The sequence below is a fragment of the Crocuta crocuta genome, unplaced genomic scaffold, assembly GCF_008692635.1.
Source record: "Crocuta crocuta isolate KB4526 unplaced genomic scaffold, BGI_CrCroc_1.0 scaffold67, whole genome shotgun sequence".
NCBI lineage: Eukaryota > Metazoa > Chordata > Mammalia > Carnivora > Hyaenidae > Crocuta > Crocuta crocuta.
Window position 1 is genome coordinate 951,920 of NW_027531896.1, and position 71,441 is coordinate 1,023,360.

Consider the following 71,441-nt stretch of genomic DNA (forward strand, 5'->3'; position numbering starts at 1 on the left):
GCGCGTTGGCCATTGGAGGAGGAGGTCCGTCAATCACCTCCGGGGGCGGGTTCCCATCCTTCTCAGTGATGCGGCGGAGGCGGCAACTCGCTGGCGGGGCCCGGCGGCGTCTGGGGATGTACTGGGCGGGGTAGGAGGCCCTTGGGCTGTCGTCGGGCGCCTCCGGGCCCGTTTTTTGGAGGCCGGAGAAGAACCGGGAGGAAGTGCGCCCTAACGGGCCCTCAAAGCCCTTCTGCGGCCGTGGTCAGGGGTGGGGTGATAAAGAACACACGGGTGTTGAGTCAAAAAAAAAAAAATCACCTCGGTCGCTTAAAAATGGGAAAATGTAATTCCCCCTTACAAGGTAGCGCCTATCTCTTTGTAATGTTCAGTGCTCGGGAACGCGTTTTGAGGAAAATGGTTTGGCGTGTGACATTTTCTGATAATACTACATTTACCTACCTGATCATTCGTTAATAAAAAAACACAAATCAGATTTGTTATTAAGTAAAAACATTAACATTCCATACGTAAAATATACACGAACATTTTATCAAGAGCCAGCCGTCATGTTACTTTATGCTTATGAACAACGTGACCTTTGGAAATAATTTTTTTAAAAGTCAATGTTTTGGCCTATTCAGTAAATTACTTACTTCTGAAGGAAAGGAATGAGGGGCTTAACGGTAAATCCTCTCAGATATCTGACTTTGCGGTGTAAATGCATCTGGCTAATGCATACACGCAGTGCATTCGGAAGCAATCGCAATTAGATTAAATTTTTTAAAAATTGGATATGTACATTGAAAAAGGAAAGAAATAGCACTCTTTTTTTTAAGCTGAATGCAGCCATTGACAAGACCTGCACACTGATAGATAACTCATACATTTCGACAGAATACATTACTAGGAAACATTCAAAAAGTAGATCTATTTTGTCGGGAGTAACAATAATTAGCATTTGGAGTTAGATAAGAATCTCAGGACTTTGTCTATTTATTGTAAACTATTTTACTTAGGTCTTATTGTAGCTAATTCGGATAGCCCACTTCTCATTTTCCCTTTATTTTTTTTAAAAAAATAGCTTTATTGATATTAAAGCATACACTTGAAAATTTACCCATTTTAAGTGTGCAATTAAATGACTTTTAGTAAATTTACCGAATTTTGCAGCTATCAACAACATTCAGTTTCAGAGCATTCCATTCCCACAAGTGCCTATTTACAATTAATCCTGTCTTGCCACACCTGTGTCTGGCAACCTACAATCTGCTTGCGATCTCTAAAGATTTGCCTTTTTGAACATTTCATGTTAATTGAATTATTTCATTGTCCCTTTGAAACACCCAGTCACTCCTGCACAATCTGAATGGAGCTCAGCTCTTTCTGCTTCAGATAATAGTTTCTGAATAAAAGCTAATAAAAATTTTGCTACTTTACTGCCTAGCTTTGTTTATCTTGACTATCATCCCTACCCCTAATACACACAAAAATTGTGACAACTATAAAGGTGCCAACAGGGGAAGGAGTGCTACCGGCATCTAGTGGGGAGAGGCCAGGGATGCTGCTAAACATCCTATCATGCACAGAACTGTCTCCCACAATTAGGCAAACCCAAATGTCAAAATGTTGAGGTTGAAGAACTCTGCTCCTGGCCAGCAGAACCCAAAGTATTGGCGATTAGAAGCAAAAATTAAAAAAAAAAAAAAAAAAGCAAAAACTTTACTAGGATATCAGAGAGATAATAAAGGAAGGATCCATTCCCATTTCCATCGTTTGATTCCCAGACCCATGAATCCTGACTGTGGGAGAAATAGCACCATATTATTAGATTGCTAATTTATAGCATATGTCCACAAAACATGTACTTTGCATATAACTAGTACTGAAACTGGTCCTCAAAGGCCATTCCACCATCTTATTAGGTCAGTTGCTTTGTGTGTGGTTAAATATATAAGATACAAAATTTGCCATTTTAACCATTTTGAAGTGACAATTCAGTGGCATTAACTACATTCACACTGCTGTGCAGCTCTCACTGTCTACTTCTAAACTTTTTCATCACCCCTAACAGAAACTGTAACCATCAAGCAATGACTCCCATTTCCCCCCTCCCAGCACTGAAAGTCTCTAATCTGTTATTTGTCTCTATGATTTGCCCATTCTGGATACCTCATATAAATGGAAATACAGTAATTTATGCTTTTGAGGAGACTTAACTTCACTTAGCATACTGTTTAAGGTTCATCATGTTGTAGCATGTGTCTGAATTTTATTCCTTTGTATGGCTGAATAATATTCCATTGTATGTACATACCACATTCGATTTATCCAATACTTGGGTTGTTTCCACCTATTGGCTCTTGTGAATAATCCTGCAATGAATATGAGTATGCAAATATCTGTTTGAGTCCTGGTTTTCAATTCTTTGGTGTATACACCTAGGAGTAGAATATGATAATGCTGTGTTTAGGCCAGCTGCTTTATAGTGATAGGGACATCACTTATCTATTGCTGCATAGCAAATTATTCCAAAATTTTGTGGGTTTAAAACATAAATGAGACCGGGACCTTGGGAACAAATCCCTATGCACCCAGGACTCTCCCGGGTGGCTCTTATCACTTCTCTTGCAGAGCAACCGGTGAGCTGTTACCACTTTTTCTTGCAAAGCACCCGCCAAGGAACAAGAGTAAACCAGGCTCAGACTAGTCCAAGATAAGATGGGCAGCAAATTTACTTTCACTGACTTTTCCCCTCATAGCTAAAAAATGCACCCAGAAGTGGAGACAACACCCAAAACATATGGTATATGAAGCATGTTTTTTCAGCTGGGCCTGTGCCCCAAATTTCCTGGAATTCCTCACCCCTACATGCTTAAACATCACTCCTTTCTCCCTCAGCCCCTTTAAAAGTTCCTTTGCCTATTGTTCAGAGTCAGCCTGATACCTTTGTCACGACCTGTCTCCCTCCAGCTGTAGCTGTTGCCCCTATAATAAAGCCTTGCCTATGCTTTTAAATTTTGGGGTCCAGCCTCGTTTCTACCATGGCTGGGTCCGAAGACCTGAGTCTGGTAACATAAACATTTATCATCTTATATTTTCTGTGGGTCAGGAATCCGGGTGCTTCTTAGCTGGGTGGTTCTGTTCCAGATTCTCCTGAGGTTGGAGTCACATTGGCAGATCAGCTTCCAAGATGGCCAGTCATATGGCTGGCTTTTCACAGGCTGCATGAGTGCTTTATGACATGGTGACAGGTTTCCCTTCTGGTAGGTGATTCAAGAGAGTGAGGCAGAAACTGCGATGCTTTTCACCACCTGGCCTCAAAAGTCAGGCACCATCTAACAGTGTATTTTTTAGGAGTCACTAAATCTAGTCCACATTTAAGGAGAGGGGAATAGGCTCCACCTTTGGAAGGGAGAAGTGTTAAAGAATTTGTGAACACATTTAAAAAGTACCACACCATCTACTGCGTTTTTAACTTCAGTATCATATTTGTAATTTCTAAATGTTTACTTGGTTCTTTTCCAGTTCCTTAATGTCACTTTTTATAGTTTCTTTTTTATCAGGCATTGCTGTATAATAAACTACTTTCAAAAGTTGGTGGCTTAAAACAACAACTTTTATTTATTTATTTATTTATTTATTTATTTATTTATTTTTGAGAGACAGAGAGAGAGAGTGCGTACAAACAGGAAGGGCAGAGAGAGAGGGAGACACAGAATCCAAAGCAGGCTCCAGGCTCTGAGTGGTCAGCACAGAGCCCGATGCAGGGCTTGAACTCATGAGGTGTGAGATCATGACCTGAGACAAAATCTGACTCCTAACTGACTGAACCACCCAGGCGCCCCTAAAATCATAACTATTTATTTAGCTCATGATACTGGTCATCATCTGGGAGGGTCATCATCTGGGGGGGGACTTCAGTTCTCCACTGGACTCCATTGTGTGTCTCTGGTCAGCTGTGTTGGTTTGGGGCTTTGCTTTTAGGGCTTTGCTGGCTGTTGACTGGGTGTTGTTGCCGCCGCCATTTGTTTTATTCTTCACATGTCTCTTATCTTCAGCAAGGTGGCATGGTCTTGTCCTGGGGAAGGCAAGAGTTCAAGAGAGATCAGACAAATGTACCACCTCTTGGCATTGGCAGGTCTTTCCTGCTGCATTCTATTAGCAAAAGTAAATTACAGGTTCAACCTGACTAAAGAGAAGGTGAAATAAAATCCACGTCTTGATGGGAAGAGCAGCCAAGTCCTATTGCAAAGGATGTGGATATAGGAAAAGGTAGATAATCGGGCTCATTTTAAAAAATCAATCTGTAACAGCACTCAAGTCAGTCTTAAGGGTTACCTTGCTTCCAGTTTATGCACGCCTTGCTTGCTGACCTAAGTTCCTTGGTCTATAGCAGAACTAACCAAATTTCCTTGAGATTTGCAGATGGTTGACTAACATCTAAAGAGCCATCTTCTCTGTCCAGGAGAAGCCAGGGAGTTTTAAAGGGGAAGGCATGGGAAAAGGGAGGAGGGCAACATGCAGAAGCAGGTGACCAGATGATTGGTCATATGTCAAAATGATCCTGAATAGACTTGCTGGCATCAGCGGTAGCTGTTTTCAAACGTAGTCAGGGCTCATCTTCTGGGAAAGTTTGGTCCTTCATTCCTCAGGGCCAGTGGTCTCTGTGCAGTAACAAATCTACCACAAACATACATAACCTTTTATAGCTAGTATCTGATGCTTTTGCAAATCAGTTTTTCTTGCTTTCTTTACTCTTTTTTATATATCATTTTTATTTTCTTCTGTGGCCTGGTTATCTTTTGCTGTATGCTGGACATTTTATACGAAAAAATATATATGATACTAATTTGAGTTCTGTAATATAGTACGTTCCTCTAAAAGAGATACCTTAATTCAATTCAATTTTTCTCTCAGTTTTTAGTAACTATTCATGTACACAAAGGGATTGCCTGTAACATAAATAACAAGGGAAAGTAAGATGTCTGGCTTCAAAGAAGTTCCCTTCGTTTGTACAGGAAGCAGACCCTGATTCACGCCAGAAATCAGTCCCTCACTAATAGGAGTGATTCACGTTCGAGGTCATTGGCCTAACCTACTGACTGAGCCCTTCTTTAATTATTCCCACAATCTCCACTCTTTCAACGGCATCGTAGTAAGCAAAACTGAACAATTCCTTTTCCCTTACATCTGCCCTATTTCCCTGCCTTGACACAATTCTCTACAACTTAGGATGCACACTTACCCCTAATTAAAGTGAAAGAAAAACCCCAAGGACTCAGCTTAAAAATTCTACTAAATATTTTAGGTAACAGATGAAAAGGGGCACGGAGAAAGAATACACTTAGAGACGCGCGTGCGCAGAGCCACGGACGTGCAGGAGACTGTGGGCTTGCGCGGGGACGAGGCGGCGCATGCGCGGGGCGACTTGTGGCCAATGCGCAGCACTGGGTCCCTCCTCCTCACGCGGTGGTTGTTACTCGGTATCTGTCGGGCTCTCGTGAGGGTGATGGATTTTGAGAATCTTTTCTCCAAACCCCCCAACCCGGCTCTGGGTAAAAATCTGACCACGGACTTAGATGAAAGGTGATTCCTTATCTTTTCGTACTTTGGTCGCAGGGGCTCAGCTGTGTTCCACCTTTTGGAGGCCGCTGGGGCCGCGGTGTGGGCCACGCCGCGGGGTCGCGCGGGGAGTGCGTGAGCGAGCGCGTGGGGTTGGCCTGGCAGACGCGAGGGTCGGACGTGAAGAGGTCGTTCCGGGGCGGCGGGTATGAACGCCGGAGATAGGGCTCTGTTGCTAAGCCGCCACGGCTCTGGCCGGGACCCTTCCTGAGGGAAACAGCGGGGTGCTGGCGACGATCCAGGGGGGACCGAGGGAGGCCCCAGGATGCTCCCCTTTCCTTGCGCTCCTGACCCTGTGAACCGGCTTAGAAACCCCATGTGTTCCCAGAGTACTTCTACTTCCACCGGACCGGCAGCTCCTAGGGGACATATCATTTGCCATTTCTCACTGACACATGCTAAACGCTTTTTTTTCTTGTAGAAAAAACCGAAACCCTAAATTCATTAAGCCATCAAGGGCGAATAGTTTGCCTTTAGTGCGTTGATTTGCTTCAAAAGACCCTAATGAAGACCATAATAAAGCAGCAAACACCTTTGAGATGTAGCATTTCCTTTAGGTTGAGAAACGCAAGGGCACTGCTGGCCAAATGGTGCTAATTTATCTATCTCATTCTTAGAGATGTGTGTAGTGTAGTTTCTTTATACCCAGATACTCATTTACTTTTTTTTTTTTAAATCAGGGTTTGACATGCAAAAAACAACTTATGAGCTTTTAACGTATTTTTCCGTATATATCTAAGCTGAAACTGTAACACATGATCTTTTGTTCCTTTATCTCTCTCGTTAATATATCGTATTCTGGTTGATTTTACCTCCCGATATCGCCCAAATCTGTTCACGTCTCTCATTCTCAAATACCTTAATTAAAACTATTACCTTAATTCAGGCTACCATGAAGAGTTTTATTTAGTGCTGTACATGAAATATGTCATTTAATCTTAACCTTGAAGAAAAGACACTATCCTTGTTTTTGCAGATGAGAAAATTGAGACAGAGAGAGGATAAATAACTTGCCAAGATTGCACAGTGTCAGTGGCAAAACTAGGATTAAGTTATCCAGTCTTAACTCCAGGACCCATGATTTGATTTCATTGCTATGTTTCTAAGGCAAAAGGACTAAAATAAGATCTATAAATAAATATTGAAAAGAGACAAAGACACTAATGAATTGCGGATGGTATGTACATCATCTACAAAGGAAAACGAGAGGAACCGGTTAATAGACTATTAAAATACATAAGAGAATTCGGCAAGGTGCATCATCAAGCAATAGCTGCATGTAAGAAAACAGTAGCGTCTGTCGATGTGAAAATGTTTTGGATAGAAGATTCTATTCACAAAAACTTAACTACATAAAAGACATTTCTGGATTTTTGCCAAAATGTTAGGTGGAGAATGGTATTGAAGTGTGGAGAGCATCTGTGAACTGTTCCTTGTTCGTATCCTTTGCCTGTTTTTCTCTTTGTTGGTCTTTCTGTTTAAAATTTTAGGATCTCTAGTCTGCAGATATTTTACTTCCAACTTGTTATTTGTCTTTTGACTTTGCGTATAGCCTTATACGTTTATGTATATATGTATATATATATTACATATAGCCTTAGTTTCATTGCATAAAGGTTTTTTTTTTGTTTTAAGGAAGGTCAAATGAATTAATCTTTAATGGTTTCTCGTTTTTTTGCTAGTAATTTTATAATGGGGTTATTCATGTATTGAGCACCTGCCATGTGTGAGACATTAATCCTAGGCCCTGGGGCTGTAGCAGTAAATAAACAAAAGAGATAAAAGTCTCCATATTCACGAGATTTATATTCTTGGGTCACAGACAGTACTATATCTATATATAGATAGTACTATATATATAATTAGATAGTATTTTAGGTGATGATAAATGCGGGGAGAATGTAGATATTTTAAAGAAGATAGTTAAAGCTTCAGTAATATATATCATTGATGAGTAGGGACCTGAACGAGATGAGAAAGATAGATTTCTAGCAGAGAAAATATAAAAATGCATATAAAAGTCCTGAGGTGGAGTGAGCATGGTGTGATTAGGCCATGGGAGCAGAGGGCATAGAAGGACAACTGGAGTGGAGTTAGAATAGCAAGAGTTAAAGAGGTATATGCAATAGGATCAGGGAGGCAGATCATGTAGGGACTTGTAGGTGCCATGAAAATGACTGCCTTTTACCCTGAATGAGATGAAAGGCTATTGGAAAGTTTTCAACAGAGTGACATTTTAGCAGGGTCATTGTGGTTGTGTTGAGAGTAGAATGTAACAGGTCAAGAGAAGCTTAGATCATAATATTAGTAGTAAGAAGTGGCCACATATGGGTATATTTTGACGATAAACGGGATTTTCTAACAAATTGGATGGGGATATGAGAGAGGAATCTACTTGACTTCAAGGTGTTTGGTCAGTATCGTTAGAAGGGAGGAGTTGCTGTTTAACATAGCAAGAAGTTTAGATCAAGAGTTCAGTTTTGGCTCTATTAAAAATATGTGAGGTAGCTATCCAGGTGCATATGTGGAATAGATAGTTGGCTCTGCCTACCTGGGCTCCAGTCTCAGCTCTTTTAGTTAAGTACGTCTGTGGGAAGTTTTATAAGCTTTCTGTAATTCAGTTTTCTCATCTATGAAATGGTCTGTATGTCTTAAGGATGTTGTGATGTGGGTAATATGCATGGAATAGCTTCTGGCACAGGGTAAGCATAATGCAAGTGTTAGCTGCTGCTGCAGTTAATGTTGTTGTAGTCATTACTGCCATTATTGCTTTGTCTCAGAAGAGGCTGCCTCCTACTCTGTGAGACGATTCATTACTGTAACTGGAGCAATGAAGTTTCACAGTGTTTGGCTTATTCGCTCCTGTAATGATGGCTTCTGTAGAAAGCTCACAACTTGGTGTCTTATCTGATAGACGAAATTCTGAGGCTCTGACTAGGGACAGATCAGTGGTAAACTGTTGAATTGGATGAAATTGTGAAGCCTGAGCTCCTCCTGTAACTTTGAAAAAAGTTCAGAGTCACTCTTTACATACTTGCACATTCCATTTGTAACACATTTTTTCCTGAGAATGTACACATTGCCTAGTCTTTACCTTTACCTGGCAATGTAACTCCTATCTTAAGCTTTTGTTCAGTAGTCACTACTTGTGCAGACACAATTGCTTTCAGCCTTCTGAATTTATAGCATAAGCCATTATTTAGCTTTACCTATAAATTTCATTGGCATCTTTGTTCACCAGCTTCTTATATTTCCTATCTGCATCTTTCTTGGGTTCATTTTTGGCTTGGCCAGAATATCCTCAAGTAATGTCTCAGAGGATGTCTCTGCATGTTCAACTTCTCAGTCCTTGCAAGTCTGGAAACAACTTTTCTTTTTCATCTTCCCACTTGATTCTAAGTTAGGCTCTTACCTGACCTTGAAAGACCCTGCATTCTACCTGAAATACTATTCTCCCTTATGTTCCTCTTTGTTTACTAACTTTTTAAAACAGTTTATGTGTTTATTTATTTGAAGTAATCTCTACACCCAATGTGGGACTCAAAACTCATGACCCCAAGATCAAGAGTTGCATGATCTTCCAGTTGAGCTAGCCTGGCACCCTTGTTTGCTAATTCTTACATACTTTATAGGCTTAGAAAACCCTTGGCCCCCGAATGTAGGTTAAGTGTTCATCATATATGTGCCTATGCTTATCAGACTATATTGACATTGCTTTATTTTTTTTCTTCCAAGCATATAGAAAGTTCTCAGAAGGTAGGGACAAAGTCTTTTTCACTGTTGTATTCCAGGATTTAAGGCCTATAGCCTGGTATATGGTAGATACTCAGTATTTGTTGAGTGAATGGAATGAGGGATGAATGAATGGGTGATTTCTATCACTGCTAATACTAGAACATGAAGGTTATGTATGTATTAAAATTTCAGCTTTATAGTTTGCTTAAAACCGCATGTTGACATTTAGAGTATTTGGAGTAGAATATGAAGAATTCCTTTGAGGGCAAATAGAAGATAAGCCAAAGCAGTGAATTTTAATGCTGTGGTATGAACCATTTCCAGGTTGAAAAAACCTTCTTGTATTATTTGATATTTTTGCTACAGAATCGATGATGAAATAGATGATACAGAAGTTGAAGAAACACAAGAAGAGAAAATAAAATGGGAAGTAAAACTGGAGTGTGAGCAAATACCCAAAAAAGTAAGATTAAGTTGGCATATCAAAAAACCAGACAGGATTGGGTGTGAGAAATTTATCAGGGGTCCTGTTTGTCTCAGTATAGTCAGCATTTGAGACCTAGTTGTGTGTATCAAGGAAATCTGGTTACACTTCAAAAAACGTATTAAAAAACTTCAGTCATTTAACATGAACTGTTTTAGTGTATTGCTTTTATTTTAGTTTTCTCTATTTCTGAAATGGGTTGTAATCTGTTTCAACAACTTCTCTTTTCAAATTAGGTCACAATTTTTAAGGGTTTTGATTTGCTAACTTAGCTGACCTTAGTGATTTGCAGCTAAGGCTTGGGTGAATTTGCTAAGACTACCCTAACAAAGTACCGCCAAGTGGGTGACTTCAATAACAGAAGATTATTGTCCTGTGTCTCTGGAGGCTGGAAATCCGAGATCAGGGTGCTGGCAGGGTTGGTTCCTTCTGAGGGATGTGAGGGTTAGTCTGTTTCATGCCCCTCCCATAGCTTCTGGTGGTTTAATGGCAGTCTTTGATGTTTGTTGGCATGACTTCCAGAAGTATCACCTTGAAGTTTACCTTCATATTTGAATTGTGTTCTCCCTGTGTGCATATGTGTGTGTCTAAATGTAATCTTTTTATAAGGACACCAGTCATATTGGATTAGAACCCACTCGTTTTAACCAATTACACATGCGATGGCCCTATTTCCAAATAAGCCCACATTCTAAGATTAAGACTATATCAAGAGAATTTGGAGGAGGGGACCCAAAGAGCCAATATCTGTGCGTCTCTTGCCTCTTTTTCTCTTTTTGAACTTTTTTTTCTTAAAATTTTTAATGTTTATTTTTGAGAGAGAGAGACACAGAATCCAAAGCAGGCTCCAGGCTCTGAGCTGTCCGCACAAAGTCCGATGGGGGTCTCAAACTCAATAACTATGAGATCATGACCTGAGCTGAAGTTGGCCGCTTAACCAACTGAGCCATCCAGGCACCCCTGAAATTTTCATTGTGAATTTTAACACATTACAAAGAGATAGGTTTGAATTGGGAGTGAGACTCACAAGACACAAATAGGCTTTAATGGGATACTTTGCAGGCTCTGCATTGCCAGTGCAGAGCTGGAGGTGGGCCTTGAACCTGTGAACCACAAGATCATGACCTGAACTGAAATCTAAAGTTGGGCGCTTAACAGACTGAGCCACCCAGGCATCCCTTTAATGTATTGCTTTTATACTTAACTTCGTAAAAGAATACAGGACAGGTAATATAGCAGATACATCATCTTCATCTTCTCAGCCAGCTTCTCAGCTACCCAAGTTTGTAATTCTTCTGCCCTTTGGGGCATGTATGGCTGCTGTGGACAAGAACCAAGGTCTTGACACTGAGAAACTGTAGCCTGGATTTCCCCCCAATTTTTTATACTGGTTTAGTCACATAGACCCCAGCTCTTCATGCCCACTTAAAGTTCCCTAATCCATGTATAACCCTATACGGGAGTTAGGCAGATAGAACATTCTACAGTTATCTTAAGTAGATTCCAAGAAACAGTACTGTAAGAAGATGGACACTTGCATTATTCCTGAGTAGGCTTGCTTCAGCCCAGACTCTTTACTCACAAGTGCATGAAGCATAAATGTACAGTATCACAGCTGATTAAAAATAGAACACCCAAGCCAACAATTTGCAAGTCTAGAAAGAAAATTACCCGCAAAGCCTCTGCTGCCTCCTTTCTCTGTCATAACCCCTTGTTTCTTCCTAGAAGTAACTAGAGAACTAACTTGCATGCTAATCACTTCCTTGCTTTTCTTTACAGTTACTGTTTTACTACTGGTGCTGTCATCCTTAAAGAACACAGATTTTTCTTGCCTGATTTTACACTTTATAGAAATAGGATAGTGTTTTTTTTTTTTCTTTTAAAGATGATTTTAAGTTTGTTTATTTAAAGAGAGAAAGAGAGCTTGAGTGTGCATGCGGAGCGGAGGGAAGGGGCAGAGATAGAGAATACCAAGCAGGCTCTGTGCTATCAGTGTGGAGCCCGACATGGGGTTCAAACTCAGGAACTGTGAGATCATGAGCTGAGCCCAAATCAAGAGTCGGATGCCTAATAACTGAGTCACTCAGACGCCCCTGTATGTGTTCTTTTCTGTCTTTATCTCAACATTGTATTTATAAGATTCATAGATGCTGTGGTGTATACTTATTTTCTTAGCTTCATAGTATTCCATTATTGAATATACTAGATTCATTGTTGGTAGAGGTTATAGGTTATAGGAGATTATAGGCAGTGCTACTACATTCTTTACCTTGTATCCTGTTGCACTTGTACTCTGCACATGTAGAACTGTTAGGTCTTAGAGTGTAAGCATCTGTTCCTTTACCTTAATGCCAAACTGTATTCCCAAGTGGTTTTACCAGTTTTTATTTCCAGAGGTAGTGTATGAAAGACTGTATTTCTACTGCTTCATATGTGATATTGTTATCATATTTTTTATCACCTGGTGAAGTTTCTCATTGTAATTTAGTTTACATTTTCTTAATTACTATTGGGATTGAGCATCTCATTGTATTTGGGTTTCCTTTTTTTTGGGTGCCTATTCAAGTCTTTTTGTCTTACTATTACTGGTTTGTCTGTGATTTTTTTTTTTTCTTGATTTCTAGTTCTTTAGTTTGGGTTATCAGGGGTTCCCACCTCCCTTTATTGTGGATTATCTGTTGCAATTATCTGCTTATATTGTGGCTTTACAGGATGGTATTTTTTTGGTTAAAAGTTTATATTTTAATGTATTCAAATTTATTCTTTATAATTAGTGTTTTATGTGTTTTATTTAAATATCCTGAGATAATAAAATATTTTTCTGTAGTCTCTTCTAAAAGATTTATTGTTTTGCTTGTCACAAAAGTTTATAGTCACCCATAACTGATTTTTGTATCTGTATACCTCTATGAGGTAGAGGCAATAAATTTTTTTCCTTTTTTTTTTTTCTTGTTACCATACCAAGTTGTTCCAGCCATTCACTGAAGGAAAAGAATGGTCTTTTCCTCCACTGGTCTGCAGTGTCACCATTTTCAAATATCAAAATGTTCGTGTTTGAGTGGGTTTGTTTCTCAACTCTTTTCTGCTGGTTTATCTGTCTAGCCCTCCCCCAAGAGCTCACCATGTTAATTACTGCAGCTTTATAATGAGTTTAGACATCAGGTAAGCAACTCCTCTCACCTTATTTTTCTTCTTTAAGTGTCTTGGCTTTTCTTAGCCTTTTGCATTTCTATATAAACTTTAAAATTAGTTTGTCAGGTTCCATGGAAAATTCTGGTGGGCTTTTCATTGGGAATAGTTAATCTGTAGATCATTTGGGAGAGAATATTGAATTGTCTAATCTTTAGATCCTTTTTAATTTCTCTCAATAGTATTTGATAGTTTTCCTTGTAGGTATCTCACATAACTTCTGTTACGTTTATTGTTAGATGTTTGATGAGGCTATTATAAATTACGTCTTTTTTAAGCATCATTTTCTAACTCTTAGTTTCTCATAATTTATTAAAGCGTTCTTTCTCGTTCTTTGTTTTGATGTTATAGCTTTTTAGCATTTTTTAAATAGATAATGTCTCGAATGACTTTTTTTTTAATTTAAAAAAAAAATTTTTTTTTTTTAATGTTTTATTTATTTCTAGGAGAGAGAGACAGCGTGAGCAGGGGAGGGTCAGAGAGAGAGGGAGTCACAGACTGAAACTGGCTCCAGGCTCTGAGCTGGCAGTCAGCACACAGCCCGACGCGGGGCTCGAACCCACGAACGGCGAGATCATGACCTAAGCGAAAGTCGGACGCTTAACCAACTAAGCCACCCAGGCGCCCCATGTCTCGAATGACTTTATGGTCTCTCTTTTTTTAATGTTTTATTTATTTCTGAGAGAGAGAGAGAGGCAGCGTGAGCAGGGGAGGGTTAGAGAGAGAGGGAGACACAGAATCCAAAGAAGCCTCCAGGCTTTGAGCTAGCTGTCAGCACAGAGCCCAATGCAGGGCTCGAACCCACGAACCATTAGATCATGACCTGAGCCGAAGTTGGAAGCTTAACCAACTAAGCCATCCAGGCCCCTGTGTCTTTATGGTCTCTTTTGCAGCTATTCAACTCTGCTGTTGTAATTAAAAGCATCTAGTATAATATGTAAATGAATGAGTGTGGCTGTGTTCCATTAAACTTTATTTATGGGTGCTGAAACTTGAATTTTATATAGTTTTTATTGTCATGAGATATTCTTTTGATTTATTTTCTTCAACCATTTGAAAAATATAAAGACCATCTTACTTTGCTGACTGTTACAGAAATACGACAAGATGAATTTGGCCCTGGGATCATAGTTTAATGACACCTGCTCTGGATTTTTGTCCTATGTTTTGTGTTCCTTCATTGTCCCTTGATTTAAGAAAGGCCTGGAGAGTTGATGGATGGCCTTCACTGGTGTGTTGTTGGGCTTGTGTCTCTATAGGCCTTTTCTCCAGATGGGAAGCCTGATTGGAAATTCTGTACATGAGTGGACTGTGTGGATAGGTGGGTTTCCTGCAGCATAGTAGTTCTTAACCTTTGTGCTGTGCATCCCTTTCGTCAGTCTGGTGAAACCCTTGGGCCCCTTCTCAGAATAATGTTTTTAAGTGAATAAAATAGAATATGTTGGATTATGAAGGAAATTTATTTTATTGAAATATAGTAATCAAAATAAAACAAATGTGGAAAGAGTAAATATGTTCTTTATTAATGCACTAAATAATAAGGTTCAGCAGTAGGTCTAATTATTGTAACTGACATAGAGATGTGTGTAAAAGATATTTTGAGATTTGCAGCAACTATAATGTGATATATGAAAGTACTTACAATTCTATTAGTGATAGTTGCTGGTACTGCTGATACTACTATTGTTTGTTGACCTGTGTTTCACAACAGGAAAATGCTAAATATCAATTTAAAGGTTGATGATGCAAATAATGTGTGATTTTTATTCCCATTCAAGTTCATTAAATTGTGCCCATAGACCCCAGTGGCAGATCTCTTCTGGGGGAAGATAGAAAGAGATAGTGGGGTAGAACTCCTGTTGTAGATTGAGTAGATGGAGTCAGTTTCTGGTGGGGGTTGCTCTCAAGTGCCAGAATGTGGAGGACTTCATCCTGGGGTCTTAGTACACAGGTAACAAGACTTGGCTTTTATCAGACATTTTATTCAATTTCTTTATTCTCTTTTTTGCCCAGGGTAAATTTCTGTTTGTATGAGTTCTGGTGAGGGGTAGGGTAGAGAGAATTAGTTGACAATAGCTTTGTCTGTTTTTATGTAGAATTTTAATTCATCCTCTTTTATAGCCCCATTTCTCACACACCAACCTAAGCCCAACCTCCCAATTATGACTTGCTTTTTGTTTTTCAAATATTTGCCAGTAATTTGTTACACTTTTTTTCGATTATTGATAAATGTACTTCATTTCTCCCTACCCCCACTAATATTATGGAACTGTTTTTACATTTCTGTACTATTTCTGTGGATTCTTGGGAGGCCATAATAGTTCAGTAAATCATCCTGAATACAAAATCTTCTGCTTAAAAAAATTTTTATTTAGACTCTTTCATTAAAGGGAAAAAAGTTACATAGTATGTTTATATATTTTCTGAATTACATAGAAAACAACAAATATCAAAACGAGTTTATAGCTAGCTGCACGAAGAAAAGTATTAAAGCAATCATTTGTCTTTTGTGGATTTCACTGCTCTCTAAAAATAATCATATCCATTAGTAATGCCCATCTCTAATGTATAATAAAACAACATAATTGATGATCTTCCTGGTTATATTCATGTTGCCAAGTCATCTCATCTCTTCACTTAATACAAATAAATCAGATGTATTATTGCCTTTTAAAAGGGGTCTGCTTTGGTGCATGTTTTATGTGTGAGGGAGCACTTAATTACTCATTTGGATCACTGTGATATTTTGATTCAGGTACGCTGAATAGAATTTCCTCTCTATGTGTTTGACTTAAGCTTCATGGAGCTGTTGCATAATTGAATGGTTCTCCCTGTGCCCACTAAATAAAATTAAAGGCTAAAACCAAGGTAAACATCACAGAAATTGGCCAGCTTTTTCATAAAGGAACAGATAGTACATCATTTTGACTTTGTGAGCCATGTTGTCTCTGTCACAACTAAACAGCCATAGGTAGCACAGAAGTGAGTGAATGGGTGTGATTGTGTTCCAGCAAAATTTCATTTACAAAAACAAGAGGCCAGGTGGACATCTGGCAACCCCTGACCAGAAGAAAAGTTTACAAGTTTGTTCTATGGTTTTAGTTTTAAAAGGTGCTCTTTCTTGAAAACTTGTAGACCAGGAACTTGGTGGCTTGATGATTGTTGGATTGGTTAGTAGTCTTGTCTGGTGTAATGAAGATGAGGTGTACATTGAAGCCACTGTCAGGTTAGGAAACTTTCTCCACTTGTTCGGATTCTTCAGACAGGGAGCAAATTCATTTTCTTCTTTTTTTTTAAAAAAAATTTTATTTATTTTTGAGACAGAGACAGAGCATGAGTGGGGGAGGGACAGAGAGAAGGAGACACAGAATCTGAAACAGGCTCCAGGCTCTGAACTGCCCGCACAGAACCCGATGTGGGGCTTGAACCCACGAACCATGAGATCATGACCTGAGCCGAAGTCAAACACTTAACCAACTGAACCACCCAAGCACCCTGAGCAAATTCATTTTCTAAGCCTACGATAAATCCTCTGGTGGTACGACTCTTGGCTTTGAAGTTAACCATCAAATGTAAACTATTACATTTGACCACATATTTTATAATAGAGATTTTTCTGGTTTGTTTTGAGTCTGCTGCTTTGATCAGTTATGAGAAAGTAGTTACCTACTTTGAGACCAGCCCCCAAAGTATGCTCTGGAGTAGGACCATTGGCCAATTTAATGGTAGATGTGTCATCTCTTCTTGGTATCAAAATAGGAGATCTTTGATACTTGAACTTTTTAAAATAAACTTTAATTAAAATATTACCGTATGCACTAACTATAATTATACAACTTGATACACATGTGTTATCAAGTATAAATACCTATGTAATCAGTTCTTGAGAATTCTTGTACTTTAATTCATGGTACTTTAAGTTGTCTGCTGTGATCATCTCAGGCTGACCCAGGGTCAGCTGCCTTACCTGGCTTGCTCTTCCAATGGGTGCCTGTGTTTGCATTTGTTGCCTTGGGGCAACTGCAACAACAGTGTTAGAAAACTATTTCTGAAAGTAAAGTAAACTTGATTACAGTGAACAGGACCGTTTCTTCCTTGCTGTCCATGTTGCCACTTTCTCCGCCACCAATGCTATGAGTTACAGGGAAAAGAATGGACTTTGCTAGCATCAGTATAGAATAGAGTTTCTCTTGGGCCATAACAGTTTACTTGTTCTTTTATGAAATGATGAGTTACTGAATTAAACCATTTAAAAGGATGCAAAGAGAGAAATAAAATATGAATTATAATACTATCATTCAATCAACTAAATTATATCATAGGTAAGATTTGGGGGTTTAGTCTTTTAATTCAGTAGTACATCCAGTGTACAAATTCAGAATCTTCTGTCAAATTTTTTTCAAGGACAATATGTTGTGCTGAGTTTTTTTGTTTTTTTTTTTAATTTGGGAAATTTTTAAATATGTAAGAGTGGAAAGAATAGTATACGAACCCCCATACACCTATCACCCAACTTCAACGATAATCAGTTCATGGCTGGTTTTTATTTCTTCTCTATAACCAGATTGTGTTTAATTATTCTAGGTTTTTTTTTTTTTTTAATATTTTTATTTATTTCTAGGAGAGAGAGAGACACACAGCATGAGCAGGGGAGGGTCAGAGAGAGAGGGAGTCACAGACTCTGAAACAGGCTCCAGGCGCCGAGCTGGCAGTCAGCACAGAGCCCGACGCGGGGCTCGAACCCACGAACCGCGAGATCATGATCTAAGCGAAAGTCGGACGCTTAACCGACTAAGCCACCCAGCCGCCCCCATGCTAGGTTTTTAAAATTGAAAATTTAATTTTTACTTAGTTTAGGCACTTGGGGAACACTACAGCATCACCGAAGAAATTACTACATAGAAAATCAAGAAGTAAGGACTATGATGTATATAGTGATAATGATACCTGCAGTCAGGAATCAGAAGATACTTTTGCTAAAGAGCTTCAGCAGTATATACAAGCTAAAGAAATGGCAAATGCTGCTCAATCCTTATCATTTCCTGAAGAATCGAAGAAAGAGGGAGTGAAGGACACCCAGAAAGGTATGGGTGAGACTATTTTACATTTACTGTTTATCTAGAGAATCAATCACAGTTGTCCATAAACTGACCGGGGTTTGGGGAGGTGGGAATTTTCTCTTGCATTTTATTGCATAGTAAGATCATGCTTTCCATAGATCTTTTTTTTTTTTTTTAGTTTATTTATTTAATTTGCAAGGGGGAGGGGCAGAGAGAGAGGAGAGAGAATTCTGTGCTATAAGTATAGAGCCTGACTTGGGGCTCCACCTCATGAACTGTGAGATCATAACCTGAGCCAAAATTAAGAGTCAAATGCTTAACTGACTGAGCTACCCTGGCGCCCCTCCATGGATCTTTACACCAGATGTGAGCTTGCATGGCCTGAGACCCCCCTGAGACCTGGCCATTTGGTATACAAATGCTTAGTTTACGGGAGGAAGGTGCAGGAGGGTTATCACAAGCCATGACTACTTTGAAAGGAAGAATGCTAAATTCTTTGCCTCTGCATATATGAAGGACAAGATGTGCCTTTTTGTATTGCTGTGTTCTAGAGAGGAATTGACTTCATGTTTCATATAGTGGTATGCCAGACTAAACTTAGAAATAATAAATATTCTTTTAGATTAGTAAAATAAAATTTAGTCATAGAATAGGACGACAAATGACCATTGTAAATGAAATTGATCCTCTTATTTTACTGTTTTTTTTTCTCTTTAAATGTTTTTCTGTTTAAACTGGGTCTATGGATAAATTTAATCTATGTTAAATGATTTTTTTAAATCTGTTTTTATTTTTATTGTAAATTAAACTCTCTGCCCAATGTGGGGATCTAGCTCACAACCCCAAGATCTAGAGTTGGATCCTTTAACACCTAAGCCAGCCAGGCACCCATATATGAAATGTTTTCAGTGGAAATTCTGACAGTAGTATATGATGTCATTTTAAACATTTGAAGGTTTTGCTTTTTTAAAAATTCTTTTTCTAATGTTTTATTTATTTCTGAGAGAGAGAGAGAGAGATAGCGTGAGCAGAGGAGGGTCCAGGAGAGAGGGAGACACAGAATTGGAAGCAGGCTCCAGGCTCTGAGCTGGCTTGAACACAGAGCCTGATGCGGGGCTTGAACCCATGAACCGTGAGATTATGACCTGAGCCAAAGTCGGACGCTTAACTGACTGAGCCACCCAGGTGCCCCTTGAAGAAAACGTTTTGCTTTTATAATGCTATGGCAACTCCTAATTAGCTCCATTATACTCTGAACACTTCAAAAGGATCTGGCTTGTGGCAAGCAAGATTGATTTCATTAATTATCTTGCTTTTTTTCTTCTGGAACATACCTTATCTATTTTTATTAAATTTATTTATTTTGAGAGAGACAGAGCATGAGTAGGGGAAGGGCATAGAAAGAGGGAAAGGGTGAGAGAGAGGGAGACAGAGAATCCCAAGCAGGCTCTGCACCATCAGCGCACAGCCTGATGTGAGGCTCGAATTCACGAAACCGCAAGAACATGACCTAAGCCAAAACTGAGGGTTGCATGCTTAACCGACTGAGCCACTCAGGCTCTTCTACCTTATCTATTTTCATAAAGAATGAATTGGGGATCCAGAATATAGTAATTCTCCTTTTGATTTCTTAATCCCAGAGATTCTGGAAAGACAGGTGAGCATCATACCACTTTTTACTCAGTGAGCAGTGGAGAACTCCTCCTGGATTATTACAGAATGTACTTAAAAAAAAATTTTTTTTTAATGTTTACTTATTTTTTTTTTTAAATTTTCTTTTTTTTTCATGTTTATTTATTTTTCAGACAGACAGAGCATGAGTGCAGGGGGTGGGAGTGGGCAGAGAGAGATGGAGAGACAGAATTCCAAGCAGGCTCCAGTCCCTGAGCTGTCAGCACAGAGCCTGATGTGGGGTTTGAACTCATGAGCTGTGAGATCATGACCTGAGCCAAAGTCAGACGCTTAACCAACTGAGCCACCCAGGTGCCCCCAATGTTTTACTTATTTTTGAGGGAGAGAGACAGAATGCGAGTGAGGGAGGGACAGAGAGAGAGGGAGACACAGAATCTGAAGCAGGCTCCAGGCTTTGAAGTGTCAGCACAGAGTCCTATGCTGGGCTTGAACACACTAACTGTGAGATCATGACCTGAGCCAAAGTCGGATGCTTAACCTGACTGAGCCACCCAGGCGCCCCATAGAATGTATTTTTTTTTAATGTTTATTTTATTTATTTTTGAGAGTGAGAGAGAGACAGGATCCAAAGCAGGCTCTGAGCTGCCAATGCACAACCCAATGTGGGGCTCAAACTCACATATTGTGAAATCATGATCCAAGCTAAGTAGAACACTCAACCGATTGAGCCACCCAGGTGCCCAGAATGTACTTCTTTATTTTATTTTTTTATTAAAAAAAAATTTTTTTTTAATGTTTTACTTATTTCTGAGAGAGAGAGAGACAGTGTGAGCAGAGGAGGGTCAGAGAGAGAGGGAGGCACAGAATCTGAAGCAGGCTCCAAGCTCTGAGCTAGCTGTCAGCACGGTGCTTGATGTGGGGCTCGAACCCACGAACTGTGAGATCATGACCTGAGCCGAAGTCGGACGCTCAACCGACTGAGCCACACAGGCGCCCCCAGAATGTACTTCTTAAGAGTAAACTGACAGCGCCTGGGTGGCTCAGTCAGTTAAGTGTCTAACTTTGGCTCAGGTCATGATCTCACAGTTTGTGAGTTAGAGCCCTGTGTCGGGCTCTGCGCTGACATTTTAAAAAATTAAAAAAGAGTAAATTGCCATTGTACTTTTATGTCATCATAAATTAAAATTAAACTTTTAACATTTAATGTTTAAGATTTAAACAAAGTTAACTCTTTTTTCTATTTAGCTGTTAAGCAAAAAAATAAAAACCTTAAAGCTGTAAAGAAAAATGGTAAACAGAAGAAAATGAAACGAAAATGGCCCGGCACTGGACACAAAGGATCCAACGCTTCACTGAAGAACGGTGGCGCACAGGAGCAGGTACAAGAGTGTAGGCATGTGGGAGGGCACCTACGTGCTGCAGGATACGGATCTTGTACGTCAGTGGCAAGCCACAAAATGAGGGTTCTCTGACGGTGAAAAATCTCCTCTCACCGTTAGTGGGATCTCCACATTCTTCCTTGTCACTGTTGCTGCTCCTTCCCTCTCCCTCATTCGCTGCGAGCACTTGTGTTAAGCGTTGGCACTGAACCTCTTTACCTTAACACGTGCACACAAGTCTCTTGATGTTGCAGTGTTGTACTGCCAGTGGCTGGAAAAGCAGGAGAAGCAGGGCTGAGGTAAAGTAGCCAAGAGAACACTTCAAGTGTCACAGAGTCTTACAGGGTTGCTACTGTTGCAGTTCCTGGTCTCTCAGTTCTTGACGCCCCCTTGAAATAAAAAATGAATATTTCTGAGCATTCGCTTAGAAAACACCCCTTACCTGTGTGGTATTTTGATTTTGCTGTGTAGAAGTTCCTCTTCCTTGGTCTGCAGATGGAATCAGGATAGAGCAGTAAGCGACTCCTCTGGACTCTGCTTTTCTGAGGTGTTTTAAACTAACCTTTTGTTGGTAGACTTGGTCCAGAAGACAAGTGTTAGGGGTGGTAAAATATTAGGAATATCAAATATTATAGGTTGAAACATATTTATATAGGATTTCATATTTTACAAATGAGGAATCTGAAGCCCTGGGGGTTCTGGTATCTGCTTAGTCACAAAGGGCCAGGTCATACCTAGAACTGTATCCCCTGACTCTGTTGGAATTCCCTTCATTTGGGTTATACGGACTCAAATGATTATTCAGCTAATGCTGACAGGCCTTCTACGAGTAACAAACTGTAAACCTGTGTGTTAGAATTTAATAACATAGTCAAATAAAACCAAAGATTTAAACTGACACATATTAGATACATAATTTTGATGGCTTTAAGTGGAAACTTGAGGTTATTACAAAGCAGATCTCATACATGTAGTTAGGTCTCTTCTTTGCATATATTTAATTACTAAAAATGTTCAGAAATTTGCTCGACAGACATTGTGTGTAACCACAGGTTAACATACTAAAATGGTTTATGTTTCTAAAGAGCTAAAATGTATTATGAAATTCCGTTTTTGTTTTTATATAAAAGTCATCTTTTGTTTTTATATCTCTGTTGCCATCTTCAAGGTTATATTTGTTAACTAGAACTGGTTATTATTCTCTGCTCTCACCCAGTGAGCATCTCATTGAACTTGAAGAGTATAATGCTTTTGGTTTGCCTTACGGTCTCCAGTTTTGTCTCTGTTGTTCTAAAGAGCCTTATTCCTAGACTTCGTTTTTTATCAGAAGTAGTAGCATTTTCGTTTTTAAAAATTGTTTATTCAATTTTTAAAAATGAGGGCAAAGTACAATATAATAATTCAGATTGAACAAACACATACAGTGCTGGAATTCTGTTGTCATTGGCAGAACATTTATTTTTTAACTGATGTACAGAAGTCCAAAACTTACACATGTAGGCCAACTTAGAAGAGTTACTTTTTAATGTTTTAAAGGTGGTCAAAATGATTTTGTACAATGGGATAAAATATTTAAATTTACATTTCTCACATTTACTTCTTTGTTTTTGTTTTTGTTCTCAAAGGATGGTAAACCAAAAGAGAAGCAGCAGACTGTGAGGATGAGTCAGGGATTCATCAACCAACATACAGTGGAACGCAAGGGGAAACAAATTTGTAAATATTTTCTTGAAAGGAAATGTATTAAGGTATAAAAACTGCATAAGCTTTAAAAATATACTAAAATGTAAGGTATAACAAAAATGTGCAAGAGCCAACTCCATTTTCCATTGTATACTCTAAAAGGATGCTTGTACATTTTATAACTATTTCCTTCTGGAAAAGGTTCAGTTAGAAGACTTTACTGAAGTATTATTTTATGTTTAAGAAAGATACTTTTTAGGGGCACCTGGGTGGCTCCGTCAGTTAAGCTGCTGATGCTTGATCTTGGCTCAGTTCATGATCTCACAGTTCATGGGATTGAGCCCCAGTGGCAGGGTCTGTGCTGGCAGCGTGGAGGGGTTCTCTCTCTCCCTCTCTTTCTGCCCCTCTCCTGCTCATGTGCAGGCTCTCTCAAAATAAGTAAATAAGCATTTTTTTAAAAAAAGAAGCTTTTAAAAAATACTTTGTTTTAAAAGCGTTTAGGACATAGTAAGATTTTAAGCAGATCTGTGTGGAGTGGTTATAAGATAGCTCATTAAGAATTAGACTGTAGGGGCATCTGAGTGGCTCAGTTGGTTAAGTGCCCAACTTTGGCTCAGGTCATGATTTCACAGTTTGTGGGTTCGAGCCCCATGTTGGGCTCTGTGCTGACAGCTCAGAGCTTGGAACCTGCTTCGGATTTTTTGTCTTCCTCCCCCTGCTCGTCCCCTACTCGTGTTCTGTCTGTCTCTGTCTCTGTCTCAAAAATAAATAAACATTAAAAAATAAATAAAAGAATTAGACTATAGTGCTTCTAAGATTTTTTTCTGGAATCAATTGCTTATTTTAAGATTAGTAGGAACTGAATGACTTAACTGAGAAATAATGGCTTTTCCTTGTTTTTTCCTTTGGCCCAGGGAGACCAGTGTAAATTTGATCATGATGCAGAGATAGAGAAGAAAAAGGAAATGTGTAAGTTTTATGTACAAGGCTATTGTACCAGAGGTGAAAACTGTCTGTATTTGCACAATATCCTTTATCGCAAGATACAATAACTTACTTTTTATAAATATTTACATGAACATTTTATTTATTTATTTTTTTTACATGAACATTTTAAATGTTTAATTTTGAATGAAACCTGTGATTTAGCTATGGCAGAATTATGTTATCCAAGCCCAAATCAGTATCAAAGTGGTTAAACTGTATAGATTTTTTTTTTTTCCCAAGAAAGAAAAGATGGATTCTGTCTCTAGTAATTCTCTCAAATGAAGATTCTTCACTTGGATAGCATAGCAGCAGGTTCATGAAACCCATTCAGCCCCCGGAAAGACTCAGAATTTCTGCTGTGACTTTAACTAATTATATCTAGATTCATATAGATATGTCTGTATGAATATGTGTATATGTATATACACACACACACAGACACACATACAACTACTTTGTTATTATTTTTTTAAATGATTTTCTATTTAAGTAATCTCTATACTCCATGTGGGACTTGAATTTACAACCCTGAGATCAAGAGTAACGTGCTCTACAAATTATGCAGTTAAGATAATGCAGTTTTTTAAAGCAAACCCTTTGAAAATATGCGGTATACTTTGTGATCACTTCAGAATAAATTATGAGTGTTTTGAAAAAAAAAAAAAAAAAAAGAGTAACATGCTCTACCAACTAAGCCAGCTAAGCACCCTCATATGAGTTACTTTGTTTAAAAAAAGGGGGGGGAGCAGGAATTACATCATTTAGGAGTACTTGTTTTTTGTATAATCTTTACTGACTTGTCCCTTAATTTGGAGAATAACCTTAACTCTTCAATACAGATGGTACAGACATGTTGTGAAAACATGGAACATAAACATTTTATGGTACAGCACCTTTGGGTACCACAAAAGTTGTTTTCCTGCAGTCATGCAATACATGGAATCTCAAATACAAACTTGAGTTTTTTTTCTAGAAAACAACATTGAAGTTATTTAAACTGATTCTGTTTGAAATAAACCTAACATATGAAGGATCCAGATTTGTAAAATCTGTCATCACCATTGACCTTACTGCTTCCACCCCAAAAGAATGCCTTAAAAATAATCACACTTCTGGGGTGCTGGGGTGCCTGGGTGGCTCAGTTGGTTAGGCATCCAACTTCAACTCAGGTTATGATCTCACAGTTCAAGCCCCACATCAGGCTTTCTGCTGAGCCTGCTTCACATCCTCTGTCCCCTTCTCTCTCTGCCCCTCTCCTGCTCACTCTCTCTGTTTCTCAAAAAAAACAAAAAAACAAAAAAACTTTAAAAGAATTCATAAAAAATTGATAATCACATTTCTTAAAGTATTTAAAATATACAAACTTATGTCATTGAAACAGACCTATAATTTATAAAAATGGATATGAAGGAAAAGTTTCATGTGATAGCCAATAAGCTTGATTTATTATAATTATCCTAAAATTAGATATTTCATATAATTCAATTAATAATTTATTAGCTCTATTCTAAATAGAGAATTTAGTGTTTCTACTAGGAGGAAAGGCCTTTATATAGGGAAAATAAAGTTAATAAATCACTAACACATTATTTTAGTTGTATTAAAATTGTTCTCTTCCTTAACATTTGGGTTACATGAATATCCTTGCAAGTTTTATCATACAGGAACAAAATGTTATCAGGGTGACTATTGCAAGTTTTCACATGCTCCACTGACTCCTGAAACACAAGAATTGTTGGCCAAAGTAAGTACAACTTTAATTTTTGTTTTTTTTTCTTTTAAGAATATGTTTGAACTAAGGGTGAGAATTTGGAAACATACTGTTCTTCAAAGAGAATCCCTCATAGGTTACCATATGGGATATATTAGGACTGACAATCTTAGAATTTAATTCCATTTAGAAAATTATTTATTTGTGGGGCGCCTGGGTGGCTCAGTCGGTTAAGCTTCTGACTTCGGCTCAGGTCATGATCTCACAGCTCGCGGGCTCAGGGCCCGCATCGGGCTCTGTGCTGATAGCTAAGAGCCTGCAGCCTCTTTTTGATTCTGTGTTTCCCTGTCTCTCTCACTCTGCCCTTCTTGCATTCACGCTCTCTCTCTCTCAAAAATAAATACAACATAAAAAATTTTTTTTAAAAAAAAGGGGTGCCTGGGTGGCTCAGTTGGCTGGGCATTCGACTTCGGCTCAAGTCATGATCTCACGGTCCGTGGGTTCAAGCCCCGCGTCAGGCTTGTGCTGACAGCAAGCTTACAGCCTGGAGCCTGCTTAGGATTCTGTGTCTCCCTCTCTCTCTGACCCTCCCCTGCTTACGTTGTCTCTTACTCTCTCAGAAATAAATAAAAAAATTAAAAAATTTTTTGTTTTAATATTTAAAAAAGAAAATTATTTATTTGTATATATATATATTTTTGTAGCTTAAAGGAAAATGTATATTTATTGCTAGTAATTATACTCATGCAAGCAATAAGTATAAATTGGAATGTTCTTAAAACTTTCAAAGTAGTTAGTAACCTTAGTAGCAAAGCTAATCAAAGGGAAACAAAGCAAATAGGGGAACTAATACTCCTGTTATACTCTTAGAAAGCAAGCTAAGAATCATTGGATGATAAATATTTTAGTTATGTCAAAGCATCCATCAGTAGTTATTTCAAAGTTTTCTTCAAATATTTTTTCAGTTAATGAGGAAAGATAATTGAAAAAATAGTCATTTATGTGACTCCATATGTTAGTTGGAGTCAATGTCTTCAAGTTAAATTGAAATATAAGCGAAAATGAAAGATTCTTCTAGAACCAAGCTATACCATCTTGTAGCAGAAGTTCTCTTTGAGTATGTGCAAATATTAGAAAGTCAAAAGTGCTTATTTCTGGATGTTTTTATGTTGTAAAATATGAAGGCGTACCCTGGAATTAAAAGTCAATTAAGTACCCTACTTAATTTTGTCTCAGGTCATGATCTCATGGTTCCTGAGTACGAGCCCTGCATCAGAATCTGTGCTGATGGCACAGAGTCTGCTTGGGATTCTCTCTTTCCCTCTCTCTCCTGCTCACATGTGCACGTTCTCTCTCTCTGTCTCTGTCTCAAAATAAATAAACTTTAAAAAAAAGTCATACCAAATATTTTGTTATTAGTATGAAATACGTATGGGAAAAAGATAGATGTAAAAGTTATCTTTCACTTGTTCTTAAACTAAGTATTAGGTGATTACTAGGATAAATAGTACTGGAATCATTAGAAAATTACAAGAGCATTATGACGTACCTGAATTTGATATTGATGGATAAAAATGTGTGATTTTTTTCATATTAGGTTTTGGATACTGAAAAGAAGTCATCATGAAAATAAAAGGCATGGAAAAGGTAAAATTAGAATTTAGCACATTTCTTTTTATTTCTCTGAAACACGTCTAGAAATTGGCATGAAAACATAGGACTTTTCCGTTTTCTAGAATAGAAATCTCTTTCTTTCTCCTCCCCTGCTAAAAAATTATAAAATATTTGTTAACATGTACATAAATATGTATCTCCATCTCCTTGGACCTGCTTCCCTCTCTTTGTTACTATCTTTTGTATTTCTTTCTTCCCTTTTGTTTCTGTGTAGATTTACCAAGGTATATGATTCACTAAATAGCATATTTAGTTTTGCTTGTATTTGGGTTTTATTTAAACAGTTTGGGTTTTTTTTTTAAGGCTTATTTATTTTGAGAGAGAGCGTGAGCACAAGAGCAACCATGTGGGGAGGGGCAGAGAGAGGAAGAGAGAGAGAATCCCAAGCAGGCTCTGGGTTGTCAGCACAAAGCCTGATGGGCTCAATCTCATGAACTCTGAGATCGTGTCCTGAACCGAAATCAAGAGTTGGATGCTTAACCTACGGAGCTACCGAGGCTCCCCACCAGTTTGGATTTTTTTTTAAACAATAAATATTCTGTGTATTTATTGGTTTCTTGGTATTTTCACTCAACATTATGCTTTTATGATTCATTCATGTAGATCCACATAGCTCTTATTCATTAATTTATACTTTTATATAGCATTTCATTCTATAAATATGTTAACATTTATTGGCATTCTACTACTGATAGACATTTAGGTTATTTTCAATATTTTAAATATAAAGTGTTGCTAATAGTATATAATAAATAATTTAATATAAATGTTTTTTGACATAAATATGTGTGAGTTATCCTGGATATAAGCCAAGGAGTAGAATTGTATCATCTTAAAATTTTAAAATAATACTAATCTTGTCCAAAGTAGTTAAAATGTTTATATTCCCATTGACTGTGTAAAAGAATTCCTGTTGCTCTATACTTGCCAATACTTTGTATTGTCAAGACTTTATTTTTTTTTTTTTTACCAGTTTATTGGGCATAAAAGTGATGTCACATAGCTTTATTTTCCTGAAGTTCAGCATCTTCTTATGCTTGCTAGCTTTTTAGTTTCATCTTTGGTGAAATGCCGGTTAGTGTTTTTTTGCTTACATTTCTGTTGGACTGACTGTCCTTTATAAATTGATTTTACATACTCCTGATGTAATCCTTTGTGAGGTATGTGTGGCAGGTCTTCTCCCACTTTGTAAGCTGTCTTTTCACTTTTTCTGAGGTGCCTTTGTGAGCAGAATTGCTTATTTTGGCCATTTTAAGTTTTGGGGTTTTGCTTTTTACATTTATTTTTTACTCCATTGGAAAAGGTATCTGGTAACAGTTGCTACCTTAATGGTGTTAACCACAATCTTCTCAGCATGTAAAAATAAACATTTCTTTTTTTCTCTGCGTCTGCAGATTGGCTGGGAATAGGCTGATCTAGGCTGGCCTTGGCTGGCTTGGCTCTGCTTCTTAAAGCAGGTTGACTAGGTTAGTTCTGGCCCATGTTTGTCTCAGTCTCCTCCTGGGACCAGTGGGCTACCTAGGATGTGTTCTTCTCATGGCCTTGGCAGAATCTCAAGGCTGTTTGCATCACATTTACACACAACCCATTGGCCAGAGTAAGATACATAGCCAAGCCCGAAGTTGGAAAGTTCGGGAAGTACACCGTACTTGTAGTTTCCATGTGGGAGGAGCTGCTAAATTACATGAAAAAGAGAGTGGCTGTGGCTAGCGGGAGATGAGAAGAATTAAAACTGTTTCTTTTTTAATGGTATTTAGTAGGGACCTTATTTTCCCTCCCTTTGTTTATATGGATAAAGGATAAGCAGTCTCTGCACCATTCAACTAAAAACACTGCCCTTTTCCCACTGATCATAATGCCTGCCCCTTCTGGTATCAATAAGGTTCATTTGAACAAAGATCTATTTCTGGGGTATCTGTCTGCTTCATTTTTTTTTCTCCCTCTAATATTCTGTCTTAATTACTGTAGCTTTACTGGATTTTATATATTTTGATAGTTTCTCTAATGCTGTTCTACATAAATGCCTTGCCTGTTTTGGACCCTTTTACTTTGATATAGTTTTCACTTGTTTTCAGTGTAAAATTTAATACTTTTTGATAAATTTAAAGGTTGTGTGACATCACCAAATCCAGTTTTAGAATGTTTTTGACATCCCCAAAAAGATCCCTTATGCCCATTTTCAGTCATTCCCCAAGCCCATCTCCAGTTGTAGGCAACCAGTATCTACTTACTGTTTCTAGATTTGCCTTTTCTGGGCATTTCATATGAACTTAATGTTTCTTTTGTTTCTGACTCTTCATATAGTATGATGTTTTTGAGATTCATTCATGCCTTAGCATAGATCACTTTTATTTTTGTTTTAAAGAAATTTTGGGGGTTTTTATATATTTATATATTTTTTATTTTTAGAGAGAGAGAGTGTGCATGAGTGGGGGAGAAGGGCAGAGAGAGAAAGAGAGAGAGAGAGAGAGAGAGAGAGAGAGAGAGAATCCCATGCGGGCTCCACACAGGGCTTGTTCCCGTGACCCTGGGATCATGACCTAAGCCAAAATCAAGAGTTGAATGCTCAACAACTGAGCCACTCAGGCACCCCAGTTACTACTTTTTATATACATATAATTGCCCCCATTATTCCATTGTATGTTTTGGAGATTCTGGGTCTTACAGTAAATGTATTTTTAAGAACTGCTACATTGTTTCCAAAGTGGCTGCATCATTTTACATTCCAGATAGCAATGTAAGAAGATTCTGGTCTCTCCACATCCTCACTCACACTTGTTACTGTCAGTTGTTTTGATTGTAGCTGTTCTAGTAGGGGTCAGGTGGTATCTCACTAGGCTTGTAATTTGCATTTTTCTAATGATTAATGGTGTTAAGCATCTTTTCAATTGCCATTGGTCAGTTCAGATCTTTACCCGTTATTTAATTGAATCATCTTCTTACTGTTGAGTTGTAAGAATTCTCATATGTTGGATATAAGTCCTTTATGATATATATGATTTGGAAATATCTTGTCCCAATATGTGGTTTTGTCTTTTTTTTCCCAGTTTGTGCTTGTATTTTTACGGCAGTGTCTATTAAAGCATGAACATTTTAATTTTGGCAGTAAGTGTATTTTTTTTAATGGATCATGCATGCTTTTGAGGTTGTATCTAAAAATTCTGTCTAACCCAAGATCACAAGCTTCACCTATATGTTTTCTTCTAAAACTTTTTATAGTTTTAGCTCTTTCATTTATGTCTGTGATTCATTCTGAGTTAATCTTGAGAAAAGTATGGGCTAAGGATCTAAATATTTCTTTTTGCATATAGATATCTGATTGTCCCAGTACCATTTCAAAAAAAAGACTACCCTTTCCCCAGCGAGTTGCCTTGGCACCTTTGTCAGAAATCAATTGACTATAAATGTATGAGTTTCTTTCTGGACTTTCAGTTGTGTTCTATTGCTCTATATGTGTATTCTTATATGTTATGCTCTTTATGTTTATCCTTACATGTTATCACACTGTCTTGTGATAGTGTCTTGTGATACTATAGCTTTCTATTAGGTCTTAAATAAGGAAATAGAAGCTGTCTAGTTTTGTTCATCTTTTCAAAAATTGTTTTGGCTATTTAGTGTCTTTTGCTTTTCCATATAAATTTTAAGACCAGCTTGTAAATTTCTGCAAAAAACCTGTGCTGGGCTTTTGACAGAGATTACATTGATCTGTGGAGAATTGCCATGTTAACTGAATCTTCTGATCTGTGAATATGGAATATATCTCTATTTATTTCCCCAAGTTTTGTAGTTTTCAGTGTATGAGTGTGTGGTTTACATTTTTGTTAAATTTATTTACATCTATTTTTTCCCTCTTTGATGCTCTTGATGAGAGGAATTAAACTTCATTTTTTTAAAAAATGTTTTACTTATTTCTGAGAGAGAGAGACAGCGTGAACAGAGGAGGGTCAGAGAGAGAGGGAGACAGAATCCGAAACAGGCTCCAGGCTCTGAGCTGGCAGCACAGGGCCCGACATGGGGCTCGAACCCACAAACAGTGAGATCGTGACCTGAACCGAAGTCAGACACTTAACCGACTGAGCCACCCAGGCGCCCCTAAACTTCATTTTTGGGGCATACATTCATGATATAGAGAAATAGAATTAATTTTTGTATTTTTTTTTTTTTTTTTAGTTTATTTTTGAGAGAGAGGGAAAGCATGAATAGGGGAGGGGCAAAGAGAGATGGAGACAGACAGAGAAAGAGAGAGAATCCCAAGCAGGCTCCACACTCAGTGTAGAGCTTGATGTTTGGCTCAAACCCACAAACTGTATGATCATGCCCTGAGCCGAAGTTGGACACTTAACTGACTGAGCCACCCGGGCTCCCCTAATCTTTGTATTTTGATCTGTTTGTGTGACTTTGCTGAACTCATTTATTCTCTGTAGAGTGTGTGTGTGTGTTCCTTAGGAATTTCTACATATTATATGAGAATAAAGACAGTTTACTTCTTGCTTTCTAATCTGGTTGCTTTTCCTTTTTCTTGACTGGTCTCACTGGCTAAAATGTCCTATGCAGTGTTAAATAGAAGGAACAGCAGACATCATTGCCTTTTTCCTGATATTAGGCAATAAGCATTTAGTCCTTCACCGTCATGATTTTAGCTGTATGTTTTGCAAAGATGCTCTTCATTGGTTGGAGGAAGTTCCCTTCTATTCCTGTTTTATCGAGAGCTTTTATCATGGATGGGTGTTGGATTTTTGTCAAATGTGTTTTATCCCCCTTTTTTAAAGTTTCTATTTATTTTTTTGAGAGAGAGAGCCTATGTGCATGAGTGGAGAAGGGGCAGAGAGAGAAGGAGAGACAGAATCCTAAGTCTCTGCACTGTCAGCACAGAGCCTGAAACGGGCCTCCATCTCACCAACCGTGAGATCATGACCTGAGCTGCAATCAAGAGTCGGACGCTTAGGCTGACTGAGCCACCTAGGCCTCCCATCAAATGTGTTTTCCCTGTCTACTGAGATATTTTGTCTCCCTCCCCTAGCCCCTCCCCTGCTTCTGCTCTTTCTCTCTCTCAAAATAAATAAATAAACCTAAAAAAAAGAATGTCCTTGATGAAACAGTAAAACGATTAATGTTGTTAAAACCCCAATTCTTGAGTATATGTCTTGTCAATAATCCATATAGTGAAATTGGAAGATGTATAAAGTATTTCTGTATGGTCTGGTATTCTCAAGGAAAAGCATTTATATGCTATTATCTTAATTGTGAGCTGAATTAGCTGCATTTTTTCATGAATGTTTGAAAGAGCAACCGAGGGGCAAACTTTTTTTCAGATAAGGATATTTGGCAGGCAGTTTCTCAAATGAATTAAGTGAGCCTGTTACTTCAGGGAAAATAACTGAAAATATTTGTTATCAATGATAGGATTCTGGCTTTTGAGCAAAAATTGCAATTTTGGAACATTTGATCTGCCTCTTTGAGCTTGAAAGCTTTCCTATAGTTAAAGACTTTTTGGTGAGATTCGTTGGTGATATTAAAGAATGGTGATATTTTAAAATGTCATAAATAATGTATAATAAACCATTTGAAAGATCTGTATAAATTAGTAAGATCATATTTTCCAAATAAATAATGGCTAGTGGTAAAAAATGCATGGGATGCATGGGTTAAACATCCATCTGACCTACAGGATAGACTAACAGGTTTTAATGTAGCAGTACAAAAAGTCCCTTCTTGTGGTTTCAGATTTTACATTGCAACTGGAAATTTGGTTATATTTGCATTTAGTATTTATTTGCCCACCACGTCGTTTTTTAGCTTTTCTGAATAAGTTTTAGCCTTTCTTGTATAATGTGTATAGTTCAGTTTTGTTCTTTGAGCTAAACCAAAAATCCTTTACTTCTTTTGATAAGTGAATTAAGTAAGCCCTTTCACATTATCGAAATGACTGAACGTTTGGGTTAGCTTCTGTCATATTATAGTTACTGTGTAAATTGTTACATTTATGTGTTTTCCCTCTCTATGATGAATTTTCTTTTACTCTTTTATAAATTTTGCTTTATTCATCTCATTTTTATTCTTTGTTATTTTTCCACTTTTATCCAGTAACCCTTATTGTTTACATTCTAATCTATCTTGTCTTTTAATATAGCCTGTATTTTTGACATGATCTCTTTTTTGTATCATTTCTGAGATCAGTCAACTCTTGTTTCATTACGTCTGGTTTTTTCAGTGTTTGTCTTAGGTTTTGAATTTCAGTTCGGGTTTCTTCATATTCTTTTTTTTAATGTTTATTTTTAAGAAAGAGAGAGAGACAGACTGAGTATGAGCAGGGGACGGTCAGAGAGAGAGGTAGACACAGAATCTGAAGCAGGCTCCAGGTTCTGAGCTGTCAGTGCAGAGCTTGAACTCACAAACCATGGGATCATGACCTGAGCCAAAGTCAGACGCTTAACCGACTGAGCCACCCAGGCGCCCCAGGTTTTTTCATATTCTTCAACAGAGATATTTAATTCAGTTTGAATTTTTGTGTTACAGTTTTCTGCTGCTGCATGGTTTTTTGGAGGAAGGGAATAGGGATGGCTAAGTTGGTAATTTTCACCAGCTGATGTGTTTTTGTTTTCTTCCATAGTTTTGTATAGATGAAGAGTGCTTATGTCTACGCCTGTTCAAGACTGTTGATTTGGAGTGGTTTACAAGAGTCCTCATTTAAAGCGCCCTCTTGTGTCATTATGATGTTATGCATCTTCTCTAATTGATGGCAGAGGGGCAGAATCTAGTGTATAAGTGAGGGGATTGGTCTTCACCAAGCTGTTTCCAACCAGTGGAACAGAAAAGGAGCATATATGGCAGAGATGCTGGCTGGTAGGTAAATGTTGTAGTAGTAAATTGCAGAAGTCTTTTCTGATTGAGTTTTGTAGGTAAAATAGGAAGGAAGATTCAGCTGAGTGCAGATGCGTGGAGAGAGACAGGAGATTGAAAAGAGAAAACAGGTTTCTCTAGGAACACATTGGGAAATAGGTGGATAATGACTCTACAGTTAGGTCTTTTCATGTCATTAAATACATTTACAGCATATTTTTAATGGTTGCTCACAATTTTGGTTTATTGTTTAAATTACAGTTTGTGATTTTTTTAAAACTACTTTCCTGTTGTTTCCAGCTTCTCAGTATTTTAAATAAAATGGAACAATGTCTCTTGCTATATCATTCCTAAACTTGGAGTTTTTAACTTTTTTGTTAGGATATAAGAACGGTTATCTTTTTCATTGGTTTATAAACTGTAGTGAGATTGTACATTTGTGTAAAATGTAAATTTTAGAAATGTGATATCTCTGACATAATAGTCGAATACAAAATTCTCCAAGCACAGATAATGAGATTCTAAATATGCACTTGTATAGTGGTACTGATTATTATTAGAACAATACTATGAGCCTGAAACTGTTGTCATCATATTGTTTTATTGCTGGGAAGAATAATAGCATCACTAACTTGCTGGATACACAGAGTACACCAAAGGTAGTGACCGTTCTTAAAGTCCAGTTTGAAAATATAAGTCAGTTATTTTGCTTCTAACCCAATTCTGCTAAAGTAAGAAATGGAGTTGCACATATTTCAAGCAAAGGTTTATCAGACAAGACCTAGGAAAGGAAGAACCCAGGATCGTTCCTGGGCCTTTAGCATAGGAGTCTCTGAGCTAAGAGTGTGTCATCTCTCCATGGCCCCTTCCTATCTGCCAAGTTGATTGGCTCATTCCCTGGCTGTGGCTAGGGAGCAAGACAAGGCAATGCACTAGAAGCTGCTGGAGGAAGTCACAGAGGAAAGAGGTTGAGTTGATACTTCAAAAGGATCCTTTACAAAAGCCTTCAATGATTTAATGAAATTGTGCAAAGGAGTGGTTATATCACCTGGTGAATTGATATTTTGTATCTTTAGACATCATATATAATTCAAAGGATTTCCAGATCCTGTCAATTGCAGAAGGTGAATTTTATGGCAAACCTGTATGTTAGTTAACATTGGTCGACAATAAGCTAATGTTTATGCACACTTATTATCTGTGGGCTATATGGTATTTTATTTAATACTGTTTAACTTTCTTATTTAAGCCATATTACTCTATAAGGTGGATATTGGGATCAATTGTATAGAAAAGGAAATTAAATAGGAACATTTACCTTCTACTTTTCTATTTCTGTGAACCTTCATGGTACTTACATTTAATTTTCTATGACAGTTTAATAATCTATCTCCTTATAATGTTAATTCACATACAGTTTAATACTGATGAGGTATAAATGTTTACATATAAAGTTCATTTTAAGAAAAAAATAATTTTATACTCCCAAGTGGTAGTACCCATCCTGCTTGTAAACTTAGAAGACCAGGCAGAGGTTTCAGGGACCGAGAAGTCAGAGAAGTTTAAAAGCTCTAATTTTAGAGGCCTGGAGGGCTCAGTTGGTTGAGCATCCAACTCTTGATTTCAGCCCAGATCATGATCTCATGGTTCGTGGGTTCAAGGCCCGTGTCGGGATTTGTGTTGACAGATCAGAGCCTGCTTGGGATTCTCTCTCCCCCCTCTCTCTGCCCCTCCCCCACGTGTATGTGCATGCACTCTCAAACTACACAAATGAACATTTTTTTTTTAAAAAAAGCTCTTATTTAACAGCTGTTATTTTGAAGAGGCAAACATATTTGTGTCCATGAAATCTCTTTAACTTCCGTTAAATCAAGTTGAGGAGAGAGCTATTCTCTCTGATGTGCTCTTTGCACCTAAAGCAGCCATTAGGCCCTGGGTCTCTTATATCTGGGTTAGTATAGCACCTTTCAACTGAATCTCCTGCCTCCATTTTCCACTTCTTCTCCCAGTTCACTCTCTTTTCCTCAGAGCCTATTTCCAGTGTCCTGCTTCAGCCATCCCTGACCCCGTGTAGTATCTGATTCAAGATCCATTTGTCCTCTAGGTCCTAAGTGCTCTGTTGTACGGCCATCTCATCCATACCATGTTTAGTTCCTGCTACCTTCTCCTCACTGCTCCTCTTGGTTTTCTTCTGTGAAGTAAATGTCACTGAACCTTGATGGAGCTCCAAGCAGTTATATGAATACTAAAACCATAGTCAGTTCGGGGTGACTGGCTGGACCAGTCAGTAGAGCATGCATCTCTTGATCTCAGGGTTGTAAGTTCAAGCCCACACTGGGCATGGAGCCTACTTAAGATAAAAATTGAAAAAAAATTTAAGCCATAATCCATTAAAAATATATGGACCAGAAAAAATGTAATTAGGACAGTTGTAATAGAAAAGTCTGTACATGGATTTCTACATCATTTGGCCAGCATGGTTCTCTTGGCTATATTAAATTTATCTCGGATCTTTTTTGGAGCCAAAACAGAAAAGATGACGTGGTTATCTATTTAACCTCTTATTATCAGAAAGGAGGTGGAATGTAAAACCTCACCTTTCCTAGTAATTCATGTAAACATTTCTCATGTGAGTCTTCATTGTGGAAATCACTAAGTAAAATGAACAAAATTTTTATTTTTAAGATTCTGTGTAACAAGTTTCATATAACTTTTTTTGTGGTCCGTAACTAAAAGCCACAAGACTATAAACCTCAATTATTTTTCAGTTGGTAAGACAATACAGGTTGAGTGTGTTATCTTTTGGTGTTTTGACTTAATCCAATTGTAGAACTTCAGGAATTCAGACCCACAAGTGTTAAATGACTTGTCCCTTGTCTTAATAGGCTTCCTGACTTCTGGCATAAGTGTCTTAGTTCACTGACTGGTTTTGATAAGTATAACCATTGGGAGGTTGCATTCAAAGATTTCTTCTGAGCTGTTGCTTGTCGAGATCAAAATACCATGTGATTTGGTGATCTGGCCTAAGGAATATGGAGCTCTTACTGCCAATCAGAAGCACAAATGCCACATTTGCAGTTTAGTGAGATCAGAATATCTCAGGTTAAGCACCTGCTGAATGGTAGGATTATATATATGAAATCCTTTTCAATACCTATTACAACCCTATAATAGGTATTATTATAACAATAGTAGTTGTTATTACTATTTACAGCTGAGGAAACCATGTCTCTAAGAAGGCATTACCCGCCTTGAGTCTCCACAGCTGATAAGCTTAGTTGCATACCATTACATGTGTTTTCTCCCCTTCCTAACAGAATTTTAGTTTAGCTTAGGTGTCCTTCTCTCCTCCATGACATCATCACGTGTGGTTTGTAGATTGTGGGCTCTGGATTCAACCTTTAGAGTTGTATCAACGAGGATCTGAAGTTGTGGTTCTCAACCTTGGCTTCTTATTGAAATCTTTTTAAAGGAAAACTTAAATAAAAACAAAAGCAACAACAAAACTTATGCCAGGGGACTACTCCCAGAAAGTCTGAATTTTTTTTGGCAGGGAGCAGGGTACAGGGAGGCCTGGTGTGAACATGAGATTTTCAGTAGCTCCCAGGTGATTCTAAAGTATAGCCAAGGTTGAAAACCACTAATGGAAGTGCCATTCTTGCCAGTAGTTGGTTTAGGTTTGAAATATGATAACTTGTCCTCCGGTTCACTTCTGGGGAAGTTCTCATTTCTTGAGGTACACAATAAGGACGTTAGGCATTCCCGTGTCTAAATATGACAGCTGGGACTGATGCTGCCATCTTATGACCTCAAGGGGAGCTAGCTAACCAGCCAAAGGTGACACAGATGGAAGTTGGGAATAAGCTGGGTTCTTTTTTTTTTTTTTATTAAAAAAATTTTTTTAAACATTTATTTATTTTTGAGAGACCGAGAGAGACAAAGCATGAGCAGGGGAGGGGCAGAGAGAGGAGACACAGAATCTGAAGCAGGCTCCAGGCTCTGAGCTGTCAGCACAGAGCCCGATGCAGGGCTCGAACTCATGGACGAGACATTGACCTAAGCTGAAGTTGGACGCCTAACCGACTGAGCCTCCCAGGCACCCTGAAGCTGGGTTCTTGATAACAGCTGAGCCATGGAATCCACCAGCCTTAGAGAAGAGATCCCAACCTTCAGATTTTGTGTTACACCACATGAATAATTCAGCGTATTTTCTTTTTCTTTGCTTAAAGCTTATTTATTTTGAGAGAGCACATGAGCAGGAAAGGGGCAGACAGAATCCCAGGCAGGCTCAGCACTGTCAGTGCAGAACCCGATGTGGGGCTTGAACTCACGAGCTGTGAGGTTATGACCGGAACTGAAATCAAGAGTCGGCTGCTTAACTGACTGGGTCACCCAGGCACCCCTCAACATATTTTCTTTACTCTTTTAAGCCATTTTGATTTGAGTTCTCTGTTACCTACAGTGAAAGGCAAGTTAATAAATATGAGCCAAGAATCAAACCTCCATTCATCTGTCCAAAGTTTGTATTTCTCCCCAAGCACCTTCTTCCCTGAAGACTGAGTTTCCTGTCTCTGCTCCTGCAGACAAGACAGACTAAGAAATGGGTGTGAGAAAGGAGGAAACGGGACAGTGGGGAGGGTTGTGTTCCCGGCATGGAGCAGAAACTGGGAAGGAATAGATCCATTTAAAGGAGAGAATGTATATGTTGAATTGGGAAGGATAAGATATCCAACTCAGCTCAAAGTGGTATTGATTCCTGTGAAATTTGCAACACTCTTCACATTTCTTAAAAATAAAGTAAGAAAAAATAGCCATATTTTTAGTTGCTGTGTATCATTCTGGGATACACATTTTCATAGTTAACATCTCTGAAACTGGAATGTATTTTACAGTTGATGGAATATCACATTTTACTCAGCAGGTTATTTTTTCTTACTGGTACATAAAAAATGGTGGATCTTATTAGTGACATTTACATGTCATTGAATGTAATTTCTTAATTGAACTTAAATGTGCATATAGGCAAAACTTTACTGTGACATAAATTGTCATGAAATTTATTTTGGATTAATAAATTATGAAAACATAAAAAGGTTTTTTTGTGTTTTTTTTGTTTTTTTCTTTTGTGAAAAAGAGTGGTTCCATGTCTCCCAACTTCCCCTGGCAGAATTCAAAAATGGCTCCCAAGATCCTTTGCCGCTGGTACACACCACCTGTTTAATCACTTCCCTTTGTGGACATTACTGTACGATGGATTTTACTCCCATGATTATCTTTCATTATATGTCAAAGATGAAGTGGCTTTACCTTTGATATAATTGGGGCCTTGAATCAGTTGGTTTGGAGTTTAATCAATCCCAAATTGATTAAATGATCCCAACTGGCCTAAGGTATAATCAAATGAACCTCAAAAGAGACTGGGTCTTTCCTAATGCCAAAGATTGAAACAGAACTTCTCTTACTGGCCTTGAAGAAATAAGTTGGCCATGATGTGAGAGGGCCATGTATCCAGAGTCGAGAACAACCCTCAGATGACATGGAAAAAGTGAGAACCTCAGTCTTAAATTCTGCCAACCACTTGAATGGACTTGGAACAAATATTCCAGGCTCATTTTTGTATGTTCCCAACCCAGCCCTCACATCAGCTATTTCTCTAAGGAGCCCAGATTCCTTCTAATTGAGAATAGTATTCATAATCTGAGATGTAGGTGCTGGATGTGCTTATTGCTGTTGAGCCTGGTCAGATGAAGACAGGCCCTGAGAATATGGTGTGAACTGTCCTACAGACTGAAGAGTCACAGTCTGGGGTGAATGGGGCTTTTAAGGAGCTCTGAATCTGTCCTACCCACTCTGGAGACCGCTACAGATAGGATACTGGTTTTCAGTTACTGTAGCTGTCGGCTCTTAGCTTCAAGTCTACTGTGGAACTGGGGAGAGAAGAAGGAGATTAGGGCACGTCGTTGCCACAAGGCATTTTACCAAGATTCAGCTATTTTTCTTGAGTAAATTCTCTGTTGTAAGCCTTTAATTTCCAGATATCTGAAAAATTGGTTTTGACTGTTTTTGCCATTTCTCTCATGTCTTTTATGGAGTGGTGGATTTTTAGAAGTCCTTGGTCTGCCATTCTGGAAGTAGAAAGGCTGGTTCAATTTTAAGTATCGTTTGATATCATAATACCTTTTTTTTTCTGGTCATATCTGCACTTTAGAAATAATTATTTGTGACTGGTATGAAGACTAAATGTGTACCAGCTTGTAGTCCTTTTATTTCAATTAGCGATAATTGCACCTCGGATAGACCTCATTGGCTACGATCCTGCCACTGCGCAAAGCTGTCGTCCTTTTATTTCAGAATTCGCCCTTTCCCACCTCGCTATCCAGGGCCTCATCTTTCTGGCAGGATGCTCCTTGTTTCTGAGTAGTTAGGCCCTTTACTCCTGTTCCAAATTTTTAACTGCCTTTTTTAGGAGTTCCACAGAAGTGATCTTATTTACCATTCACGTAAGTCTTATATAAATTTACTATCCCAGCTGTGTCCTCAGCAAGAATATTTCAAATTTATTTGCCTGCCTGTGTTGCTTGGCAGGTATATTTGTTACATAATAATATAAACTAGGCTTTAATCTTGGACTTCCTGAACAGATTTGTGATTCGGCCCCGTCCATATCTGCTGACACACCAGCTCTTTTCAAGCTTTCTGTATGCCCACGGACTGCAAGCCAATTTAAACTTCCTCGTGTAGCTGAACTCGGTTAGGTGAACCCGGAATCAACAGAAATGCTCCTTATTTCAGCCAAATGGACATGAAACAGTCATTTCAGTCCACGAAGAAGGAAAACCTGGTCCCAGTGAATTCCTGATTGTCTCAGAGTCTGAATGCCCGTCCTTGTGCAGCTGTGAAGGGTTCTATGTTCTCCCCAAGGCAGGGAGATGATGCTCACGGCCCTGCAGGAAGCAGAAACCTGGCCAGCCTGCCCTGGCCCCTGCCGCTCCAGCCTGCCAGCCCTTCTGCGGGTCTGCGTTCCTCGGGATGCGCCTCCAGCTACATCTGTACCAGGAGAAAGAAAAAAGGAAAAGAATGACCCTGACTTTCTAAATGGGCTGTGCAGGCCCCTCCGTCTGGGAGCCGAGAGGCAAGACAGAAAAGAGGTTGCCGGGTAACAAATGAGGAGACCCTGCTGGTGCCCATGGGCCCATGGCCTCTGTTTTGTCAAATCTCCGCCGGGCCGTAACAAGGCCATGGTGTGGGAGCTGCATGAAGGATTGTGAAACAGGCCTCGTGGGCCTGCCCGGTAATCGGCAAGCCTCCGCTGTTCAATGCCCCAGGTCAAATGCCAGGATTGGAGAATAGGGGTTCAGGACTTCAGTGGCGCCTGCAAGTGTCAGTCCCCTTGTTGGCCTGCTTTCCTCTGAGGCCTCACCCATGTTTCCTTTGTCGCCAGGGGACAGCTTTAGTGAACATCAGGTAAGGTGCCTTTCACCCTCCACCCTCTTCTGGGCTTAGCAGCCCTTGAACCCCTTGTCTTAAATTGTCTTCTCTCTTCTGGAAGCAACACAAGGGCATTCAGTGTCTCTGTCTTGTTCAAGGCAGTGTTCCCTGAAGGACCGGGCACATAGAAGACCTTCATTCAGTGTTCATTAAATTATTAAAACATCCAAACATTAGAGGGGCACTGCTTTTTGTTCCCCAACTGTATGGAAACAGACCTTTAGGTGAAAGAATATAAAGGAATTTCTAAACGTTAAGCCTTGAAGTGGTAGAGGTCAAACCGTGGAACAGCATCGATGGGGTTGATGTGTCCTGCTCAAGTAATGAAAGAAATCCCCAGGCAGAGGCAGAATGTAGGAAGGCAACTGAGAGAGGAAGAGGGAGGGTGGGAGGGAAAGAAGGAAAGGGCGTAAATGCCTCCCTGTACAGATGGTCCTGACTTAACGGTGGTTCGGCTTAGTGCTATTTCAACTTTATGATGGTACAAAAGTGATACACACTCAGTAGAAACCATACCTAGAATTTTGGATTTTTAGCTTTCCCCAGGCTAACAGCATACAGTACAATCTTCTCTTGATAGATAGTCTCATGATGCTGGGCAGCGCCGCCGGCCACAGGCTCCTGGTCCCAGCCACGTGGTCTCCAAGGCGAACTACAGATAATGCTCATGGCCATCCTGTACCCATATACCCTTCCAGTTTTCAGGTTCAGTACGGTGTTCAAAGAGGTTTAACACTTTATTATCAAATAGGCTTTGAGTTAGGTGATTTTGCCCAACTGTAGGCTAAAGTGTCCTGAGCTCATGTCAGGTAGGCTGGGCTAAGCCATGATGTTCAGGTTAGGCATCTTAGATGCATTTTGACTCATGATATTTTCCACTTATGATGGGCTTACAGGGACATGACCCTGTTGTAATGGAAGATCTGTGTGTGACACTCAAATGCACATGTGAGGTGCCTTTGAGCCTTTACACAGTTCCTCCTGAGCAGCCCATCCTCTTTCCTCGTTTCCAGATTTGGGACTCTTAAGAAAAAAAAATTTTAACATTCATTTTTGAGAGAGACAGAGCATGAACAGGGGATGGGCAAAGAGAGGGAGCTGTCAGCACAGAACCCGACGTGGGGCTCGAACCCATGAGTGAAAACATGACCTGCACTGAAGTCAGACACTCAACCGACTGAGCCACCCAGGCACCCCCCAGACTTGAGACTCTAAATGAGTGCCATCCCCAACTACCTAGTGCGTGTTCACCATTGAGCACCACACGCCAGTAGGCCTAGGGACCACAGTGGAGACCACTGGTTGCTTGAGTTGAGAGTTGATGCCCATCAGTCAAAGACCACCCGGAACCCACCTAGAGTCAACAACGCCAGGTTTATGATTCACTGCAGCAAGAGAGGGATTGCATTTCAGGGGGCTGGGGGCCATCTCAACAGGAGGGAGTTAGGGAAAAATAATCCAAATTCTGGAGACTAGGGTGAGTCATGGGATGGTCTTGGCAGGGGTGAGTCAGATTTTGTCAACTAGAGAGTTGCTGCCGGGGTCTTCTCTGTGAGTGAGTGAGTGTTAGGAGTTTACACCAGGATGCTTTGTGGCTTGCATGCTCTGAAGGCATGCAGTGGATGGGTTATGTGAGTCCTAGGGCACTGCCTTTTGGGAAGTTGTGGTTTTTGTTTCAGTTCCCGGTTCTCCCCCACAGCCTGGCTGGCGGCAGAACAGTTTTTCACTCTTTTAAAAAAATTTTTTTTAAATATTTATTTTTGAAGGAGAAAGAGACAGAGCATGAGTGGGGAGGGGCAGAAAGAGAGAGGGAGACGCAGAATCCGAGGCAGGCTCCAAGGCTCCAAGCTGTCAGCACAGAGCCCGATGCGGGGCTCGAACTCAGGAGCCACGAGATCATGACCTGAGCTGGAGCTGGGTGTTTAACTGACTGAGCCACTCAGGTGCAGCATCAGTTTTTCACTCTTTATCAAGAGGAGAGCGTAGCAAAAGAGAGAGATGGGGGAACGCTAGGCAGCGACCTGCCTACCTGACCGCTGTGTCCCCGGCCAGCCGAGAGAGGGGGAGCTGCGTGCAGCGGTGCCAGCGGAGACCGCCGGGGACGGGTCTCAGATTCAGGATGAATTTCTGTGGAATTCCCATCTGTGTGTGTTTTGCCTCACTTTTGATCTAGATTAGAAGTCATATTCTTCTGTTTGTATAAGAGGAAAAGGAAATGCAGGCCATGCGTTCTGGTTCTGAGGGCACAACTGGCCTGTAATCAAGTCCTCCACTTGCTCTGTAGGGTCACCTGATGCTAACGAAAACAGAGACTGTCACAGGAGTGTTTGAACACTGACAGAGCCAGCCAGGTTCTGGGGGNTTGTTTCCAGTCCTCTAGGCTAATCCAGGATTTAGGATTAAGAGTCCAAATTCCTTCCTTATCCTTTCAGTCAATGACTCTCTTTATGAAATATGCTGATTGAGCCCTTTGTTTCAGCTGGTACTGTGGAAAGAAGTAGAATTATATTATTACTAGTTAGAACCTTAGCCAATTTCCTTTTCAGAAAAAAAAAGAAAAAAAAGGACACCATGTTAGAAAATCCGTCTTGGGAATGTCCCCTGTCTGACTGTGTACTTGCAAAAGACCTTCTTCTGGAACTCTAAATTTATCAGTTAAAGTAATAAAGTGACGATCTTTATCACACTTTAGTGAGTCAAGTTTATTGACAAAGAGAATGGCTGGACCAGGATGGGGACTTCTGAAGAGAAGTATGTACTTGGTGGATAGTGGCTGGCCATGTTCCCCAGGCTGGAGATGAGCCCTCCCTCAGCAGGTGAGAGGATTGACTCTTGGGTCTTATCTGTGACTACATGAGTGTTAGTTTACACTAGGGAGCAAACTAGTGTAAACTGGAGGGGAGACTAGGGTACAAAGTGTATTTGTTTCCTGGGGCTGCTATAACGAAGCACCGCAAACTGGTGCCCTACAACAACAGAAACGTATCCTCTCACAGTTCTGGAAGCTAGATGCCCAGAGGATGCATGCCTGCTCTCATGGAGCCGGGAGTCCTGCCGGTTAGACCCAAACAACGAGGACTCCATCTCCACTCCACTTACGCTACAGCCACATCATCTCATATAACAGGAAGTCCAGCTGGGGGAAAGGCTCAGGCAGATTTCGCTGGGACCCCAGCTCCATTTCTCTCAGCTCTACTTGTAGCCAGGAGGCTTTTCCCTTATACCCTCTTCCCTCATTGTCAAAAACATGGCTCCCGGCACCAACTGTGATGACATATTTCCTCCCATTCAGTGGAAAAGAAAGAGACCTTTCCAACCATATCGTAAGCCCTTCCCGTCTCTGCCTCAGACAATCCCTGGGTACCTAGCACTTGCCTGTGGAATACAGTGCATGGCTGGCTCTCGTCTGGGTCTCTGACACTCAGGGACTGAGGATGATTCACTGTGTTGCCTTGGAGCGTGGAGGGTGGGGGGTGGGTGGCCACCTTCCCCTAAGACACAGGCTGGAATGAGGATTGTATTTATTGGCTAGGGCTGCTGTAACAGAGTAGCAAAGACCATGTGATACAACAAAACCTTATTTTCTCACAATTCTGGAGGCTAGAGGTCTGAGATTAAGGTTGTCGGTAAGGTTGATTTCTTCTGAGGCCTCCCTCCTTGACTTGTAGATGTCTGTCGTCTCCTCCCTCTGTCCTTGTATGGTCTTCCCTCTGTGTGTATCTCTTTCCTAATCTCTTTTTCTACAGATGCCAGTCATAGTGGATTAGAGCCCACCCTCATGGCCTCATTTTAACTTAATTACCTCTTTAAAGACCCACAATCCCCTTCTGAGGTACTAGGGATTAGGACTTCAACATGGGAATTTGGGGGGGAGAGGGTAACAGAGTTCAGGCCATAACAACAAGGGAAGATGGTGTGAACAAAACAAGTCTCCTTTCAGAAGGTGGAAAAGGAAAATGGATACTGGGTGTGCGGCCAACAGGGTCTGCGCTGTGGGAAGAGACAGAAAAAATCCAGGAAACCAACTAACAATACAGTGATTTCAGATAGTGAAAAGTTGCTTTTCAAGAAAATGCAGCAGAGTAAGGTAATGAAGAGGGACTGCAGGAAGTGAGCAGTGCTGGCAGGGGTGGCTGGGACAGCCTCTCCAAGGAGGGGACATTTGAGTCACACCAAGTGGAGGCCTGAACAAGGAATATGGCAGGGAAGACGCAGCAAATCCAAAGGCTCCCAGGCAGGAGTGAGCTGGGCGGAGTCAAGGGGCAGAAAGGAGGCCAGTGCATTTGGGAGCATCACAAGCAGTGGTCCAGGAGGTCGGCAGGGGCCAAACCACTCAAGACTCTAGGGATTGGGGTTACATTCTAAAATCCAGCCACCTTTAGAACACCACGATTATGATTGAACATGGAGTGTGTTGAATTTCCACATGGCCAAGTAACCGCAGAGATATGTCTGTCCTGTGGACAGACTCCAAACCACCTAAAACCAGCATTGGAGTGAGAAAGACCCCCTTGGTGTGCAGTGTTCTCAACTCCAGCATTCAAGACCCAATGCTCAACCAAGTCTGCCACCCCCTACTGGCCAAAGGCAGGAATGAAGGAAATGGTACTGTACCTAATCTTGACCCACAGGACTTAGTAGGGGTGAGGAACACACTTCCTGTGATGGAACTTGGCGGCTTGCGTAGGGAGGACCAATGCATTCAGAAGCATGTCTGATGACTCAGCCAGTTAGAAGGGGAAGGAAGGTGAGCCATTGTGCAAGCGTCAGTGTGACTGTTGTGAGTCCTGGCATAAGCAAGCAAGTGGACATACTGTAAAAAATATGTCTAATGGATAAAGAAGATGTGGTATATATACACAATGTAATACTACTCAGCGATGAAAAAGAATGAAATCTTGCCATTTACAACAACGTGGATGGAACTAGAGGGTATTCTGCGAAGCGAAATAAGTCAGAAAGACAGATGCAATATGATTTCACTCATGTGGAATTTGAGAAACTCAACAGATGAACATAGGGGAGGAAGGGAAGGAAAAATAAGATAAAAATAGGGAGATAAATTGTAAGAGACTCCTAAATACAGAGAACAAATAGGGCTGCTGGAGGGGTGTTGGGTTGGGAGATGAACTAGATGGATGACCGGCATTAAGGAGGACACTTTTGGAGATGAATTGGGTGTCATATGTAAGAGATTAATCACTGGGTTCTACTCCTGAAGCCAAGACTACACTGTATGTTAACTAACTTGTATTTAAATTTTAAAAAGTCTCAAGAGCTTCCTGGAGATAAAGAACTAGATTGCTAAAATGTAACTTTTCATTTGAAGGTGGTCAGATTCAGAAAATTCCATCAGCCCAAACCCAATTTTCACCAAGTCATACTGTCTCGTTTGTAAGTCAGCAGACATTTCCGTGGCTTTGCCAATGCTGGCTTTTGCGGGGACCCTCCAGGGGAGCGCGAGCATGGCAGGACGTGGCCTGCATTTCCCACCAGAACTCTGCTACTGAGAACCACTTTAAGTGCTAACTTCACAAACTGGTCCTGCCCCTTCCACTGGTCTCTCTCCCCACACCTCTGACCTTGTCGAGCATGCAGTGCCATGCTCGTTGGACTTCAGCGCTGTTTCTACCATTGTTAAAGGTACCCCCTTGTGATATAAGTGAAGATATTATCTCCCAACTTAAGCACGAGTCCTGTCTTAGGCTGGGATCACCTATTTGAAAAGGACACCCAAAAGAGGCTGAACGAAGGAGGACTGAAGGGACTCAGGATGGTCTGATGACACCCACAAGCCAGAAGCCAGATTCCAGGAGGCATCGGGACCCTAAACAGGAAACTGGAAATGGCAGTTTGAAAAACATGGCCATTAAATCCTTTAAAATTTCTCAATTCGCCGCAGCTCGCAGCTCGACTCGTTTAGGACTCACTGGTCCACGTGTGCTTCCCTTGACTTAGTGGCTGCTTGTGACTACTTCAACCAACAGAGTATGGTGGAGGTGACCCTATCTGACTCATCAGGTCATAAAGGCCATACACACCTTGTTTTTTGGAACAGTCATCAGGAACTCAGAGCCACCGTGTCAGAAGTCTGATTATTCTGAGGCCACCATGCTCTGAGGAAGCGGAGTCTCACGAAGAACCCAAGGATGGCTGTTCTGGTCATCATCAGTCTTCAAGTTTCCCAGCCAGGCCAGCCCAGTGAGTGAGTGAGTGACCCTTCAGATCACTGCAGCCCTGGCCCTGAAGGCTTCCTGCCTGAGAGAGGTGAAGACGTTGTGGAGCACATGTAAACCATATAAAACGTCCCCCTGTGCTCTATCTGAATTCCTGACTCACAGAATCCATGAGCGTAATACCGCAATGGGATATTTTATACCACAGTGATAACCAGAACACAAAATCAGGCTCCCCCTGGAGTGCCCATGGTCGTGCTCGCTTCAGCAGCACATATACTAAAATTGGAGTGCCCATGGTCTTTCATTTCTTCTCTTTCCATGTCAGCATCACTGTTCTCTGTCTGTGTAGATGCCTTTCCTTTGTGCCCCTAAGCCAGTGTGGTCATCCTATGTCTTTCTTTACATCCCTCCTTCACTCAGACACTCGAGCTTCTGGGTCATAATTCCAAACACTGAGAAAAGGGATCCCCCAGTGACCACATATGATTATAGTGTTTGCAACACCTATGCTCCACAGGTTATCTGTCTCCATGTATTTGTGCACACGTTTTCTGTATACTGACATCCTCTTCTGCTGCTTCTGAGCTTTCAAAGAGCTCTCATCCCTCTTTGAAATGATGTCCTTTTCTTGTTTTCATATGTGTTATCTTCTCATCTGCTGAAATGGAAGCTCCATGAGGTCAGGATCTCTGTCCGTCTTGTCAACCATTGTATCCTAAGCAACTAAAACAGTGCCTGCAACAGCGCAGACATTCAAGAATACTTATGCCACCTATAAACACCTGTAGATTTTCATAGGTACACAGTAAGGGTTATGAAACTCCACCTTTCCATCCCTGCAGTATGGGCTTGGTAAAAGCAGAGGCAGTGACTGGTGGAAAGTGACCCAGTCAAGTCTGGCTTCTTCATGTCTCTCCTTAGGGCACATACTCAGATTCAAGTTTACTATGACTATGCAGTGATATTTTGTTCTAGGGGCACCTGGGTGGCTCAGTAGGTTAAGTGCCCAACTCTTGGTTTTGGTTCAGGTCATGACCTCACGGTTTGTGAGTTTGAGTCCCGCCACAGGCTTCTCGATAACAGTGTGGAGCCTGCTTAGGATTTTCTCTCTCCTTCTCTCTCTCTGCTCCTCCCCTGCATGCACGCCCTCTCTGTCACTCTCAGAATGAATAAACTTAAATAAAAGATGACTTTTAAAAGTTATCCAAAACCTTAGCTAACTTTCCATCCCTCCTGAGTCAGTGATCCAGCTGGATGACCTTTCATCTCTTACTGGTGGCTGTTGACTGCTAGAAGTCCAGGACAGGTGGGCAGGCTAGTTGTGGAATAGCTCTACATTCAGGCCTCTATCTCCTTCCAGACGAGAGTCTGGTGGGTGTGCAGACTTGAGAACTAGGGATACCACTGGGGCCTTCTTTGATTCAGGAATAGGCTCTCTCATACACTGTTGCAGACAGAAAGTAGTATAATCCTTATGGAGGAAAAATTGACCTCAAAGATACAAAGGGAAAAACACAAAAGACACATGCATATTGCTGCAATACTTTTAATAGCAAAAGATCGGAAACAAACCAGATGTCAATCAAGGGTGACTGGTTGAATAAACAATGGTATGTATGACTTCATAATGGAGCACTGGATAGGAGAATACTTGGTTCTATGGAATGATATTCAGTATACTGTTAAGGAGAAAAGAAAAGCAAGACCAAGGAAAGTGTGAAATAGTGTGCTGTCATTTATCATTTGTGTGTGTGTATAATTTTTTTTTAGTGGAAGGGTGACATGGGAAAAAATTATTATCCAAGGCAGAAGGAGGAAATAGGTGGAGGGCACTGGGTTAGAATACAGACTTCTCTGACTATAGCTCATTCTGTGGATTTGACTTTGGAGCGAAATAAATAATTTATGTAATTATAAAAAAAATTAAAATAGTCTCTAAAAACGTAAGCAGTACAAAGTGAATACCCATACCCCTGATTCAGGTTTCGGACATAACTACTATTCTAAGTTATTTTAAAATAGTAATTTCACTGAACATGTCTAATGGCATAAAGCAATTTTATGCCAAAAGAAACAGAAAGACAAAAAGAATTGCAAAAGAAACATTTTAAGTGTTTTCCATTATTATTTTTTATGACAACTTGTCATTGTTATTCTGAGGATTTAAAACAATATGTAATTATTTTGGTGATTTTGAAAAAGAGGTTTTCAGACTAAGTAAAAGAAGAGCAGATGTGAGATCAGGAAGGCTACAGTAAAAACCCTGTAGTCCTGAGTTGGATTGGAAGTGTCCTTATAAACTCATGTAGTTAAAAAAAAAAACCCCAAAACTCATAGTAACATAGTTGCTAGTTCTGTCCACTAACACAAAGAAACAGTGACCCAGCCACTACCAATGAGCACTCCTAACACCCAGATTTTGGTCTCTAATTATTATTTCCCACTAAGAGGAACCAGGGATTTCTGGGAAACACTGGAGGACTTCAGGACTGAGGTGTAAAATACACAAGATGAGCTTGAAATATCTTGTCATACAAGATACCTGTGAAACTATCAGAGACACTAGGGTCATCCTGATATATGACTTGATCCCTATACTGGCAACACAATTCCTCTGGCTCCATCTCATACCAAGGCAAATACAAAGAATTTTAAAATAAACGTCTGATGAAATCTTACCTAGATTAATGTGTATTTGGATACTGAAATCTCCTCACAGTTCAGCTGACTTTCAAGTTTCAACTTGAATGGTCTCCACCCCATCCCACGCCCCAGCCAGTGTTTTCTTTCTTCAGTTACCTGGAGGGCATTGCCCCTTGGCTCCTATATCAGAAGTACAAGGCCCTGCAGGGCGCCTGGGTGGCTCAGTAGATTCAGCATCTGACTCTTGGCTTCTGTTCAGGTCATGATCTCACAGTTGTGGGACTGAGTCCCATATCAGGCTCCACAGCTGACAGTGCCCACCCTGCTTGGGATTCTCTCTCTCCCTCTCCTTGTCTCTCCCTCTCTCTCTGAATGTTCTCTCACTCTCTGAAACAAACAACAAAAAAAAGTAGAAGGCCCTGGATCAATGTAAATGCCAGAATTTTCTTTTTTCTTTTTTTAACTGTTTTTAAATGTTTATTTTTGAGACAGAGATGGAGTGTGAGCAGGGGAAGGGCAGAGAGAGAGGGAGACACAGAATCGAAAGCGAGCTCCAGGCTCCGAGCTGTCAGCACTGAGCCTGATCCTGATGTGGGACTCGAACTCACGGACCGTGAGACCATGACCTGAGCCAAAGTCAGATGCTTAACCGACTGAGCCACCCAGGTGTCCCCAGAATTTTCTTAAACTCACCATGGCCAGATGTTGCCTTACCAATCTCTCATTTGGCCAAGCAAAATTTCTATTGGTAGAGCAATCCCAAGGTCACCTCCATGTTTTCTTTTTTCTTCATTTATCCCAGTGGGTCTACCCTAGACAAGAAGAGAGCCAGGTATCCCTTCCTAGAAGGAACTGGGCTAACTCATGTTCAGGAACAGGCCAGGTGGGCACATAGGAGCAACAGAATTTATTTCTTCCATTATAATACCAGGTTATGTTCTGAGATACGATTTCTTAAATGGGAATTACTTCAGGCAGAACTTATGCTTTAATGTTGGTTCCTTGGTCTAGAAGAATCTGCGTGGGGTTTGCAGGCCCTGCCATGGCTTTCTGATGAGAAGCCTGGCAGGCATGTCACAGAAAGGAATGCAGACAAGAACAACATGGCGGGCTGTGGCAGGAGACCCAGTCCCTGTGCCCACATGTGCAGGTCCGCGGCATGCTAGAGGCTTGACTACAACAATACGGAGGGCTGACAATCATCTCAGACATATACCGTAAGCTCTTCCCTCCCCAGCTGGTTCAAACTCATGAAGCCATTCACCCAGCATTTTGAAAAACTGCCCTTTTCCCTGTAAAGAAGACTTGAGAAAGTTAGTGCATAATCTACAGGAAGAGCTTAAAGCAGAAAGAAAACAGTGATGGCAGCAGTCTGGGTCCCGGGGCTGCCCTTTGGTGCTACTGCATGGAGGAGTATGCGCAGTGCCCTAGAAACCCGGGGGCACGGGCAGGTGGGGAGGTAGGCAGGGGCGGGGCAGGGTAGGGAGAGAGGTCTGTCGCAGTCAGGGCCCTCAGCTGAGTCTCTGAGGAAGAGAGATGAGCCCAGATGTCTGCACCGCAGGGACCCCACAGCTACCTTAGAAGTCATAAGGGGACACAAAGATGGTGACTTTGGACACGTGGTTGGCCTGGAAGGAGCGGTCCAGGTATTCTGACATGTCCACGTCCACCTCTAGCGTCTGAGGCCCCTCCAGGGTCTGGACGAGGATCAGCTCGCCCGTCTGCCGGTCTGAGCGCTGCATCACAAAGTGGCCTCGGCTGTTCCCACCCACGATCCCAAACCGCAGGCTGTTGGGTCCGGGCCGGCCAGGGGCTGAGGCCGTAGCCATGCGGAAGAGCGTGATGGGCGTCTTCAGGTTGGAGGGCAGAGAAAGGTAATGGAAGGAGATGGTCTTGGGCAAGTGGCGGCACGGTCTGCTCTCCATGGGGCAGGGGTTTCGCTCACACTGGCTGGAATAGAGAGTTGAAATGGAAGGAGTCAGCCTTGGGGAGACTCAGCAGGGCCTGCCCTGACCTGCCTCGCCTGCCCACTGCCTTCTTGCAGAGGCCGGCAGAGTGGCCTTTCCCAGCCACAGGTGCTCAGAGCCACAGGCTAGTGAGTGTGGGTGGTGTCAGGCGTGGCCAGGGCAGAGGTGTTGCCCTGACCACTTGTATATGGATGTGCACGTATAATTGTATATGCTGTTACTATCGTCTTCACAGAAACCTACAGCCGGGGAAGATTAACTAGTGATGGTTCCGGGATTCAAACCAGGTGCCCTTTCCTCACGTGCCGAGACCTCTCTCAGTAATGGTGGGACCCTGGTGGGTAGCTGGCAACGCTAGAATGTGGCGCTTTATGTGATGTGAACTTCCCAAACAGCCAATGTTTATTCTTAAAGAGGGAACCCTGTCTCTCTTAACCATTTGGAATCAGGATCTTGTGGAAGTGCTTCTGAAATTTCTCTGCCTTATCCAACATAAGAGAGAGATGCCATTTAGCGACCCACATAATCACAGCTATGCAGGTCGAATATCATATCTGGCTGTTAATCAGAGATGTCCCCAAAGGCAATGACATACAGTCCCTTCACTAAGTGACTTCTGAGGAAGAGTGTGGTGCCTCCGTGCTCAGTAAGTAACTGACATTCCTCAGTGCCACTGACTTTCTCGATGCTTCTATTCTGCTACAGCCCAAAAGGCAATTCAAGTATCTGAGCTTGTGAAGTTAATTCATTCTAAAGACAATGCTAAGGCTCTTGTCATCTCTGTTTCACAAGAAAATACATGCACTCTGTGATACTTGTAGTTACCCTCCTGAAAGGCCTGTCTCACCCCTTTTGAAAACAAAAACTACTAGATGCTGAGATTACTGGAAATCAAACCTCCTGACCTCAGTGGAAAAGTAGATTAATACAGTGCAGAGTGACTGGAACCTACCAGTTACTAGCTATGTGAACATGAAAAAACGATCTTCTCCCAAATCTGTGTAGTATGTCCCTGCCTCCATGAGACCATAGTGGCCTTCCCTCCAGTGGCCCCCACCCCCAACAGCGCTACACCAGGGTGGCTAGGACTCAGTCATCCTCCAGTCAGCAGGGAGCACTCGGAACAGTACTCCTATCAGGGCAAACTGGGTTCTTGCTGCCCAGAGCAGCCAAGGCATTAAATGCAACCACCAAAGGGAAAGAGAAGCTCAGAAAAGCCAGACTCCCAGCTCCTTCCATCTTTGCTTGCATATAACTGTACCTTTACCTAAGAACCTTGAGGAAGAACTGGCCCAGCCACCCTGGGAGGCCGGGGTGAGGGTTGTACGCGCCCAGCCATGGGTGGCGCTGGCTATACTCACAATGGAGACGTCTTCACGTAGCTCACATTGCCGCTGCCCTCCGGGCACTCCGGGTTGACGCACTGGAAGCCTCCACCGGTGTTGATGCACATGGTCCCCCGGGGACACACGTGCTGGAGACTCACACACTCATCAATGTCTGAAATAAGGGACACCCAGGGAGGGTGAAGATCCCCTGATGTCCCTTCTGTCACAAGACCACATGAAAAACCCCAACGGGTACTGGAATGTAGTGAGCTTTATAAATACCCAAAATTTATTTTTCAAATAGGAAACCCTATCATCCTTAACTATTTGAAATCCAGCCCCTGCAGAGCCCCGCTACGGAGCTCCCTTCTCCGGAGTCCTGTCCTTACTCAGGGTAGAGCGGTCACAAAGGTGCTGAAACACAGGGGTGTTACCAGTCACAGGTCACACTCCTCTCAGATCTGCCACCTCCTCAGCCTGAGGACTCGAGTCTCCCCTCTATGGCTATTATCAGGCCCTTTATGAGTCCAATCTTCCGGAAAACCTTTCTACTCAGCCTCATCCCACCCCAAATGCAGATGCTCTCACTCTCCTTATGAGTTCTCTGCTGCTGCCTTCACCCCAGCTGGAGGCTGTTTCTTCCCAATCTGCACAATCCTACCTGGGCCTGCCTTCTTGAGTACTTGTGGGATGGATGGATGGATGGAGAGATGGGTGGAGGGAGGGATGGAGGGAGGAATGGGTGGATGGATGGGGGAAGGGAGTGATGGAGAGGGAGGGATAGATGAATGGGGGATGGATGGAGGGAGGGAGGGAGGGATGGATGGTTAGAGGGATGGGTGGATGGAGGTGTCTTCTCCTTCTCCAGGCCCAGGTTCCTCACTCCTCTGATCCCAGCAGCGGAGCCCCACTAGGAGGTCACTGGGGAGCCACCTCTTCTCTCACATGTCACATCAGCCCATGGAGAAGCCGTCTGCCTTCTCTCCTCCTCCCTTTCCCCCAGCGGCTAAGACCTGCTGTCTGGGACCAGCCAGGCTCTCCCTCGAGCCCTGCAGCCACCTGCCGCTGCAGCAGCATCACTCACCCTCACAGCTCTTCCCATCGGCCAGGGTCCGGTACCCTCCAGGGCAGGCACAGCGGTAGGAACCTGGGGTGTTCACACAGGTGTGCATGCAGAGCCGGGGGCGTCCCTCCTGCCCATAGAGCTCGCATTCATTCACATCTGGGGACAGAGGCGCCCAGTATGACCGGGAGCCATGTGGTGATCATGCACCAACCATGTCCCAGGATGGCGGCACCTCAATTCCTGGGAGGGATGGCCACTGTGGGGAAACCCCAGCCCCAGCAGAGCACCCAGAAGAGCAGGTGTGCTCCCCTTCCTCCCCAGCCAAGGGTCCGCAGGGCCGAAGGGAGGGGTGAGAGGGGTCTGAGGTAGACCCTAGATTGGTTCCGCTAAGGCTAAAGACTAAGGGCTGAAGACTAAGGCTGAAGCCCCCTGCAGAGGCTGGCAGATCAGGCCCGCAGCCCAGACGATCTGCTTGGATCACAGCCCCACCTCAACTGGCCTCCTCTTCAGGCACGGAGTAAGAGGGTTTCATGCCTGCTGCTGTAACAGGCCGCAGTTAGCACCAAAGGGCCAATTCTCAGGGGCCTGCTTGGTTTGAGTGGCTCTTAGAAGGCGCTGGGTAATTAGGAGAGGTTAGCTACAGTGGCTGGGTCTGTAAAGCTAAGTGGAGAGGGGCCCGGGGAATTGGGTCCCAGACCCCTGCACAGCTCCGGAGGGCTGTCTAGCCAACGTAAGGACTCAAGTTCCTCTCTGCCACCGGCCCGGCCCATGTAACCGCCGCCCGATGGAGCGGAGAAGGGAGCTCAGGGCCCTTCTAGATGAGTGTCCGTGGTTTGGACGCCACCGTGGCCGGGTTCTGGCATGGGAGCCAGCGCGGGCCCCGTGGCCGCTTTCTCCACAGTCTGATTCTCACGATGGCCTCTAAAGTCTACGTCTGGGCAACCATTAGGTCAGCACTTACCTAAAACTCAAAATGGGGCGGGCTTTCTGAGACTTTGCCGGGCCCCTGCGCGGGGTGCGCCTGCAGCCGGAGGGCCGCGGCTGGGAGCCCCGACCTCAGTCCTNCGCCCGGCCGGGGGCGCGCCCCCTCGTCGGAGCTTACTCGGGAGTAGGGACGGAGAGACAAGTCATTAACCGGAAACCCGCAGCCGCGCAGGGCCACCCGGAGCCCCCACGCAGAAACGCGCAGGCCACGCGGCTGCGCACAGAAGGGCCGCGGCTGGGTTACATCGACGTTTTCCCAGCGAAACGTTCCTCACACCAGCATGCTAACGGTGATCCCCGGAATTGGGAGACCAGGGAATTTATTTATTTATTTTGAGAGAGACTGCGAGTGGGAGTAGGGAGGCGCAGAGAGAGAGAGAGAGAGAGAAGGGAGAGAATACCCCAAGCAGGCTCACTCAAAGGCGGGCCTCCATCCCACAAATGTTGAGATCATGCCTTAAACCAAAAACAAGAGGCACTGAGCCACCCAGATGCCCCTAAAATTACGGAAGTTAAAACACTACTTTCGGGAGTTCTTTTTTGTTGTCGTAATTTTTATGCGTTTCTAAAGAATCTAAGCTTTTCGTTTTTAAACCAAGGACACCAATTTTACAATCAGAAAAAAATTTAATTAGTTTTTGAAAGTTTTCAAAAGATTGACAGCTCTCCTATGATTAGGGGAGGTGGGAGAGGAATGGGTGGTGAAAGAAATGACGCTGGAGAGGACACACCGGGACACACAGGGTGACTTATGCAAAGTCTTCATAGTCAGATTCATAGAGAGCAGAATGGCTGTGGAGGAGGCTGGGAAGGGAGGGAAAGGGGAATTGCTCTTTCAAGGGCTGAGTTTCAGTTCTGCAGGAAGAAGTGGAGGTGAATGGTGGCGAGGGTTGTCTAACGATGTAAATGCACTTAATGCCTCTGACCTGTACACTTATAGTGGTGAAAATGGCATATTTTATGTTACATATACTTTACAATAGGGAAAAAAAGAGGTGAATGGATTTTTTTGTTTGTTTATTTTTGAGAGAGAGAGAGAGAGAGAGGCAGACACAGAATCCGAAGCAGGCTCCAGGCTCTGAGCTGTCAGCACAGAGCCCGACGCGGGGCTCAAACCAACACACCGTGAGATCATGACCTGAGCTGAAGTTAGACGCTTAACTGACTGAGCCACCCAGGCGCCCCAAGTGAATGGATTTTAAAAAGTGTTCAGAGAGGGGCACCTGGGTGGCTCAGTCAGTTAAGCATCTGGCTTCAGCTCAGATCATGACCTCACAGTTTGTGAGTTTGAGCCCCGTGTCAGGCTCTGTGCTGACAGCTCAGAGCCTGGAACCTGCTCCACATTTTCTGTGTGTCTGTTTCTGCCTCTCTCCTGCTTGTGCGCTCGCGCTTGCTCACTCTCAAAAATAAATAAATAACCATTTTAATATATAGTAAAAAAAAATATTTGGAGAGAGACTCCCCCTCAGAGCTGGAAAGATGCAGGCAGAGCTGACGGAAAGGAAGGCTCCAGGCTGGGGGAGTAGGTGAGCAAGAACCCAGGCCTCTGCTGGGCTGTTCATGGAGACCATGAGGACATCTGCTGGCTTCAGATGCACTTACCCACTCCCTCCTTCCCCTCCCAGGGGAGATTCCTGTTATGGGGGAGGCTTTATATATAAAATCGCACCTGAGGAGCAACTGCCTACAGGTCCTGACAGCACCAACCCTAACATGTGGGGTTTAGAAAACTCAGGGTCTAGGACCAGCCCATTTGGGTTGAAAGAGGGCCCATTTCTTGTTCTTTCCTGTTTGCAAGCAGGAGGAGAGGCGATGGGATTGTTTCCACAGAGAGCAGCTCTGGGGATGGGAGCTGGAAGGAGGCCTCCGGGCTCCTAGGGAGGGCGGCTTCATTCCGAGAAAGCACCCGGCAAGGCTGAGTCAGCTGAACAGAACCAAGACAATTAAGCGGCAAATCTCTGGGGGCGATATTTAAAACTGGCCCTGGACTGGGTCCGATGAAAGAATATCAAGTACTGACAAAGCCGCTCCTCTCCGGACGCTAGCGCTACCTACCAGTTCCTCCTTTCCACACTGGGATTCCACATGGAAACCCAGACAACCAGACAGGACACTCCAGGGCTTTCTGGCAAAGAAAGGGGATATTTTCAGGACTTGACTTTTTAATCTAAGAAATGTTGGCTACAGCACAGTGCGGGAACCCTCATAAGTACCTTAATGGATTGTCTCGCCATCTGTGAAAACAGCCACCATGTGGCCCCTAGACCTGCTAGTTAGGGACATGTTGGCACTCAAGATATGGATAATGAGCTCCCCACCAGTTAGATGTCTGGTTGCACAGCTCTGAGGGTACTCTGGCCTGTACCATAGCTGCTGATTTTGCAGGATGTGATAGGAGCATGGGAAAGAAAGAGCCATTCCGTTGATCTGCAGAGGAAATGTTGACTGAGTGAAGGTGGAGCTTCTCAGGCCAAATTCCCAGATTGGGGAGCTCTTACGCTGGGGGTCAGTCCCCCTACCTGGATTTTCTTACATAAGAAGGATCAAACCTCAGGTTACACAGGAGACCTACCTTCCATCTCAGATAACCACCGCAGGGAACTGGAGGGATCAAGGGACAGAAAGCCCACTCTCGGGTGGGGAACTGAGCTCCTGACACATCAGCATTTGGTGACCCAGGACCAGGGTGCTCCTCTCTCTGCAGTGGACTGTCCTCACCCAGCCCCACGGTGCCCATGTACCTGTCTGGGCCTGGTGCTGACAGCGGCTCCCAGTCTTCCCTGGAGGACAGATGCATTTGTACTCGTTGACTCCTTCTACACACGTCCCGCCGTTCTGACAAGGCTGGCTGGAGCATTCGCTGACGTCTAGGAACAGAAGTAATTTGCAAACACAAGTAGGTGAGTTCTCACTCTAAAACGAACCAAAACCAAAGATGGGTTCCTTTCCTTTACTTGGCAGGAGCGCTTCAGCTTCTGCCCCCTGGCCAATCGGCAAGCCACCTTGCCTGCCACACACCAGGAGCTCGCCCGGAGCTCCGCCTGCAGGAGCTGGACCGTCAGCCCGCCACGCGCCACCAGAGGCACCATTTGCTAATTTACAGGGTGGACCACCGCACGAACCCACACTGCCTCTGAGTCAAGCTGTAGTGTCCCCAGCTCTGGCCTTAGCAGCCAGCAACCAGGAGGAGTACCCTTTCAGGAGTCAGAAGAGGGAGAAGTGGTCCATCAGTGTCCCAAGAAGGGGAAAACAAACTCTCTCCAAATTCCCAACCAGAAGCCCTCCTGTGCTCATTTCCTGTGCAGCCTAGGAAGACTCTGACTCTTGACATTTCCTAAGCGGTGGGAAAGGGAAATGTTCCTTGCTTATACACACAGCAGTCCTGTGGAAAGCAATCTATAGAAAGAGATATAAATTTAAAAGTTTAATAGGCTTCTCTGTGTGTGTTAGGATTAGAGGCAGTTTTTCTTCATTTACATTTTTTTGTACTCTTCCATTTTCCCACAATGAAATTTCCCACAATAAATTTTCTAATTAGAAAAAATAATTTTTAAAAACCCTCAGGCCACATCTGCTTGTTATGAATCCTTAAGCCCAGCCTTTTTTTTTTTTTAATGCTTATTTATATTTTTGAGAGAGAGACAGAGCTCGAGCGAGGCAGGCACAGAGAGGGAGGGAGACACAGAATCCGAAGCAGGCCAGGCTCTGAGCTCTCAGCGCAGAGCCTGACATGGGGCTCAAACTCACAAATCGCGAGATCATGACCTGAGTCGGTTAAGCATCCGACTGAGCTACCCAGGTACCCCTAAGCCCAGTCTTAATGCACAGAGAGCACAGGCCCTTTCTACCAAAGAGAGAGGTTTGTCAGTTCACTGAGTTGACCACAACATCTCAGGAAAGGAAGCTGGAAACATCTCCTTGTTGGCATATGAGCATCCTTCCCTGCTGTATCTATCAAGAGGAAGAAAGGGTGCTTTGCTCCTGATGAGAACAGCAGCCTTGCTGTGGGTGGGTTGGCTGGGATGCCGGCTTCCCTTCTGCCTCTTCAGAGCTGGGACGTTATATAGACTATTGTATGGTTTCTGTTAGTCATGAAAGGACCCAGATCGTCCAAATGCTGCTTATTCCTGGGGAAGGAGCTTTTTCAGCTTCTCAGTAGCCTCAGCCTGCTTGTATTCTCCCCATACGTTCTGTTCTCAGATGACCGGTCTCTAGGAATGTGTCTGGAGCGACACTGCACAATATGCCACAGAGCTTGCAATGCCCATTTCTGCCTGTTGCCCAGTCCCAACACTGCCGCCCAGCAGAGTATGAAAGCAGGCAGACTACTAGGCTGTGACGTTGTGGGCCGGGAGCCAGAATGTGAGCACGAGTAGCCTTCGGTTTGGCCCCAGTGGGACCAGCACCATTGTCTCTGGGCCTCCAGTGGAAGGGACCGGGCCTGGCTGCACCTGGTGGTGGGGGCTTGGGGGTGGTCATCAGCTCAACAGAGAAATGCACAGGTGCCCCAGGACCCTGTGCTCCATCTCCCTGTCTGGATCTTGTTGCCCAGGATTTTCGCTTCTGGACAGGCTCCATACAGCCGTAGTTTCTTATCCTGGTGCACTGTGAGAGGCACTCCACGGCCCAGTACCCAACCTTTGCACCCCATGTGTCCCGATCGAGGTACAGCTGTCATCACATTCACATCTGTCCCAGGCTGTGTAGGGTGGCTTCAAGGCTGTAAGAGGGCACAGGCTGAGGCTGAGGAGACACTGCCGAGCCGAAAGCATGGCAGATGATCCTGTCGGACCCGCCTGCTTAGTGAGCATTTCCTGTCTCCGGGAGCCACGCTGCAGGTCCTCCGCATAGGATCTGCTCTCTTCCCTTTTATTTCTAATCCTTTCTTGTGTTCTGTCACCTCATTTCAGATTTTCCATTTCTCCAATCACCTCATTTCTGAGGCTTTCTTGTTTTTGTTTGTACTGTCCTTTCATAGTTTTTATCTTTTTCAAATTTTTTCAGCTTGTTTGGAAATACTAGGTAATAGTTTTCCTCTGTTTTATGGCCATGTCTTTCTGATATTTCCTCATTGTCTGTAGAGACTTTTTATTCTCTCTCTCATTTTTTCTTATAACACTTTGTATGGGATTTGATGAGAGTCCTTTTCTGTGACTCATGTTTAGGGGAAACATGTTCTCCTATATGGCTGGTCCAGCCTCCTGACTGTCCACCTGGTGCTTCCGTGCCTGTTTCCAGTGTGGCTCATGCTTTCTTCACGCTGCCCCTTTTGGGCTCCTCTCCTGCTCTTCCCTGGGCCGTCTCTTCCCTGTGCGCCGACTTTCTTTGTAGAGCTCCATCTGGATCCTTCTCCCAGTAGAGTCTCCTCAATAGCAGGCTATGTCCTGGAAGGTTTCAGGAGTTCCTAGGGGCCAGCGTGTCCAGCCAGCAAGACTTCCTGTTGAAAAGCTGGCCCAGGAAAGCCAGGACTGGGGCGGATCTTAAGATTATTAGATTTCAAACAAAAAGAAAAAGTCCTTTGAGCACCGAGGTGAGAAGACCAAGATACTTACGGCAGCAGCAGCAGAATCAGCTACAACGGAAGACAGAGGCATATTTAACACACTCGAGGAAAGAAGATGTGAGACAGGCAGGTGATGTCCAATCAAACTGGCGCCCGGTGGCAAAGCTGCACTCTTTCTGAACGGGCCAAAACTCAGGGAATTGCCCCCAGTGCGACCTGAGGAACAGGCTGGAGAGACATCTGCATGAGGACAGCAGTAAGCTCCCTGAGGCACAGCATCATGAGAGGGACGGCCGACGGCTTGGGCTTCCTGGCAACACCATCTTCCACTCTCCAGCCCACACAAAACAAAAGTCGCACTTGGATCTCATCAAGCCTCTGGAGTTCGCTACCAGTTTTTAAGAAATCCAGAGACCAGGGGCGCCTGGGTGGGTCAGTGCGTTGAGCGTCCGATTCAGCTCAGATCATGATCTCACCGTTCATGGGTTCGAGCCCCACCTCAGGCTCTGTGCCAACCACGCGGGGCCTGCTTTGGATTCTCTGTCTCCCTCTCTCTCTGTCCCTCCTCCCACTGTTTCTCTCTCTCAAAAATAAATAAACTTTAAAAAATTTAAAAAAGAAGAAGAAGAAATCCAGAGACCAACAAGGTACAAACCTACAGTTATGAGATAGGTAATAGTGAGGCTGTGATGTACAGCATGGCCACTAACTGACACTGCTGTGCTGGGTATACAGGGAAGTTGTTAAGAGAGTAGATTCTCACAAGGACAAAACCATCTCTTTTATTTTCACGTGTGCGTGTCTATATGGGAGGATGGGTGTTAACAAAACTTGGTGTGGTGATCATCTCACAACACGTGTACGTCATGTCACCGTGCTGCACATCTTCAGCTTAGCACAGTGCTGGATGTCAGTAAAACTGCAAGGAAAAAAAAAGAAAGAAAGAGACTGGAAAATCATGTTAAATGACCCCCCAGGGATGCAGTTAGCAAAACCAAGGCTGTGGGAAACAGACCATTTTCTTCAACAAATCCACTGGAAGGGACTGAGGCAAGGTGGCAGGAGGAAGGGGGAGGAGACTGTAGATTAAAAAGGTAGAAGAAGGGGCCTGGGTGGCTCAGTCGGTTAAGCGTCTGACTCTTGACCTCGGCTCAGGTCATGATCTCACAGTTTGTGGGATCGACCCCCGACTGGAACTCTGTGCTGACAGATCAACCAACCATAACATGTGGCTCTTATGTGGACCCTGGTTCAACCAAAGTGTTAACGACACATGACACAACTCCACGTGACAATGTGGAGAAATGACATAACTAGACATTTAAAGATATTAAGGAACTTGCTGTCTTTGAGTGTGAGGATCATTATACCATTCTTTCCACTTCTGTGCATTTGAAATTTTCCACAGCGAAAAATGTATTAAGATTGCTTGTCTCGGCATTACTTATGATTATAAAAACCAGGCACAATAAGGAATAGTTCAGTAGAACCAGAATAGTTCCCTTAGGGGGAAGTGCTGTTTTAGAAGGAAGAGTTAATGAAGACTTGCTTCTGTTAATATCTATCCACACATGATGTTGGATATGTAAGACTTGCATATACACCTAGATAAAAGTCTGGAAGGAAATTCTTAGGTGTTGTTCTTTTTTTTTTTTTTTTTTTAACATAATCCCTCATTCGTTCATTCATTCAGTCATTCTGCAAATCAGCCAGCCAGTCACTCAGTAGCTACTAAGTGGCTGCTGTATCAGAGGAAGCTCTTTCTGCTCAAATCCTTTTTTGAAGGTCTCCGAGGAAAGGACCGGTTCACTGACACGTGCTCTGCCCTGACTGCAGCATATCCTCCTGAGCACCCGGTCTGGTGCCTCAGCCCTGCGTTTCCAGTCTCCTGCAGTTTGTCTGTGTGGGCTCCTCCTGTGCCCTCCCTCTTCCTCTGATGGCTCAGTGCCGTTCAGGTCCTGAGCCACATCTTTTCTGTCTCTTCCTTCTCACTGGTGCCCTTACCACCATTTGTGGATGTAAGTACATCATTCTCTCCCTCCCTCCCACCCTCCACCTGACTTCTGTGCTGAGAAAGGCAGTCTCGGGCAGTCTTTGGAGCCCCACTTGGCCAAATAAGAACAGGCCTTGGGCCTGGACCGCTTCCTAAACATGAGGCAAAGAGCCCGCGGCCTGTGCAGGGCTCACCACCGCCTGGGGAGACTTCTTTCCCTGTTTCAGCTTCCACAACTGTTCTTTTGTTCTGCTTTCGTGTGTATGTCAGTGGCCCTCAGCTCTCACTCTTTCAGACTCCGTGGGAAGGGGTTGGGGGTCCCTCCCCTGCAGCACGAGAGGGGTACACACCTGGGGACTGGCCTGTGTCAGCTGAGGGAGACCTGCCAGCCACACTGGACCAACGCCCACTCCTGAGGCTGATCTTGCTCTGTCTCTTCCCCGGGAGAGCCAAGCATGGCTCGATCCAGTGCCTGACCGCGCTGGGTGTTCCTGGGTAACTCCTACTAAGATGCAGTGGGCCAAAGTGGCAGAGGCCCCGCCAGGCATGGTCATATGGTGTTCTGCCTGATGGTTCCATAGGTTGTATTAACAGTTCTCCACTAGGATGTCATATAGACATTTTAATGGAGCTCTGATCAATGACCCCCACCCCCTCCATGCAGGCTGCTTAAAAACAAACCTACACTTGTCACTCAGTCTTTAGTATCTCTGTAAATGACACCATGCACCCTGACATTCAAGTGGAGTTGGGGAGCATGGACTTCTCTTCCATGTGAACAACCCACGTGGGTTTAACCATGGAAAATTCCATCAGTTCTGTCTCTAGGTTCACTTGAAATCTCAACACAGCAGCAACACACAAATCCAATCATTGCATGTCTCTCTATAAACGTGTCTTGTGCTCGAACTAAAATCCAGCCTCTGCATGGCCTCCAAGGCTGCAAGAGCAGGCCTGTGTGTCTCTCGACCTCACCTTGCTCACTCTCAGCTCACACCTGCTCCGGGAGCAAGGTCCTGTACTTTCTTTTTTCGTTTCCTCAAACATACCAAATTCTTCCCTTCCTGAGGGCCTCTTTGCACATGCTACTCCCTCTTCCTGAAACAGCATTTTCCCCATGCCACCCACCCACCCACGCACCCGCTCATCACATGACTAGACCCCCCCACACCCTTTCACGTCTCTGCAACCCTGTGACTGTCTCAGAGAGGCCCTCCCCTCTCCCTGCCCCCGTCATATTTATTCTCAGACCCTTCTTGGATCCCTTCAGGGCACTGACCACACACACATCCCCATTTCTTTACCTTTGCATTTGCCTCTCTGTTTTGCTTACTTACACCTTAGCAGGTGAGCCCCGAGAGATTGGGTAGTGTTTCTTAGACTCAGCGTGAATCCCTAGCACTTGGTGTAATCTTTTGTGCATAGCCGATGCTCAATGGAAATCAGTTGAATGGATGAATAAAGGTTAAAAGGGGGTGTTTTTTAAAGCCTCAGTGGTTCACTTCGTTAAGTGTCCGACTCTTGATTTCGGCTCAGGTCATGATCTCATGGTCACAAGATTGAGACATAGTCCCACGTTGGGATTCTCTCTCCCTCTCTCTCTCTGCCCCTCCCTCACTCCCACTTTTTTTTCTCTCTCTAACATTTTTTAAGGTAGGGGGAGGGGATGACTACCAAAAACAATTCTTTTTTCCCAGCATAGAAGTAAGGGAAAAAGTTATTTATTTCTCTCAGATTTTTTCTTTGGTTACCGATGTTGTCAAAGCAACAAAGCCTGTGGCTATGATTCTCCCAATTCAGAAAGCTTCAAATCTTAAAAACATACCCTTCCAAGAAAGAAAGGAAAAAAGGGAAATAATCCAGGAAGCTAAATGGCTGCTTTCCATTCTGGAGCTCTGGAGCCTACCTCTGCCCACTGGGCTTCTTAATGGCAGGATTATGTGTAATTTCCTTCCATGCCAAGTTGGGTTCATGACCTTCTTTCCGAGCAGCTGACTGCGGATGGGGTGAGGGACAATTATTAAAGACCTGCTAAATCTTTCACTGTCTCTGACATTTTGGGTCTTGAAATGAATCCCCTGTGATTAAGAAGATTCTTTTCCTTCTGTGGTCACAACACAATGACCACAGGACTACGCATATGGAAAATGAAGCGGATGCACGTGTCACTAAAATTCTAGGGCCACTGTGAGGCGTGTGTGTGTGTGTGGAAGTCACTCAGCCCGTGTCCTGCCCACACGGTTTAACACTGTTACAAGAGGTCACCAAAAAACAGATCGAGGCTCTATTTCTCCTTCTTGACAGGCTTGGGTGGCATCCCTCTGAGGCTCTTACTGGAGACAGCATCCATTAATCAAAGAATTTCCTGCTGAGGACCGAAGTGTCCACACAGGCACCCTCCCCTAACCTGAGTTGAGCCCTGGGCAGTGACAGATCAGAGTTTTCTTTCCCAACACCACAGAGTGAGCCCCCAGGCCTAGTTTACACTTCAACAGATGAAAAATCCATCTGAGATCTCTGTGGGGGCTGGAGACAATCTTTCCCAGGCTTTAGATAGTAAATGTGGCCCCAGTAGAGGTCTAGCGTGGGCTGCGCCAAGCAGTCCTTGGGCATGGAGCTCAGGGAAGGACAGATGTCCAGGAAGGAGGCTGAGGGAAAGGGGAGACATAGAAAACACGGCAGATCTGGAATGAGGTAAGTGAGCTCATGGGTGAGAGTCAGGAGGTGCCCGGCACTGGACAGTGAGGGGGCCCGCAGACTTGCTGACCACACTTGGCTTTGGTCCTCCACGGAAAGTCTGATCTCCACATCTCAGAAAGGGAGACTGTTCAGTGCAGCTGCTTTCCCTGCTCTTTGGAAGGGCTAGCCCGGCCTTCCCATAATGCCAGTGCAGGTGTAAGCGAGCATGTGCAGGTATGCCTCAAGTGGCCAGCGCTGACACTCAGTCAGGACATGGCCCTACTGTTAGTTTGTGGCAGGCAGCCATTCTGATTGGTGAGGGCCTAAAATGCATCAGTGCTTCAAATTTTTCCAGATCTTTTCTGCTTCTAGCAGTGGCAAGAATCAGTCAAGTGGTGTTTCTCAAAATTTAGTTAATGTCAGAATCATATTGAAAATATAGATTTCCAAAGTACCATCTATAAAGATCTCACCTAACTCAGTGGGTCTTTTGAGCCCACAGAGCTTGCCATTTATAACATTCCTTGGCGACACCAGAGCACCTGAAAGTTTGAGACCCCGGCACACAAGTCATGATACAGCAGGACGCTCTTTCCCACTGCAGGGTCCTGCTGCAGGAAGGCTGGGCACTATTATGTAATTAAGACGTGCAAGTTCAAGGGGGAGCCAGCAGATGTGCCCAGGATCCTCTGCGGAGACACCCGAGTCACGCTGCTAAGGTGGAGCTGGGCTGCGGGGAGCATTCTGTGTTCCTCCCCTTGTAAAGCCCCTCTGTGCCCCTTTGCTCAAGCTACTCCTTGTGACTGTTCCCGAACCTCTGATGTTTCTTGCCCATTTGCCTACAAACGCATTCTGCCAGCTATCTCTACTGATGAACGCGACTTTTATTTAAACTGCATGGTGCTCACTGTAAGTGACTATCACTGTTGAGGACATAATAAATGGACAATACCCAAGCAAGATAGAAAACACACCAGGGCAAAATGTGTCTCTGTGCCCAGCACTGCTGGTAGAGTGGGCTGGCATGGCCCTTCTAAAGAGCAGTATGGCAGTGCTTGGTTAGAAGGAAGTGAGCAACCAGCCAGCTAGCTGCCCCCCAACCCCAAACCCAGAGAGACAGCCTGGAGACAAAGGGGAGGCAGAAGACCCTGCCAGCACAATTTATGGCGGTAGGGACGTGACTGCCACCTGGGCACGCATGGTCGGGGGCGGGGTCAGGTACGACATAGGGCGCACCAGACTGCCACCAGAAAGAAATCAGCTGGGGTCCATCATTCAATCCATAAGTTAAAACTACAGACACTCAAAGCCATGACAATGAGATGTCATTGTGTTCTCACCTCTGCTGCCATAGTTTATCACCCATAAGGTGCTTACCCTGGATGGAGATTTTTCAGGGTTGAGGGTAAATCCAGACACTGGCATTTTCCCTGGTGTGTTTGCCTGTCACATGGCTTGTATTTCTTGGCCGGTTCCCAGCTAGGTCTGAGAGATGGTACCTGTGATCAACCTTAAAAGCACCTGTATTTCCCAAGAGATAGGAAATACAAGTCTAAATCCACAAATGTGGTTCTGGCTGCCCTGAGCTCTGCAGGTCAATCCACACAATCTGTCTTTAGAGATGACATATTTTCTAGCATTCCGTTATGTGTTCAAGTTCTTTATGCATTCAAAGTCCTCTCTGCACTGCCCTTGACAACACACTTATTTATGTAATGTGCATTTCCCTTTCAACTCCTGGGCTAAAATCAAGGACATTCTGACCCAGCAGATATCCTGAGACCCGCTCTAAAAACGACCGGTGTCCATGACTTTCTAACCATAGACTTTTGAAGAGCCCACAGATCATGCAGGCCAAGTCTGATTTTCCTCTGCATCAAGAAAGTACTGCTGTTGAGCTGAGCGCAGAGAGAAGAGAAACCTTTTCATGCCTGCCCTCCATCCCAGTGGTCTCTCCTGGAGCCAGTCTACACCAAGTCCCAAGGCAGACACAAAAGACACTGGGGAACTTCCTTAACCTTACAGGTCATCAACAGCCTTGCAAGCTACAGCCCCAGAACACTGGTAAGAGCCCATCACCAGCGTCCAGAACAGAGCAAGGTGTTGAGGTGCATAGACTCTGGGGTTAGGGTGTCTGGGAGAGAATCATTTTACCCTCCCGCCCCCCAGCTGTGTGGTCTTGGGCAAGTTCCTCCACCTCTCCATGCCTCGATTTCCCCATATGCAAAACAAGACTAAATTGTTGAGCGGGTTTGGCAGACCTCACGAGGGCCAGCCAGGCCTGGTGTGGAGGGGAGTCATTGGGCCACATAATAGTTGGCCACAATTCTGCAGGGAAGGAATGGTGGAGGAATCAGGCAGAAAGTGTCCCATGGGTGACCTTTTCTACCCAGCAGAGCCCTGCCCAGGGAGGTGGGAAGGAGGGGCTGTACCTCTACAGTGGGGCTGCTCCCCCGTCCAGGTGCCGTTGGGAAGACAAACCACGCTGCTGGGCCCAACCAGCCGGAAGCCAGGGTTGCAGGTAAAATGGACTTCATGATCCACCAAGTACTTGCTTCCAAACTTTCTGCCATCCGGAGGGGCATTCAGAGCAGGGCAGGCAACTGAGGACAAAAAGAAGGACTGTGGTCATTCAACCTCAGTTGAGTTACAGCATCTCAGTTACAAGGCTTCTCACCTTCAAGTGCTCCTGTGCTGAGCGCCTCCTCCAAGGTGTGCACTGTACTGGACATTTTTAATGCTGTGTCTGATCGAATCCTCAAAGCACTCGCGGGCCTACGTGATGCGTGCCCACTTAGTGAAAGAGGAGCTGGCGCCTCAGAGGCATTGAGTGTCGTGTGCAGGGCCCTGCAGCATGGTGGGGGGGTGTCAGAGCTGGGACCCCCCTCCCCAGGTGCGGCTGACCTGCCCACTTCTGCCTTCTCAGAGCTCTAGCCTCACTGGGTTTCCTAGGCCTCCTGAACAGGCTGGGATCAAGCCCGCCTCTAGGCCTTGGCTTTTGCTCTTTTCTCAGCCTGGAATGTTCTTTCCCCAGAACTTCCCCCTCTGGCTCCTTCTCACTCTTCAGGTCTCAGCTCGAACACCACCCTCTCCCAGAGGTTCTCCAGCCACCTTGCTTAGCTAAAACCTCCCCAGGCGTTCTCTACCCCATGAGCTCACTTTGCTTTCTTCTTGGCATGTGTAATTGTTGGAGTTCACTTCTCAACATATTTTTTTCCATGTTTGTTGTTGGTCTTCTCCCTCCAAATGCAGCTCGAGAGGGCTGTGACTTTGCCTGGCCTTGCCTCCCTGATGGGGCCCCAGCCTCAGCCCAGTGCCTGACACACAGCAAGTGCCCAATAAATAATTCTTGAACAAATGAACCAAAGAAAAATTATTTACTGAGTGCTTACCATGTGCCAGGCACTATATTAGGCGCTTGGTATAACTAGTGAACAAAACAGACAAAATCCAGTTCTCAGGAAGCCCCCTTCTAACAGGGGCAGCCATGGATAACCAAGGTCCATAAGCAGCAGAACAGTGTAATAAGTCGTAAGTGTCACGTAGAAGATAAAGGTAGGGAGTAGTATTGGGGACGGCAGGGAAAGGGTCCAATTGTGAATGCGGTGTCAGTGGAGGCCTCACTGGGGCAGAGCTGAAGAAAGGAAGGCATAACCATGCAGATATCTGGGAAGGATAGAGGGAACAAGCTGGTGCAAAGGCCCTGTGGTGGAAGTGGAAGGAATGTCAAGGAGAGCACAGCGGCTGCAGTGGAGAGGACTCACTAGAAAGCAGTTGGGGATGAAGTTAGAGAGACAACAAGGAGTGAGAGAGGGTTTGAGGTGAGGCATGAGGTGACCGACTTACACATTCACAGCAGCAGCTGGCTGAAGCCTGGGAGTGTGAAGGGCCAGGTGTGAGGGGGGAAGGAGTAGAGGCACAACCTTGACAGGAAGGTGGTGTGGACCAGGGCAGAGAAAGGCGCTTGAACGCTGGCCGTGCTGTGGAGGCAGAATCAAGGGCATTTCCTGAAGGTGTGTGGGGCCGGGGTGGGGGAGGGGCGGGGACAGAGAGGCTCTGCCTTCTCTGCCGGAGGCTGGTGCCTCCTGTGGCCAGCACTTGTGGAAAGAAAGTCCCCAAGTTGGGACAGGCTGGATGTGGATTTTGTTTCACTGGAAATTCAGAGCCACTTCTGAAATGCTTTAGAAGGAAATTCCAAGTGTCACTTGTGAAAACGCTCTTTGGGTTTTAGATAGACAAGAGAGAAGCTGTGGCTTCAGCCACCCAGGCTGCAGGGGTGAGAATTACACGGCGTCCGCCAGGACGGGAACAGCTGCCCATACGTCACCCAGTGTCCCTCCCGGAGCAGCTGCGGCAGCCGGGCCAGGGAAGGTGGGCAGGAGCTGGCCTCTCGGAGCACCCTCGGTGCCCTTGGGTTACCAGGGGCCCACTGCTACAGCACTTTCCTCTAGGAAACCTTCCCCTTAGCACCCAGTGATAATAACTTTGTGAGATGGAAGCGAGTATGAGTTCACACCCCAAGGCTCGGGAGCTCCCAGGCTGCTGCCTCAGTCAGTGCAAATAAATGACGTTATAGTTCTTTTAAAATATCAACTACTCTATTGTACTGAAAGGGATATCCTTAGGAAGGAGTAGGGTCTCTTTGGGGATGAGAAATCTTTAAAATCCTCAAAAATGAGGGGTGCCAGCTTGGCTTAGTTGGTTAAGCATCCGACTCTTGATTTTGGCCCAGGTCATGATCTCACAGTTCGTGGGTTCAAGCCTCGTGTTGCACTCTATGCTGACAGCGAGGAACCTGCTTGGGATTCTCTGTCTCCTTCTGTCCTACCTCTCCCCTACTTGCACACAGACACTCATGCTTTCTCTTGCTCTCAAAATAAAGAAATAAGCATAAAAAAACCAACAACAAGGCCTGTAGAGAACTCTGGAAAAAAATCCTCAAAAAAGAAAATCTACCTGTTGGAGCAACTCACAGGTAAATCATACCTGAGTAGATGCAACAGTATCTGGCACACGGTAGGTGCTCAGTAAGTGTTGGTGGAATTAATAAATGGGCACAGATCAATTAAAAATCAATTCGCAGCCATTTCTCAAATGGGAGCCAAAGGCCTCTGTCCAGTGAAGGACGTGCCCGTTGGCTGGTTCATTATGAGCATGATGTGGTGAGTGTACAGGGCCACAGGGACGCTTCCTGTGCCTTCTGGAACGCGGTTACTGTGTATGGAATGAGATCAGCAGCGAAGCAATCCTTGACACTGGGAGCACGAACGGAATGAGGCTGCCTGGAGAAGCCCTGATGCTGATTGGTTGTGATGCTCCCCAGAAAGAAAGGCTGGGAAAAGAGGAGGGAGATTCTTAGAAGCCAGAAAGAGGAAGGCCAAGAATTCTCCAGGACTAGAAATTATTCTTCCTGACTCCCAGCAAATGCCCTTAAAAAAAAAAGTAAAAGACAGAGTGCCCGGGTGGCTCAGTTGGTTAAGTGTCCAACTCTTGATTTGGGCTTAGGTCATGATCTCATGGTTTATGAGAGCCCTGCGTTGGGCTCTGTGCTGATGGTGTGGAGCCTGCTTGGGATTCTCTTTCTCCCTCTCTCTTTGCCTCTCCCCGACTCGCTCTCTATCAAAATAAATAAA

At 43.1% G+C, this 71,441-nt stretch overlaps 2 protein-coding genes and 1 pseudogene across 6 annotated transcripts in view; 1 reads left to right on the plus strand and 2 right to left on the minus strand.

Moving 5' to 3' along the window:
• The first annotated feature begins 5,443 nt into the window (after positions 1–5,443).
• Positions 5,444–34,320, plus strand: ZC3H8 (zinc finger CCCH-type containing 8). 5 transcript variants are annotated; one of them, XM_077773434.1, is made up of 9 exons: positions 5,444–5,568; positions 9,706–9,802; positions 17,865–18,096; positions 20,950–21,083; positions 22,709–22,831; positions 23,681–23,792; positions 25,388–25,497; positions 27,062–27,111; positions 33,749–34,320. In XM_077773434.1, the coding sequence occupies exons 1-8, from the start codon at positions 5,492–5,494 to the stop codon at positions 27,089–27,091; spliced, it is 915 nt and encodes a 304-aa protein (XP_077629560.1). In that variant the 5' UTR covers positions 5,444–5,491; the 3' UTR covers positions 27,092–27,111; positions 33,749–34,320. The 5 variants fall into 5 exon arrangements, with proteins under 5 accessions (XP_077629560.1, XP_077629561.1, XP_077629563.1 ...); XM_077773435.1 differs by having other exon boundaries at positions 33,759–34,320; XM_077773437.1 differs by lacking the exon at positions 33,749–34,320 and adding an exon at positions 31,928–32,463.
• Positions 34,321–40,186: 5,866 nt separating this feature from the next.
• Positions 40,187–40,311, minus strand: LOC144239464 (U4 spliceosomal RNA; annotated as a pseudogene).
• Positions 40,312–49,175: 8,864 nt separating this feature from the next.
• The window catches only part of FBLN7 (fibulin 7), a 47,861-nt gene continuing 25,595 nt past the window's right edge, over positions 49,176–71,441 (minus strand). The window contains exons 5-9 of the mRNA XM_077773496.1: positions 68,241–68,411; positions 58,375–58,500; positions 54,668–54,805; positions 53,617–53,755; positions 49,176–52,238 (exon numbers count right to left, since the gene is read on the minus strand). Coding sequence (XP_077629622.1) covers positions 51,866–52,238; positions 53,617–53,755; positions 54,668–54,805; positions 58,375–58,500; positions 68,241–68,411 — 947 coding nt within the window. The 3' untranslated portion in view covers positions 49,176–51,865. The remainder of the gene's footprint in view (positions 52,239–53,616; positions 53,756–54,667; positions 54,806–58,374; positions 58,501–68,240; positions 68,412–71,441) is intronic.

Bases quoted from the DNA above. Each gene is read 5' to 3' on its own strand.
- ZC3H8 (XM_077773434.1), top strand. From the start codon at position 5,492: ATGGATTTTGAGAATCTTTTCTCCAAACCCCCCAACCCGGCTCTGGGT. The intron at 5,569-9,705 runs GTGATTCCTTAT...TTTTTGCTACAG, and splicing joins ACCACGGACTTAGATGAAAG to AATCGATGATGAAATAGATG. The intron at 9,803-17,864 runs GTAAGATTAAGT...ATTTTTACTTAG, and splicing joins GTGAGCAAATACCCAAAAAA to TTTAGGCACTTGGGGAACAC.